This window comes from Anopheles coluzzii, chromosome 3 (assembly GCF_943734685.1).
Source record: "Anopheles coluzzii chromosome 3, AcolN3, whole genome shotgun sequence".
Taxonomy (NCBI): Eukaryota; Metazoa; Arthropoda; class Insecta; order Diptera; family Culicidae; genus Anopheles; species Anopheles coluzzii.
In genome coordinates, this window is record NC_064671.1 from 62,775,215 (window position 1) to 62,842,966 (window position 67,752).

Sequence of the window (67,752 nt, forward strand, 5' to 3'; positions counted from 1 at the left end):
ACTTATGAGGTCAGTTCCGGATTGGCACGCTGTCTGACTAAGCCATCATGCCAGGGGCCTGGTCTTGTTGTCTACGCCGTACGGGATGTGTTTACCTCGGGCGTTTGCGAAGTATATCTTATCGCAATAAAAAAACGAAGGCTTTCCCCTTTCGATGATGACTCTGGCACTGATTGCCGAGTCGCACCGTTTGTGGTTCATTTTTGACATCATTTCGGTGACAAGGCAGCACGGTAAATAGACCGGTACAGTCACCAGACACCGTTTTGCTCGATCTATTTCCGGACAACACGCAATATCTATCTCTCTCCTTCCAGATTTTCCACTGACAGATGTTTTAGTGTTCTTCCAGATTGACTTTTACTGTAACAGCTGCAGCGAACCATAAGTCTCTAGCTCCGGGACATAAACACAATACGAACTAGGTTAATCGATGGAAGATTACACCGGGGCTGTTGACTTTGGGCAACTTGCTCCGGGTTCGCGGTGCACCATTCACTCACTGACATTTCGCTGCCGGTCGCTAGCCGTGACCTTTCATTTATCGTGCCCACGAGCTGGTGCGCGAGCTTCTTTAATTAATTTATCTTCCCCTCCCTGTGCGACTCGATACATCCTACGCACATCACCACGATATCTCCATACCGATCGACCGCTTAGAGATGGACTTCTTTAAACAACACTTCTTTACGGTGCCTTCGGGCTATACTGCCACCGGTAAAAGGGGCCGACCAACATAACAGAGAACCGGTAACGCATCGTCGACTGTCCGAAAAACTGTATCCCATGTTTCGTCGTCACGGTTCCCCAAATCGAGCCAGCGCCGCAGTACGAAATGCAGCAAACGTGCGATCATTCCGAGCACGCGGTCGTGCAGGCGGTGTTCGCGTCGATCGTTTTCTTTTCGGCTGGATGCGTGCCCTTCCACGTTCCCCCGGTACAGGGTAAGCGCTTTCAAAATCGGAGCATATTGCGGCCATTGGCCCCTTTTTCGTGGGATGATGGCACACGTTCAGGTGCTTTATTCTTATACCACCAACACACACACATACAATGGGCTACGGGTCACCTTCCTAAGGCTGATGGGGATCAGGAGATGTTTGGATCGTGATTTAACTGAGCGCGTAAACAACAACATTCGCCCGACCGGTGCTTAATTAGGCAAACGAAAAGGAAGCCGCTGGCTGACCCACAAAACAATGAGCGACCTCAAACGATGATGGATGAATCTGACATTTTCAGCTGCCGTTTGGCGGCGGACTGCATTAGTCGCGGTGGGGATGCATTTGCGTGGAACTAACGTAATAGCCACAGGACAGCACTGGGAGATGGTAAACGTTGATAGTTACATTTGAAAGGCAGTTTAGGCAAGTGTTTTTTTCTCTTTAAAAAAATCGATCCAAATACATCTCATGAGTTGGTGCCATGACTAGGATATGCTCATTAAGCTCTCGGATACGCAACAATAAAATAAATCCAATAAATGCACGTAACCGTTTGGCAACAATTTCAATCTATAATATTGCACCAAATTCTATAAAAACTATAGTCAAAAACATCAAACACACTTGCCATTTTTTTTTTATCGCCCTCTCACAGGCTCATCGAGATCACAAATGGAGGCCCGTTATGGAAGAAAACACACAATTCTTGCTAATTACTCATAAAAAAACAGTTCCTCTTTTTCTCTTCATCGCTTGTATCCCTTCCCGTACCCTTCGCATTAGGTCTTCATAATTAGCCCACTATTCCAGTGACCATACCATTCCCGACAGCAATAAACAGATAGTCGAGCTCATCGCGTTGTGAGATTTGGATTTAGAGCGACATCAACATCACACAGAAACCGCTACGCCCATTCCCATGCCAGACGTCCGAATGCCGTCGAAAGCTGAAGACCTCCTTTGTTCAGTGGAAAAAGTGGAGAAAACAGAAAACAAGCAACACACCCTGCAAATGAGTAAACGATCGAAATCATTTCGATAAACTCTATTGTAAATACTCTGTTTGAATAGCAAAGAGGCACATTTTGGGTAGGTAATAGAGACAACTCTCTGCAGGCAGAAAACGGAAGGTGTTTTCCCCTGTCCGGTCTGGTCCGTCTGTCTGTCCATCTGTCTGTCTGCTGCACTCATCCGTCCGGTTGATCACATTTTCCTTCTCAAACAAACATCAGCACACGGTTCCTTCGCACTTGAGCTGGCCAAAGCGGATGAAATTTACTTATAATTGTTTTGCTGGTAATTTCCACCCGGGCATGGGAAATGTCCATTTTCCATGCATCAAGCCTCCGGTTCCGACGAACGAAAAGTAGAACGGAATCATCGGCCTAACCCGACCGATTCGGTCACCTTCTTTTTCCTTCAACACCCAGATCCCCAGACACGCAAATCTGGGCCGCTGGGTGATCACTGAGCGAAAGCGAAAAAATGGAAATCAAATTACATCCTCAAGCGCCTCTCAGTCGTACCGCGCGCACAGGCAGTGCGCCAACGACCTGATCGACGATCGCGTCATCCGCGGTACCATTACCGAGTGGATCGATTACCGTTCGGATGTGGATTTTTGGCAGTAGGGCTTCCCCCCATCGTGAAGGAGCTAATTTTCTGCCTTCCTACCCCATCTACACGCCATTCGGTGTCGGTAGATTCAAATGAGCAACAGCAACAGCAGTGGCGGCAATATCTGCATGCAACTCTCACTTTCCCATTAGTTTTCCCTACCGTGTCGAGCAGCTGGTAAGTCCTTCCATTTTTTGGTTCGCAAACACCTTCACGTGGTGTCGAACTTTGCTATTAAATCCATCAAGATTGGCTAGGCTGAAATGATCCGTTTCGACGATAAATTGCCGATTTGTGGGTACGATTGATTGAAACCCATTCCGAGTTGGGCTTCAGCTACGGGAAGGTGCGATTTTCCGGCATTTGTGATCGGATTGTTGCTGATTAGCGCACCGCGAACAGCACAACTATCGGTACACGTCTGGCCAATTGCCATCATTCGAGTTGTTTGTTCCGGTGTGCGGATTCGGACATGGTGGGATGCGTATTATTTTCTGCACGTACTACTACAAAAGTGTAGTTCCACAACACATGCTCAATTTACAAGCGGTTTCGTTTGCAGCTGTGTGCATGATCTTTTTGCGTAATGTTAACGAAATTTATTTTTGCTAACGTATATTCAAGCCTTCTTTCGTAAGCCACGGTCGGTTTCGTGTGTGCAGATCGAGTTTGATTTGCAAAAAAAAGATCACGTAAATTATCCGCCCGGCTCTCGGCCGCTCATAAGATATCGATCATGTGTTGAATAATCCATTTGTAATGGAATTAATTTTCGGGTATTACAAAACAGTTACTTATGGTGTGGAAGCTCACTTCCTTTGCTGCGCTCGCTAATTGCTGCACTCACATAACCCGACACGAGGTTAAGATAGTAATTATCACACCAATGCACAATTAAATGAAAATAAATTATATATGTACAGGCCACGACATCAGCGAAATACTGTCAAATTTGTCACATATGGAGTTTTGTCACTTTTTTCAGCTGTTGTCACATTTTCGTAGTCTGAAAAAGTGACAAATTTAGGTTGACAAATCCTGACGTTTTATCAATGTTTTGCAAAACCACGAACGATGATATTTATTTATTCATTGTTTTAATTATTCTTTATTTACTAATTCTTTTCAAAAGGTATTGTCATGCTCACATCATTCAAAAATTGTCAACTGTGGGCTCTTTTTGTTTTGCTATTATGGCCAGATAACTTATGATAAAGTAAAAATTTTGCTAGAGGGTTTTTCATAATGTAACAATCCGTCAAAGAATTTAGCAACTTAATAGGCGCTAAAGAAAAAGTTAAAAAATAAATGTACATGTTAACTAGCATAGACTAGTTAAATTTTACAAAAATGCCATCTAATTTCAGTCAAAAACCCTTTATAAACAAAACAAATTATAACCGGTAAATTATATTAGTAATTTTATATTCATGATTTTAGTCACCATTCGATGATGGCTAGATGGAGAATGCTTAGAGCATATTACAACGTCACAGATAGACATTTTTCTCCCTAATGCATTTCCATACGCATACGAATAACCCAAATCAATACAAAATACTCGCGATTATAAACATTTTCACATATCCTGGCTGTTTTATCCAGTGATGTAGAGAAAACTCAGTAAGCACAGTGAAAACACGTTCGTTTAGATATGTATCGCGTCTTCTCAACTCCGTTGGAAGGCGGAAGTTACTCAGAATGTATCTGCCCCACGAACAACCTGCTTCATCATTTGTAATGAGTTTCGTTGCTGCTCGTATTTACTCTTTCCGTAGCACACGTCCCAACATACACAGGCGCGCTTCAACACTCCTCGTTTACTATCCAGCAAATGTACCGCAAAAATGTAAGTGTGTACGTGTTTTCCCCCCTGTCATTAGTAGTACGGCTGTTACACTTACCCACGAGTTGTCTTTAAACTGCGCCATGTTGGAATGGCCGGCTTACAGGTGATTCGCTGTTCGGCTACTACGCTTCTTGTGTTCACATTCGACGGAAACAGTTGTTACCTGGTGTGTTTGGAGCGTTTTTTTTTTCTAAACGGTTCAATGATCGTCAAAACATTGTCAGTGTACACTGTGTGGACTATCAGCCCCCTTGCGCCCTTGGTAATTGATCAATTGACACTCGTCACACTGGTCACTAGTTGTAAGCGTTTGAAACTCGCACACCCGAACACACAGACACAATGCTTACACACGGTGCTATTTAATGGCAGAAGCTTTTTTGCCCTTTTAACTACTCCACACCACGTTTCACTAAACAAGGGACCGGGGATAACCAATAGACTATGTACACACACCAAGTAAGCTTATTCACAAAAAACAGCACTATTTCAAAAAAGCCCTTGCACTAATGCACCGATTGAAAGCAAACTTGCGTGAGAAAGTGTACCATTTCATACTCTCAAGCAAAGGCAAACTAACAGCATCACTTTTGGGGAATGGAACACCGGCCTCAATGGAAAACCGTCGGAAGAAATCTTGGAGTAGAAAGCAGTTGACACTTTTTATTTTCGGGCAAGAAAGATGACAGAAGTGGACCACTTTTGATTTGCTGACAGTTATGGGCTGTCACACGCGCGATATCTTCCAATCGCAGTATGCTTTGCCTAGTTTTTGGGTCTGGGCTGCACGATGGTACTTTTCACACTGAAAGTGGGCTAGAAAATTTAATTTTCCTTTCAAGCACTAGCACACCATTTTCCATCTCCGTACGGTCTAGCTTTTCCTTTTACTTTTCGTCTAGCGAGGTACCATCAGATGCTCACGATCGATTAACACAGCCGCAAGGCTTGCACTCTCGAAGTGCACTCTTTCGATTTTCTGGGCGAAGCAGCTTAGCTCATTTCTTTTTCGGATATTTGATGCACTCAAACTATCACACACACATACAAAATAGATGGACGTGAAGTAAAAGTAACAAAGTAAAACCTTCATGTACACACTAGCAAGCACATCTGTTGCACCTTTATACCGCTGCCACACACTCTTCTAGGACGCACGTGTTAATTCGCTGACTCGCTTTGCTTTAGCTTTTTTGAGGTCGACACTGCGAATTTGACTAAAACCCATCAAATGACAGCGTGACGCGCAGGGGATTTTCTCCAATTTCGCTTTCGCACGAGGGTTTTTGCTTTTATTTCCACTATGTTGGTCTGCAATTAAACACGATGAACTTGTACGTTTTATTGTTGCTGTTTTGTTTGCACTCAGTAAAATGAGACGAACGGAAAGCGAATGCAGCAACCGTTCACATACAATGCTTCCTTTGATCGAACGATGGATGCCGCTGCCGAAGCACTCTTTTCAACACACACGAAAAAAGTGGACAGATTTTCATCAGCAACCGATTAGCAGATTATTCGTCCCGTGACGATGAACAACATGATTTTGTGTCATTTTTCGTATTGGAACGCCACCACGCAAGCAATCTGGTTCTTTTTACTCGCACTGCGCGTGTGTGTTTGTGTCACTATCCACACGCGGTTTCAATTTTCGTTTTTGTTTGCTCCCGCCGAGCTGTTCTACATTTTCCACTCGGCGCCCCCTTCTCGGCGCAAACGCGGCGCTGTTTTGTGCGCAACGTGACGCGCTCTAACGAACTGACGACAAACAACTCTAGCTGGAAGCTGCGTCTTTGGGGGGTTCTTGATTTATAAGCGATGGGTTTTTTTCACTTTGCGATATTTCTAGCTCCTACTGGAAGCCGTACAAATGCTCGATCACACGTCACTGACCCACAAAGCTTCAAACACTATCGCCGCGAATGGTTCGCTCCGTCTTGTAGCTTGGTTTTGGTACTGTATCGCGTGTTAACGCTCGCGGATTAAATGCCGATTTGCCGATGCCGACCAAAACAACGGTTCGTTTGAACGCAATGGACCGCGCCGTTGAACAGCAAGCACCCTGCGAAAGCAACGGTTGGAAAGACTATGAAACAACCCTCGGACGATACCGGGCCCCGAGAGACGGGCTCCATGAAATCGCTCGCGACTTGCTTCAGTGGTGGTGGGGTACGTTTGAAAAAAAATGGCGGGTAAACCTAAAAGAACCGTACCTGTACTTGGTTTGTTGGAATTATGATGATACGATTTTCCATAATTATAAATAGTTCTCTGAACTTCCTTATAACTTTTTCAAGATTTTTCAAGTTTAAATATTTATTGTTAACCTTCCTGTCGTAGATCCATTGCCAGACTGATTTGTTTCTTTTCGACACCTTTCCCTAGAACCTGTTCCTATGTATACTTGATCGTTTTCTTCAAACATTCTACTCAACCCATGTACCAGGCCTTCTTTTTTATAATTGTCAAATCTTAATTAATTTATTGTAATCATTTTTAAACAACCCGTTAATCATACTCTCGTTCTCTAGAAAGATCTCATTCGATCATTCTTGAGCTGGGAGCCGCTATGCATAGATTGATTTTAAATAATGCAATTCTCGCCTACATGAGCAAGTAACAAAGATAGAGTACCAATTATGTACTCTTCTGGAATCAATTTGCACCAATTTTTGTATTTTTCACAATATATCCAGATAATTTTAACTCAAAATTTGTTGCTCATAATGCAAGAATATGCTTTACTGCGTTGGGTAATTTTAAAACATTTAAATTTATTCCTTATGCTAAAAACGTGTTAAGATGGAAGTTCGTTATAAGAGGGTAATAAATAAAATGAAATAGATCTTTTCTGGGAGTGAATGTAACTCATTTCTAACAAGATAGTTCTATGATGTCTTGTAATATGACCGCAAAAAGAATCGGTGAAAAATAATAATGATTTCGAACAAAGAATTGTCGTATCTTATCTTGTGTATATCAAACTCAAACATTGGACAAAGATACCTAGAGGCCCTGCACCTTTACGATCCACCTGTAGGCTAGTACGCATCAACCACTCTCTTTGTGCCAAGCTCAGCGAAAATAGAGATACACTCATGGAGAGCAAACATCTCTCTCGTTTGAACGTTTGAGAGAATATGGCTCATGTTGGCAACGGTTTGTCAATAAATGTTCCCTGCCACACTAATCCATTCATAAAGATGTTCATTTACAAAAAAAAATGAAATAAAACAGCCAGCCAGTGAAATTATGTTTTACACAGGTTTTATTTTATGGTTTATTCTGTTTGTTTGCTGATTTAACCTAAGGTCATCAAGTAACTTAAAATAGAAAATTTGAAGCTTGGATTTTTTCAGAATTGCTTAAAGATTGTGTGATAAGATAATTTAAATAAAATATCGACAAAGGTTTCAGAATACATTACAAACCTAATTGCGCATCTACTGTAAATGTAAAATAGACTTAACCTCCTCGTTTCTCTCCTACAACGAGGCTAAACTCCTTCGCATAAGCAAATGCCCACGAACTGCCCACTAGACAGCCGGTTTATCGATTTCAACTTGCAAATTAATTCACCAACAAAGAAATGCGAAATGTGTTCGAAGAAACTTCTTGTAGGATCATCGATGCGTGGACACGCACCAACAACAGACAGAAGAAAAAAAGGGTTAACAGTTTTACAACAATCTGCTCACGTCCCCGCGTCGGCGATAGTTCCGCTACCGATGGCCTGATAGAGAAAGCTGTGCGATCGAGAAAGGTTCTGCAAGAAAGAGTGTGCCAATTGTTTCGAACACGTGTTCCGATGCCTCGATCGATTGCTGTTGGCTAGCGTGTTAACATTACGCGTTGCTGGTCGATTATCCTAAAAAGCTCTATAAAGATGGGCAGGTGAAAGGGGTAGAAAACAATTTAACTTTCAATTAAACCCCACCGCATCGTCTGTGATTTAGACGTTTAGAAAATAAAACTGAAGCTGAGACGAAAGAAATAATAAAAAAAACAACCGCATGAACAGCAAATGGAAAACGAAAGCAAATGAAACACACTGAACCCGTTTCTAGATTGATCAGCGCAACAATCGCGTCTCGCTTTTATCAGCTCCGCGAAGTGGTAGAGATAGTGTGCCCGAAAACTCGGCACCTAAATTGAATGATTGAAATTTGAATCTCAACGGTTCGCTGTCGGTATGTTTGTTTTAGGCTCTATTCCGGCCAATACGCATACACTCAACACACGACGCTAAACCGTGCTAAAGCCGGACAGCGGTTGACGATTTGTGCGGGTCGATTATAGGAAAACGAATGTGTGTTCGTTCTAGGATAATGCGAAAGGGAGTGGACAACCATTCCACGCATGGCATATTAATTAGAGTAAATAATATCCAAAGCCACAGTTGTATGGTGTGTGTTCGGGTGGATAGGCCATAGCAAAATGAACGAATTTTTTTTGTTGCTTATTTGGCGAAGCTTGGTACCACAAATGGGTTTAGCCATGAGTGTCTTATAAATTACCCGTAGTAGGACAGTCATTCTTACGGATAATTTACTTACTTACTTACTTACTTACTTACTTACTTACTTACTTACTTACTTACTTACCTACTTACTTACTTACTTACTTACTTACTTACTTACTTACTTACTTACTTACTTACTTACTGATTGAACTTCGATAGCATGCAAGCTCTTCAATAGTTCACGGTCTCGCGCCTTTGACTACCAGTCCGTTATCCCTACCTTAATGACGGACGCCTCTACGCAATCTTGCCACCTCAGTTTGGGCCTACCACGCCTCCTCTGTCCTTGTGGACGGCCTAAACAAACTTTACGCATTGGGTCGTCCGTTCCCATGCGTACCGGTACTATATAGGTACGACAGGTTCTTTGAGGTGAACTGATTTTTCAGGCTGTGGAAAGCCAACATCCTTGCGCGCAGCTCAGTTATCATGGTCTTGTCGTTTCTGACCTTTGACCCAAGATAGGTGAATTGTGGGACGACTTCAAAAGTGCGTTCATCTATCTGTACGTCACGCCTACGTAGAGTCTGATTATTTATTGTTAGGGCCGCTGACGTTGCCACCATCAGTTTGGTCTTTGCCTCGTTTATCTGCAATCCGAGGTTCTCTGCCGCTTACTTGATCGCTTGGTAGGCTTCTGCTACATAGTAGAGTAGCAGACCAATGATATTTATATTATCAGCATATGCCAGGATCTGGGTTGACTTAGAAGATCAAATTAAATTAGAGCAGTAAAATGAACGTAGGTGGAGGGAAAATATGTGTCAGATAACAGTCGCATTGATAGAATTTTTTCGATCGAAAAATCGTGCTGAGATCGATTGAAACGAATCATTAACGTTTTGGTTTATCAATTGATTTTTAGTCTGCTAACGGTTTTTATTCAAATGGAAACTCCTTTATCTTTTTAACTACTCATAGAATAATTCTGAAAAAAATATGATAGACGTGAAATATACAGTTTTCAAAATTCTTAGAGCCATTTTGCTGTGAAAATTTAGTTGAGTACTTAAAAAAATGAAGTACAGTCAGAATTCATTAGTTGAACGCTTTTTAGTTGGCATGCTTTTTAGTTGAACGCTCGACAGCTGGCTCATAGTTAGATTAAAAAGCATGCGTTTGTATGGGAAAACAGGTTTTTGAAAATTTCAAAAAATTCTCGGCATGCTGGGAAAATTTTCAGAATATTTTTGTATGGCAAATCGTGCCAACTAAAAAGCACATATTCAACAAGGGAATAGAAGTTCAACCAGTGAGTTCAGACTGTAATGTTTTTTTTTTTTTTCAAGCATAAACCATTCAACTTTCAAAACGATGGTGAGCTGAACCAATATATGCACATCTATAAAAACTAAATTATTTTATTAAATTTCCATAGCAATATTGCATCGATATTGGAATACGCATTCAAAAGTTATAAGTCTCCAAAGTCGCTGGCTACCCGGGTAGCCCGGTTGCCTGGGATGTGACGCCAGGACTACACACAGCATAACACGGAGCGCAACATAACAACTGACAGCTGCCAAACGCTTCAGAAAACGCTTTATTGCTGGTATCATATTTTGAACATCCTTAGTAGGCCGCTCATTGCTCGTAGAAAAACTACCAGCCTACTGCGATGACCGAAAGTTAATGAAACGCTTTACCTCCTTTCCCAAGCATTTTGGGAAGCGTTTGGCAGCTGTCAGTTGTTATGTTGCGCTCCGTGTTATGCTCTGTGGAGTCCTGGCGTGATGTATTTTTGGTTGCCAGTAACAGGGTTGAACACTTCTTTGTTATTTGTGTTTATACTAATACGTTATTCTAATAAATCACCCATTAGATATCCCAATATTTTCCTATGTATATCTCTTTCTTTTTATTTTAGTTCTTGACTTGACTGAAACCAGAAACGGCGCCTTCGACTGACATGCAGCTCACACGCTTCCTTGAAGCTGCCGTACAGCTGCCCAACAGCGACCTGCGCATGACAGCAAACGCAAAGCAACCAGCTGTCATCATTGACGGCTCGAATTCGGTACTTGGGTATTCGCTGCACAGAGAAGAGAAAAAAAAACTTTCCTCGGACGCAAAAATCTATCCTGTTTTCCATAATTATTCTTTCCTCACTTCCCGGTCACTAGCAACGGCACTGCAGCGGAGCAACAGTGCAATCGTCTGTCCCAATCTTCCACCAACCGAAAATCAATCGGCAAGGCAAAGCTTCCAGTTACCGTGATACAACATCGACAATCTCCGTCGCCAGTGCTTCCAGTGGTTTTGTTATTGTGGCCACTGTGGCGTACGCTGCACCGTATTTGATGCATTTGGCTGCCGAGATTTGCTAGAGTCGAGTGCTGAGTGATAGTGCGACGGTCCGGTCCGAAAATGATAACCATCGATAAGATCAAGGAAAACTTTCCCATCCATTGGCACGTGTGGAATAATGATTATCAGGAGCTGCAGCAAGCCATCGGCGAGAAAACGGTAAGAACGGAAACAACGGAAAGCAAGTGCTCCTCTTCCGGGACGAATGTGGGTTGGATAGCGCCCCCCTCTCCCACAGGATGCCCTCAGTAGAAGGAATACGTTGGCACGAAAAAAAGTGATTAATCTAATTAGTGTCCTCGCGGTCGCGGTCTAATTCGATTAGACCGGTAACAACAATGGGCAGCCGTTTTGTGTGCGAAAACAAATAATCACGCCATGGTGAGGAGGGGGGGTTGACGAGGCAACAAAATTAATGAATCATTCAACTGATTTCCCCCGAGACACACATTGATCGGTGTGGAAATGTTTCTTTTTTCGCATTTTTTCCCTCTCCCCTCTGACGATGATATTTTCTCATTTTTCACCCTCACCCCCTCACCGCCGTTTTAGCATGACCTGGAAAAGCTGGATCCACGGGGTCGAACACCGCTAATGCTGGCGGTAAAACTGTGTCACCTGGAATGCGTCAAAGCGCTGCTGGCCGCTAAATGTAACGCCAACGTCGAATGTGACGGATGGTCAGGTATGTTGCGCGCGCCCCGACCAAACTCTGCTTTATGCTCACTCACACGCCTTTGCTTTGCTCCTCCCAGTCGTACAGGAAGCCGTCTGCTCCGGTGATCCGAACATTCTGACCGCCATCCTGGAGGTGCGTGATCTGCAACGGCACATCAAGCGCGTCTCGCACGTGCCCCAGCTGCTGCAGCACCTGCAGGACACGCCCGACTTTTACATCGAGATGAAGTGGGAGTTCACCAGCTGGGTGCCACTAATGTCGCGCGTCTGCCCGAGCGACACGTACAAGGTGTTCAAGCGGGGCTCGAATGTGCGCATCGACACGACGCTGCTCGGCTTCGACAACAACACCTGGCAGCGGGGCAACCGGAGCTACATCTACAAGGGCCAATCGAAGACGGCGAGCATGATCGAGATCGATCACGACACGGGCGAGGTGTCGGTCGAGCACATGCGCAACATCGAGGACGAAAACATCGACGGCATCCGGCCGAGCCGGGAGGCGGTGAACCTGCGCCTGCAGGCCCCGGTCATCTGCAACCACATCGACATGGACAAGATCAGCTTCGAGCGGAACAAGTCCGGCTTCTGGGGATGGCGTAGCGAGAAGGTCGAATCGATCAACGGGTACGAGTGCAAGGTGTACGGGGCGAGCAACGTGAAGTTTATCACGCGCACCCGCAACGAACACTTGGGCAGTGAGCAGGCGAGGGTGAAAAACTCCCGCACCCCGCTGCAGCACTTCCTCGGCATGACGGAGGAAGACTACGACCATGCGGCGGTGGCCGGTTCGAGTACAAGTGCGCTTAGGGGAGGAGAGCAGCCGCCGCCGCCCAGTGCCCCGTCGTCGCCGTGTAACAATGGTTCGGAGGATCGCACGCCGGATGGAGCGGAGGGCGAGTGCAGTGGCACCGCGCAGGAGGCGGCACCGTCGGCCGAAGAGTACTTCTCCGACGTGGACCTGAACGGGCGAGACGTCGGTAAACCAAAGCGAATCACTGCCAAAGAGCAAATGTTTAAGGCCAACATCTGGCTGAGCGAAGAGTTCCCGATCAAGCTGCAGGAGCAGGTGCTGCCGATACTGGACCTCATGTCCACGATGGCCAGCCCGCACGTGTCGAAGCTGAAGGACTTTATCACGATGCAGCTGCCGTCCGGATTTCCCGTTAAAATTGGTACGATTTCCGTATGATGCATAATAATGCCGGGTCCGTTCAATCATACTAATCGGATGTCTTCACTTTTGTTTTTAGAAATTCCACTCTTCCACGTGCTGAATGCGGTCGTCACGTTTGGGAACGTTTTTGCGATCGAAAACCCGGTCCCGCACGTCAGCCATATCCGCGAGAGCGACGAGCGGGTGACGTGCGTGATCGACGACGCGTGCTTCGAAGCGCCGAGCGGGTACGGTGTCCGGCGGGGCATCGCCGATTTCCGGCAGCAGCTCACGTTCGAGGACGAGGACGAGCTGATGCAGTTCGCCATCCAGCAGAGCCTGGTCGATTCGGGCAGCGAGAACGACAAGGTGGACATCTGGGAGGCACTCAAAGCGCCGAGACCACTGACGCCGCTGTACTACGAGGACGAGCAGCTGCAAAGGTATGGAAAGGGTGTTGCCGGGAGTGGTAACTATGGCGTTTTGGGGAGAAAATTGTTTAAAATGTTTGGTCCTGTACACCCGTTCGATTACTTTCACTGTATAGATTTAGGAGATCTGTTCAACCTACCAGTTTGATTCTATTCCTTTTTCTAATCGTTTTGTGTTTTTCGATCCTCACTCAAAACCTCCTTCCCTTTTTTAACTCAAAACTAAATTCCCGGATTTTTAATACTCTCTCTCTCTCCGTTTCTATTCTTTTCTCTTTTTCTATTTTTTTTACCAATCTAAAAACGCACACATGTTTCGTTTTCACTAAAATCCCTGTTGTGTCCATTTTTTTCTAAATGCTTTTGTACAAAATCATGCTTTCGCGAACCTTCATGTAATTGTCGACTGTCGTGTCCGTTTTCCCGCATCACATCCCCGTAGTTCCTCTGGTCGAGCGACCTCGCCCGAGACGAAAAAATCGGGAAACTCACTGGGTGGCATGCTGCCCACTTCCATCGCTAGAAGTCCGCTAAAGAAATTGTTTTCCAAAAGTTAATCAGCTTTCGCTATATGCGCTTTTTCAATGTGTGTTTTTGTGTGCGTGTGCGTCACTGCTTAAAAGTACTTTTTTATCAAAGCAAATTTTTGTGTAAGCTTTTGTGTAGTGACCAACGAATGGAGGGCACACAAAACACACATTCCCCTGTGTCTGATTTATCAAACCATCCCACCAGAAAATAGTTTAACAATTTAGTGTCAAATTTGATTTCGAATTCCACAGTTCTAAATTGCTGTTCGCCTGGCATACACGTTGCAAATAGAAACGACATGTTCCTATGGTCAACTGACAAGAATCTCCGTGCACAGACTCCTCCTCCCCCACCTTCATGTGTACTGATGGCTGTGTGCGTTTGCATACATGTAGTTGTGCGTAGGCCGCCACATCGCCATAGTAACAATTTCGCATATTTTGTCCACGTTGCCTAACGTATATTTTTACGTGTATGTACCATGTGTTGTACTGCTCCCTTGGTCGCCATCGACTATTCTCTGTTGCGCCCGTGTAGGAGAGAGGATGAGTCAGGCCGCTGCTGCTGCAAACAGAGTACGAACAGAAGTTTCTAATGTAATGAACAAATTATTTATTATGTGTCTTGTTAGTCAGGCACAATTATGTAGCGCATCTAATCAAGCATTTAAGTAAACTTATTTATTCTACCCGGTAACACATTTCATTTGTTGTAAGGCTGTGTTGTTTACGATAACGCTTTTGTGTTTACTTATGCATATTTTATGTTTTAAGGCGTTACACTCAAATTACATTTCGTTGATGAATATGTTTCGCTTCGTGTACTGAATTCGCCTCGCAGTGTAGGAAATGTGTATTTGCTCTAACCCCCTCCCTTCACAAACACTGTCCGCCGTAGATGCTGGTACACTCTCCACCTTCCCTTCCTATTGACTACTCTGCATCTCCCCAAATATGTGAGTCGACTTCGCTGCTGTAAAAAAACCCAAAATCCCCCCAAAAAAAAACCGTATTGCTAGTAAAACAACAAAAAACCCACACCATGGTTCGCTTCTCTATGTTGTGTAATTCACAGAGCTTTGCAAGAATCACTGATAACCGGATTTCAAAGCAGTAGCGCAGCGACCGCCACCACCACCGCCGCCGCCGCCGCCGCCTCTACGCTCCCTCCCGCCCTAGCCCTCGACCATCCTGGCGGTCCAGCGGATGCCTCGCCGGACGAACCCGACTCCGTGCCCGACTATCTCGACCCGAACCTGGAGCTGGCAATCAAGCTGAGCCAGGAAGAGGAAACGCGCCGCGAAGAGGAACGTCGGCGGGAGGAAGAAATGTTGGCGGAAGTGTTGCGGCTCAGCTTGCAGGACAAATAGGGACACTACGGCCGCGGCACAGCGATTGCGATGACGTTGGTGAAGGTGTGGAAAAAAATAGATGCTTCCGTACGAAGATGATCGAATGCGATCGATCAACTGTGAACGAAACGACGGATGACATTGAAATGGCGTCCTATGCAGACACGGACCCCTGCGTGCATCTTCCAACGTGCAGAAACCTCATCCCCATCCCTTACGAGGTGCTAAGCGAAGAAGGGCGTATTAGCGTGGAATTTAGACCCGGTGCGTATTATTTAATTCGAGTTAACCACAACGTTTACGCTGCCATAGCAGAACGAACACAAATGCGCCAAAGGGTGCACCATCCTATCAAAGCCAAGCGCTCACGCACGAAAGGGAAAGTACAACGGAGTGTGTGGAGTGTGGGTCGCGTGCGTCAGTTGTCCCGAACCGATCCCACTTTAAATCAATTGGTACGCTGCTCCCTTCCTACCTAGTGCGTAACGCGGTCCTTTATGATAACCACTCTTAACGTCCCGTAGCTTCTTATTTATTAGTACCGTGACATCAAGTGATGCGCTAGAGCAATAATGCAAACGCAAATCTTTACGCCCATTCCCATTATTCGGGTTCGAAAAGAAAAACCCTCTTCCGCTCCCGCGCAAACAAAACAAAAACTTACCCCACACAACAATCGTCTAGAGAGGAGGAGAGAAAAGAATGAAAAAGAGAGGAAAAAACAGTGGAAAAGTAGGTATGTTTCCTACATAGTATATGTATATGTACGTACGTATGAACTACGCGCTCATACAGGTACAACAAACCAATTGATGCGTGCGCCAAAGCTGATTCTTGCGGATGATTTTTTTTTCGTTTTGTTTCTGTTTTTCGATAGCTATTAATTAATGTACACTATACCTACTACCTGAAAGGCGTAAGTAAGTAAGAGCCAGGATAAAGCAAAAACCCTAAAGTGAAATACAAAACTATTTTATACTAATCGCTTCATAATCACAGTCAATAAATTTTATCTATTTATACTATTTTGTTTAGTATGTTTAGGTGATTTTTTGTTCTCACTCCCGGAACTACTACTTTGACTAAAGCACGTGACGTTATTATACAAAAATAACACCCCCCCTCCCCTGATTTACTATTTTCGTTAATACTTCTGGTACAAATCTACTTCCCCGAAGAAGACAAAAAACCGTCTAAATCGCGTTAACGCCTACCCTCTTTCTTTCTTTGACTATCAAATTGGTGTTCCGGAAACACGTGTTTCTTGGTTGTTGTTTTTTTTTTTTGTTACCGTTTTCTTTAATTTACGCTTTAATACAATCTTATTTCACAGTTACTGCGCTAACATGTTATGCTTTTCTTCTAAAGGCAAACAAAATTGAGTGCAGAAAGCCCAATTTAAAAAAAAAAAAGACGAAAAAACCGAACCAAACCTCATACACACGCAACACGCGGCGTGTACGCGTTCTTCCGTTCGTTTGTACGACCATCCGGATCATCCGGTGTGACGCGAGGCTTCTGGCCCCGTTTCAACAGTTTCCGGTTTAGTGTGTGTGTGTGTTTTGTTTTAAGTTTTGTTATTACTTCTCTCCGTTTTGCTTGACAGGCTTTACATGAAACCTATTGAATGTTTGGTAAAACTTATCCCTCCCTCTCTCATCCTTTCCGAGGTGCTTGCCTTCAGGGAAAGTGGGCAGGCATGACGCATAACACCATTGCTTGATTTTTGAACACACACATGCACACACACACACACACAATTGGTACTATTTACACTCATCACATCATAGCAATAGTTGCGTTGGGCTGTTTGGGTTTATGCGACAATTAGCTTTAGGGACAAACGCTAGCGAGGAAGGCCGGTACGCAAAACCACTAATAAATGCTGCAACTGTAACGCATCTCTCGCTTCCATTCTCCACCGCGTATGCCGGCTTCCGACGGTAAATTAAATGTCGTCATAATCCTCGTCCATCCCCGGAATGGTGGACGAGAGGGCGGAGAAGAGTGGTGGTGCCGTCAGTGCCGATGCCACCGGACTTTGGACGGCTGCTGAGTTGGCGGCCAGGGTTGCGGTGCTGGTCGTGGGTGATGCATACTGTTTGCTGCCTCCTGCCCCTCCTGCTCCTGTTTCCGTCAGTTTTTTCGGTGTCCGACTACCACCACCACCTCCATCTGCACTGGACAGTGCGGTAGTGCCGCCGGTTGCTAGGCTGCTGAGATCGATTTTGATCGTAGGCTGCAGGGAGGAGGAGGAGGATGACGACGGCACCGGGACGGGCCCGGTCGATCGGCTCCCGTGCGGGGAGGCGGACGTGGCCGGTAGTCTTAGGTTCGAGTAGTCCAGTTTTATCACCGGTTCGAGGGACGGTGCCGACGGGGCGGCTGCGGCGAGTCGTTCAAAATTGTACGTAATCTGTGGCGTTATGGCACCGGATGATGGTTGGTGGGTCGAGACGGGTTTGGAGACCGGGCTGGACACGGTGGTGGCGTTACCGGCCGGTAGATTTGGTAATATATCGATCTTGAAGGGCAGCGGAGTGATTGGTGCACCACCGGCCGGTGCCGAGTTGAGCCGGTTCAGTTTCGGCGGCGGTGGACTCTCCGTCCCCTCGAGCGGTATCTCTTTGTAGAAGTTCAAGCTGCCACCCTGACTGAGGCCCCGTTTGCCGTGTGACGGCTGACTGTTGTGGTGGTGGTGTTGTGGCAGCAGAGAGATGGATGCCGTAGCCGGTGTGTACGACTCGGAGCGCTGGAGCGACGTCGGATGTACCATCTCGTACGGCAGGTGGTGGTGATGACCCGCGATGAGGGATGCCGAAGCCGATGCGGTTGCCGCCGCCGCACCACCATTCGAGTAGGACGCGGAGGATGATGAGGTAGAGGTCGAGGCCGGCGAGGTGCCTTCATTCCCGTAGCCCGCTTCCGACCCGGACAGCTCCTCGTTGATGCCCATGTCGGGGATGTTTTTGACGAGGTCACGCAAAAAATCGAACCGACTCTCCGATATGATGCACTGCTTCATGTGAGATGGGGAGAGCGTCTTGGCATTCCGGGCGTTGGTGATTTTGAGCGTTTTCGTTAGCAGCGATTCGACGAACAGCTCCAATGTCCTAGGTACTCTGGCGGAGAAAGCAAGGTGCGAGTTAAGGAAAACTGAGAGCAAAAATTGGTCAACACAACGGTAAAGAAAATAAGAAAGCATTTGTTGAAAAGGATATAGATTATGACGGGCACTGCCTGGGCCACCTTTCCAACCTCCTCGTCCGTTTGCATTATCTTTTTGATGCGACCCTACAAAGAAGAGAGGGAGTGTGAAAACAACACACATTAGCATAACATACACACAGAGCCACACACACAAACGGGAGCAATCAAAGCAAACACCGGCGACGGATGCCCCCATATACTGCGCCACTTACCGCCGGAAAGCGTGCATTGTACTTTTTCTTTTTCGAAGGCATCGCTCGATGACAAAGTTAATAGTCACTCCACGGCACTTCCTACGCCGCAAACTGCAAGCCAGCGAACCCACACACCAGGCTCGAAAAGGCTTATCTCCGGTGCGTCTTGTGGGGCTTTTGGGTTTATCAATTTTCCGCCGATTCCTTGCTACCTTCGCAAGAACGCAGACCAGAAGTTTGCGGTCTTTCCTCCCCTGCCGTACGGACGATGATGTAACTGCCCGGTTCAATCCGTGCCGATCGAAGCGTCTGGTGTTCTGCTGTTCTGCGTGGAAAGGTAAAACCAAAACAAAACACTCCGATTTCGATGTGAGCGCTTTAAAATTTTTGGCGTTCTTCGAGGCACACACACAATCTTTGCAAGAAGCAAAATGTTGTCCAAAAATATCAGTTTGACAGGCGGCGTAGATGTCACCTGCGATGACAGTTTTCAATGCAGGACACAGGGTGGCGATAAAAAAGAGAAGTTCAGCAAGGAGTAGAAAAGCTCTAATTTTGTAAAACCTTTTTTTTTAATTTGCTTTTATACAAACTGTCAAAACCATCCGATATATTGAATAATTTGGGATTTCCAGAATGCATGCTACTTTTGCATGCTTGCTATATGCTAACATATTTATGCTGGATAATTTTCTATTTTTGGGAGTATGGTCGATCCGATTCCGGACTCGTTCGGACTCGCTTGAATTCTTCCGGACTCGTAGACTCCGCACGAGTCCAAGTTGATTGGGAACTCAGAGTTGGAATGTAGAGAAAGTTCAAAAACAAATTCTATGCACAAAATGTGCAAAATTACGTTGTAGAATGTTAACATCAGGTCTTTTTCTTAATATTATTTAATTTTTTCTATAAACTACGTAATTAAATTCATTCAAACTGTCACTTAAAATGTCCGTCGTTTTGTGTTTACAAATTCCCACACAACTGTCACTGCGCAATCTAGAAGCAAAACCGTGTGCTCCACCGCCGTACAGTGTTTCGTAAGAACCTTCCCTCGCGTACCGGGTTCAAATTCAGCGCAGAAAGTGAAACAATTCCAACACGTTTGTTGATGTAGCGAACATTTCCTTTTTTTCCATTGCATACGATTATGCGCCTCGGACATTTGGGAAAAATCGGAATCGGCTGGTAAGAGAAAGAAACATTCCCGAGGTACACCATTTCACCCAGATTTCATTCACTAACATCATGTCCTTCCCATCGTGTGCGTTCCCCGTTTTCTTTTTCCAGGGGCATCATCAGTGTGCTAGGCATTGGAGCGTTCGTCGCATCGAAAAATTCGGTCGACAAGAATCGCTACGAGAATATGAAAATTCGCGAACGAATGCGCCAATCGAACGTGGGTCAATACGAAGTCAAGGAAGCGCGACGGTTCGACGCATAAGGGAAACAACCGAAACACCCAGGAGCCTACCCCGCTTGAAAGAGGCAGCAAACGCAATATCAATCGACAATTTTGGATAACTTGTGGTTAGTTGTGAAAGCAAGAAGCAAACACCTCAACCGGCCACACCATGAGCATGCCCCAGCTGGACGCGGCCCAGCAGGCCAAACTGCAGCTGATGCAGGAGATGGAAATCGAAATGATGTCGGATCTGTACAGCCGCATGACACAGGCTTGCCACAAAAAGTGTATCCCACCAAAGTATGCCGACTCGGAGCTGGGTAAGTAACTTGAGGGGGTCGCGAACAACGGACACAGGAAGACTATACGCGGCTAACGCATCGATTATTTCACAACTTCACAGGAAAGGGAGAATCGGTGTGCATTGACCGGTGTGTGGCAAAGTACCTGGAGGTGCACGAACGCATCGGCAAGAAGCTGACGGCAATGTCAGCGCAGGACGAGGATCTGAAAAAGAAGATGGGTGTGTAGAAAGGGTGAGCTCGAAGGCAAAGGCACTGTTAGAGTTAAATCCGTACCCGCATGGTAGCCACCACGTGTGTTGATTCGTTTTTTTTACTTTTTATTCATTCATTACTTACTCAATGGTAAACAATATTGGTAGCAGCAGTTCAGGGAGGGTTGGGAACCGCGTATGTTAGTTTTCAGTTGATCATTTGATGCGCATTTCGTCGTCAGCCCATTTTGACTTGTATTCATCTATTCGGGTTGCTCGTCCGATGCCACACAGTTGCAGCGTAGATTACATTACATATGCTCGAAATCGATAGACTCGCGAGAATAGATGAATAAAGCAATGGATTGACAGAGAGAAAAAGAAACGGACTCGTGTGTTGGACTCTCCTTCAGCAGTTCAAAACAATAAGAAGAATGGCAAGACTAATATATAAGTAGGATATACATCACCGAAAACCATTTTATTGTTATCCTTCACGCAGTATAGCCAACTCTTCCGGGATCGCGTGCACCCGGAGCTGCTTTTCCATCATCAAATCAAGCAGCTGGGACAGTTCCTGCGGTGCGCAGGACGCCCCATCGAGGTAGAGCGCCTTATTCCACGGGCACGCTTCCAGTGCCACGTACAGCGTTCTCCGGCACTGCTCCAGCACACTGTATCCGGGTGGCGCGTTCGGTTGATCGAACAGTTCCCGCAGGTACAGCCGCCAGAGCAGTGCATTGCGATACAGTACGGCCGCACTGTCCGTGCTGGTTGATTTCAGCGCACCGCCGAGTAGGTTGAGGATACGTTGCTTGTAAGGCGATGCTTCCGTGGCAATGAAGTCGTCCAGCGTTTCGGCCGTGCACGCCTCACGATACCGAGCAGCAATGACCAGCAGCAGTACGGCTTGCGGGGTGAGATGTTTCCCCAGTACGCCACGCAACCGCAACCAAGGAAGATTGTCGTTAAACACCACCAGCCGCAGTGCGTATAGATTGGCAGGGAATTCGTTCAGCGTACGATCGACGAGATCAAGCAAGCTGCGCAAACCTTCGGCTGGCGGTGGCTGCTGGGCCTGCTTTCTGCTATGTCGTGCGATTTCGAACAGCTGTAGGTAGATCTCGAACAGCTGCTCACGCAGTAGCCTTTGCCTTGCGTTCGTGGGATCGTTGAAGAGGTAAAGGAACGTTTCCAGTTGCTTGGTCGCTTCCGATAGATTCGATCTTATGAGTGCCAGATACGTCACGTACGCTTTGATCGACGTTATCAAGGGATGGACTAAAAAATGTTGCTCCGTGTGAGAGTTTAGCTCCGTGTCGGGTTGGGATTCAGCACGGACGGCACGGTTAACACGATCGCTGAATTTCTGCAAAGCGGAAAGCTTGGTCGTATCTGGTACAGTAGGCGTGGTGGCCGTCGCTTCGAACGTCAGCTCGTGTCTTTTAAGCGCTAGATTTGTCAGTGTCTGAATGGCTTCATCTTTCTGTCCTTCCAGCAGTAGCAGCTCCACCACAGTCAGCACAAGATGGAAAAGATCGTTATCATCCTCTTGCGTATCATCGTCACCGGACGGTGGTGCGGCTTGTTCGGATGAACAGAATACCTGCACGGAGGTGGAAAAAATCTTCCTGCACGCTACACTAAGCCCTGTCATTTCGTACTCGAGCAATCCATATTCCGCGTACACGGGCAGGCTGTTCTGGTTCGTGCTGTGGGTGTGCTTTAGCAAGTGCTTTACCCTGGCACGGACCGCTTTTGCTTGCGCTTCCTCGAGGATCGGCTTCCTCCCCGCGGACAATGCTTTTTCCTCGCAGACCAGTATGCGTTCGAGCTGTAGATAGAGAGTGAGCAACACGGCACTTTCTGTCCCGGTGAAGTGATCAATCGCTAGAGCAAGCGATTTTCGCACCAGCTCAAGGTACGATTCGTGCGCAATATTTGCCCTTATATACGATGGCGCTACGCTGAGCTGTTTGATGAAAGCGTAAAGCGAACCGTCCAGCGTACGGTCCCGAAACACGTCCAGAAAGATGGGTAGCAGCTGTTCCGGGTAGTCCATTTCATACGCTTCCACCTCCCGGTCGTACTGTCGGCGGAAAGGGAATTTCATTAACTTTAACGCCGTCAGTGTTAGCTCGAACGCACGCGTCTTGTTGATGAGCGGATACACGAAACCGACCACATCGTCCGTCAGCACCATTCGCTGGGGATCGCTGGCCAGTCGACCACCCTCGAACGGTAAGTAATGGAAAGCCGTACGCAGTTGCTCCACCCGCAACCATATCTCGTTCATTGGGAGGCCCGATTTTAAAATCAACTCCTCGTACTCGATCAGCTGCTGGAAGTGTTCGGGCGAGGCAAACGTACCGTCCGTCCCGTACCGTCCACTCACGTTCATGCTCAGCGCGTGCTGCACCATGCCGAACATAAGCTCACACAGGCCCGCCTGACGACAGAAAGTGGCACAGTTCCGGAACAGCTGCAGCATCGTTTCGTCGCTCCGCCGGGCCATAAACAGGGAGCGGGTACTCTTCTCGTACAGCTTCAGCACATCCGGCACGATGCACTGGGCCATCGCGCACTGCTTGTTGCGTATTAGCGAACGCCAGAGCGTCACGTTCGTTTCGTCTTTCGTGATGGCGCGTCGTATCAGGTTCAGCACCTCGTCGGTCGGGTGGACCTGCACGATCGCTTCCAGGTAGAGCTGCAGAAGCTTCTCATCGTACGGAAACTGGCGACGGGCTCGTTCGATCAGCGAAAGCTCCCGCTTGTGGTTCTGGTAGCTGTCGAAGTGGATCGGATGATCCTGGCGGTAGCGCACCAGTTCGATCCACTTGTCCACCGTTTCCTCCGCCCGTATCGACCGTTCCAGCTCTGCCTCGCGGGCAAATATTTCCTCCTGTGCCTCCTTACCTGTATGAGCTTTGCCCTCTCGCTCTTTCGCTTTCACCGTCCTGTAGTATCGTTTGTATCGTTCCCGACCGGAACCCTTGCCATTGAAACGAACGCCTAGAGGGTTGAGGGTAACCAAACGATAACGGGGACAGGCCGGACGGTGCAGCTTCTCCACTGTCAGGTAAATTTTGAGCGGATTTACATCGGTGTAGTAGTCGACTTCGGAAACGCGGACCGCAGAAGGTGCCGGAATTGCTACAGCAGTGCATTTTTGCTTTTCTGTCTCACTTTCCGGCGAGGAGGAGGAGGAGGAGCCGTGACGTCGCTTGGAGTGTTTTTTCTTGCGTTTCTTTTTGTGTTTACTTCGGTGGCGCTTGGAAGGTTTGCTATCCTTTGCCGTGTCTGGCCGGCATTCCTCATCGGCAATGTCGGACTGATTATCGTCCGGCGTTTTCGGTGCGGAGTCTTCCGTTTCCGTTTCATCATTCGTTTGCTTTGTGCCAAACGGAATGAAGCTTTGATTTGTTAGCCAGGCTAGTTCCGAAGGTGCGCTTGCCGTTGCTGTTTATTGGAAGAGAAAATGTATGGTAGTTAGGGGCGAGTTTAATAACAAATGGCGGGATGTTTAAATAACTTACGTTCACTTTTAGCCACAAGGGGTTCAGTGTTGTAGGCCGGGAATAACGACATCGCAAGGTAAAGTATCGCTACACGAATATTTTTCACAAAAATGTGATGAACCGCGATTTATGCCCTTTCGTGCATTGTTTACAAACAATTGTTCTGCTCAGCTTCCACGGCTTCGGATTATTCGTGTGTCAGATGTTTTTGACAGTTTGCGTGTTTAAATTCAACGACCAAAAACAGTGGCGCTCAACGCACACGATTCGTCAACGGATTCGCATTCGAATAAAACAAAATTTTCCGAAATTCATAATTAAAAATTATAATGGAGTTCTGCGACTAAAATATGTTACAAAATAAGCAGTGATGAAAGCACAATAATAACTCACAATTAAAGCCACAAAGACCTGCTTGGGTTTAGCTACTGTTGAACTGACAAACCGCATGGAAAACGGTGATTTGGATCAATGAGATCGAAGAACTCTTTGGATTAAAAAAATTGATTTGAGAAGTCCATAGAGAAGCTAAAGTTTGAATGTAGTGCTACAAATCTTACATTAAAAACAAGTGTTAAAATGTCTCAAGGAGTTGCTTTTGAAAATCGTCTGCTGCATGGCGATAAACCACCATCGGTAAAGCCAGTCGTGTATCATTTCCCATCCGTACCTAGCTGCCTATAGCAAATCTGGACAATCCGATTACGTTGTGATTCCTTTGGCAAGGACGCTTAGAGGAAGACATTTCTGAAAGCATCACTTCTACGTCCCACCAAAATGATGCTGAAAACTGAGAAGAATTCGCTTAGGAAGCTTTACGTAAGTTTTCCTATAATTTACTATATTGCTATTGGCGTGCAATTGGCTATCAGTGATAAATTGGTCTTTTCCACATGAGCATAGTCTCTGTTGGGTACGGAGGGCACGGTCTCTTCGAGTATATTGAATTCCAAGGGGAGCATGTTGTTAACGCTTGCATTTGAATACTTTTTAGCGGGACAATCCTAGAAAGTAGGTCTCCAGCTTACCTTTTAAACCGTTTGTATGAGTCTTCAAAATCACTCGCTTAACATCCTGTCTATCATAACGAACAACATGCGTTTTTATTGTTTTTGTTGATGGTATCCTGTGAATTCTAATTATTGAATAACATCCGATGTTGATTTGAAAGGGTCACCTGCGGTTATTCATTATTCCCGCTCCTTCCAGTGAGTAAAGTGGTATTAATTCTCAAATAGTATGACCATGATAATCCATCATAGTATCCTCACCCCAGCAGATACAAAACACAGCGTTAGTCCAGAATTTATATTTTCCTTTAACTTCACATTTACTTCGAACGAATCTTCTGACCTAGCGTGAAACGCTTACAAAATGCTCAGAAATGTGTCATGATGTATGAAAAAAAAAAAAACATTACAAGACGGAACCAAATCAACAAAACTTCCTATCGAAAATCGATCACAAACACTGGAACAAAAACGCAACAAACTCACGTTGTTTGTCCTCGCGCTGAAAACGTTGAGATACATTTCCGGCAGTAAAGTAGTAACGCACAGTATAATTAAGTCAACCGAGGCCGGATGGTGCGCCAGTCGCCAGGCCAGCGACGATGGCTTTGTGATGGATGGCCACACGCTCCGAAAGCCGTTCGAAACGATGCGCGACCATTGAATGCAAGGTGCTATTGCTCGGGGCAATAGCTGCTAGCTCACTCGTGCGATTGCTTCTTCACCATGTCCACAATCGCCCGCGGGATGTCCATCGTTTGATCGTCCACCAGCACGATGTCGAACGCGTCCATGTACCGAGGTAGATTCAGTTCCGGCTGTCGAAAGGCGAACAAAATAGTGTCAAACTAACTGTTCAAAGTCACGCTCGCGCAACACTTACATGATCGAACAGAAATCCTATCTTCAGGATGTGGGAAGAGGATGGCACACCACTCGCCATCCCGGCGTCTCCGAGCGAATCTCCCATCACTATGACGTGGTCGCGCGAGTGTACAATGTCGTAGTACTCGGTACCGTCAAGGACGGTTTCGTTTTTGTTGAACGTGTGAATCATTGGATTCTGCAGACCGTTTAGCATGCCATTTTCGCTGAATTGCAGGAAATTAGACACTAGCTGTAAAATGGACGAGGGCGGGAAATTAGATACATGCAACCCACCAGCAACGTTCCATTGTTGTCATTTGTCGGTAGGCCATTCTGCTTGCTATTTGCTTACCTTTACATTTGGGTACATGACGTTGGCGTGCTTCAACACGGACGATACGCAGTTGCCCAGACCGGCCGAAAACACGAGACAGGGAACGTTCAGCTCGTGCAGCTCCTTGAACATGTCGTGCGTGCCATCGCGCAGCCCATCCTTGTACCGTTTTGCTACCTCGTCGATGTCTTCCTGGGGTAGCTTGAAGCCTCTAAAATAGGAGTAAGAAGACAGTGAATATTTTCATTTAAATTGCATGTGCTATTCAAAAATTTAAATTCGTTTTTTTTTAAAGTTAAATTTGATTGAGCTTTTATTTTTGTTGATGATGTTCAACATATTGATATGGCATTAACGACTAATCTATAAATTGGATCATATTAATAATTTATATGTTAGTAAAATATGCCAAATATAAATAATCCCGTACAAAATTAACAAAACATTCATCTCCGATTACTCGCTTGTCTTTTAGGTAGGGAAATAGGACCAAAACAAAACTAAAAATTTAAATTGGCAAAATGAATGTCATCTTCACCATTGTGAGAACTAGTTTTGACACATTAAAAAAAAACACATAAAATTTGCTAATATTGAGCAATATCAATGATGCTAAATGAAAACACCTTTACACATATTGCTATAGCAACGACAACAACTGTGTTAGATTTCACCGACCACGTTATCAACGATCGGACAAAGAAGCCTGTGTCAACCTTTGCGTAGTATAATCGATAGCGCGCCCAATGCCTCCAATCTTCGGAGCATAGCCTAAACAACATTCATTGTGTGATTGATGCTGTACAGATAACCGGGGCGCGTCTGATATGATAAGCAACAAATTGTACATCACAGCATTGTGTCATTTACAGGACGCACAAGGGGGTTATGTGCTAAAATGTTAGGAATGAAAAAAAAAACAACAAACATCTTGCATCTAAATGCTTACCGCAGCAGATCGCCCGTTTTGGCCCACCATTCAATCATGTAGACCACCTTCTCCTCGTGCGCCATGTGCGGGTCGATTTCGATCGGCCGGTACTTGTGGTAGAGGTTGCGCTGCTCCAGTATCACATCCTGCGGGATGGATTTGCACTCGTTGAACATGCCGAAGCTCGTCAGCACCTTCTCGCCGTTCGCGAGCCGCTGCTTGGTGATTGTGTAATCGAAATCGGTCACCACCTGCAGCTTCTCCCTGCCGCCCGCCACTAGCTCGTTCAGCATCAGCTCGACGCGGGCCGGATCGCGGATCTTGACGTGGTCCCGCTGGAGGGCGGCCACCTCGCTCAGCTGAAACTTTCGCTGTCCCACCATAATCGTGCGTCGTAGGACCACTTGCCACAGCGTAATTTTACTGACTGGCGTGCGTCCGTCGGCACGCACCAAAACCCGAAACGCGACGACGACGACAGCGACAACTACCCGAAAGAGTGTGTGTGTATTTTTTTTTCTTCCTTCCCTTTTTCGTCTCGGGTTGCTTTGCTGGTGCACTGTTGTTATGACCGACCACTAGATTCAAACGAAGGCCCGGGGTTAGACGCGGAAGGGTGTCGGACCTTTAATGTTTGTTGCCTTTGCCGAAAACCGCACGCGAACGAAAATACGAAAAAATGCTATTTATACGCCTGGTCCCACTGACTACGGTACTACGGGGACACGCTGTTGTTGTGTTGTGTCAACCTCACCGCTTCCTTCCGTTGCTTCGCCTTTCCCGGTCTCCCTAGTTACTTGTTGCACTTTTCACGCACGCCGCCCGTGTGTGGGAAGGCCAATGTACGACGCTCTCGCTGATTGTTTAGGCAACGCACACGACAAAGTGTGTGTCGAAAACACCATGGATAAACAAACACGCTCTGCGTACACAATAATGCCAAGCTGTTTGTCGCGGTGGAACGGTGCGTTTTCGCTAGAGAGGCGACGCTTTGTGCTTCACGAAGATAAAATACACTATTCTTCGGTTTGGTTGGAGATAGAGAGGAATCTTGAATGCGAATAATTGCAAGGATATCGGTTTTCACGCGTCGAGTTGCACTTTCTGCAGAAATTTGCACACGGCCGTACGAGGAAAACAAAGATGTAAACAAGTAAACATACTCACAGCTGTCAAGCGCCAGTTCAAAACGGTTGCTTGGGAACCGTTTGAGCCCTAGGTGGATACTGGGAAGCCTTGCGGTCATATGTAAGATTTATTTTTGTTTTCATCAGTTAGGTTTTTTTTTTATTTAATTTAAATGATATTATAATGCTGTTATAATTTTAAACAAAAAAAACATATGAGTCCAAATCTTATATAAAATACTAATTTCGCTCATTTTTTCTTTAAATATAAATTGACCTTGTTTGTGCTCATAGTCATATCCTTGTACGAATGTGATCTAAAATTGCTAAATATTTACCTGATCAGGCCCATTGCACTTGCTGAACACAGTTTAATTTTTTCATAAAATTCAAATTAAAAGTTGAAGCTTTTAGCACTTGATTAGACAATTAAAAGCTTTTGTGACATCTTCTACGTGTTTCTTTTTCTTTCTGTTCCTTCCCATCATGTTCCCCAATGTAGATTATAAAAGATGTGTTTAAGCGATTTCAAATGACCTTCAATAATGTTTGACGACTCATTGCGAATCTGTTGGCTCTTCTTTGCCGCTGCAGCTTATCTTTATTTTTGTTGTGCACGCGCCCTGAATGTCTAATTAGTACCAGCGCCTGCTATTATTGGCGGCATTGTACCAACCGTACCACCCCATCCAATACAGATCACTCATCAAACACGATATCATCCGATTCCGCGTACGGCTTTTCGGGCGTGTCCCGGTACTCCTCCAGCAGGGGCAGCTCCAGCAAACGCTTCGGAAAGCTTCGTATCAGATAGACCCAGCAGCACTCCACCGCACTGCTCGTCTCGTTCCGTATCTCTTCTGGCCGGCGATCGTACAGCTGCGGATAGTCCTCCAGCACGTCGAGCCGGCCCAGCATGCGATCGTCGATTTCGTAAATTTCGCCCACGACCGAGTGCCCGGTGCCGCGAACGTCCAGCAGAAAGGGCACGTTGTGCCGGGTGGCAACGACGAGCGGATAGCGCCCCACCGTACGACCTTTGGCGATGAAGCGGGCCTGCCCGTTGGCCGCATCCGTCAGCCAGTGGTGGTTCGGTTCGCCCCTCTTCAGCGTACCGTAAACAAACACTCGGCGAAGCGTGGTGGACATGTTTGGAGCGACGCTAACTATGATCCGCTACTACACGCAACCGCATACGAATCAGCACACTGGCGAACTGTGTGGTGAATGATCTCGTGCGCTGTACGCTTGTACGGGGCAAGGCTAGCGCACTATGCCAATCTCATTATCTCGCCGGCAATAGATAATTTCGTCTAGGCACGCCTTGAAGTAGTAGTAAATGTTTTTTCTAACACGAGCGAATCTGGAGGTATTAATTGCTTTTTTCTTGTTTTATTCTAACTGCTTAAGATTGGTTCCGCACTTCCGCCCACGGACACATTGTGTATGGCTTGATGTTGCTTTGGGAACTTCGGAATAAATTGACGTTTGTTTGATTTATTATCATTATTACACTCCACCATGTAATACTAAGTACAAAATAAATCGTGTGCGACCTTGTAGGATTCACGTAAAACAACCCGTTAGGGTTTTTTTTCGACAACATGCAGAACGCAGAAGATTTGTTCTGCTTCCCTTACCCTGCTAACCACCTATCACTACACCTTTTTTACCCCCTTAACCCACACATACACATAAACACAACACACACTACTCATCACCCTTGAGCAGTTCCTCGAAGATGTTCACCTTCCCGGGCGGCCGGCGCGAGTACGGTTGCTCCAGCGAGTTCCGGTACTCGGTCAGCATCGGCAGCTTCAGCAGCCGGTCGGGACAGTTGCGCAGCAGGTACAGCCAGCACGGCAGATTGCCCCCCTCAATGCCGACATTAATATCCTCGACCTGCCGATCGTACAGCTTCCGGTAGTCCTCCAGCACGTCCAGCTGCTCGAACAACGGATCGTCCACCTCGTAGATCTCGCCCGTTACGTAACTGCCGGTGCCCGGTTTGTCCAGCAGGAAGGGAATGTTGTACCGGGTGGCGACGATCAGCGGGAACCGCCGGTTCGTCGAGCCCTTGCAGATGAACTTGGCGTACCCGTTGTCGGCATTGGCCAGCAGATGGTGGTTCGGTTCGCCGCGCTTCAGCGTACCGTACACAAACACCCGGCGCAGTGCTCTCTGGGCCATTCTTGCACGTTCGCTGTCGGATGTGTTTGGAAGGAACTCTCTCTTGCTTTAAGGCGCTAATCCAGGGGTTGTAACCTTAAGGCACGGTGTGCTCCAGCTAGTTTGGAAGCCCCGGATGTAATGACTAGGAATGCAAATCAGTCCACTTCGGAGAGGTAGTTGGTTTCGATTTGTAAGCACCAAAGCAATGTTTCACGCAGTTTCACAATATTTGCTCTTGCTGTCGGACGCGTGCTGCTCCCGAATGTTCCAATATCACACAACACTCACAAGATATGGGCAAAAGAGATATGGAAGAACGAACACGCCCGTGCACGGCGAGAAGACGACGACGCACTGAGTTGGGGCCGGACAATGTAATAGTGGAAATTAACACTTTATAGCCAGAAGAACACGCGCGTTAGGGATGAGATTTGGTTTTACTGAAAACCGGCCAGCAGGGATACACGCTGCAAGGGAGAACGGAAAAGGACACACACACACACCGGTTTTGGTTTGGTTCGGTCGGTTCGTCTGGCAAACCGGTTGGGCGCAATGCTCTTTCCGCGGTCTTCTTCGTCATTGCGCCGCATTCGGCGGCCCCGGTTGACAGTTGCGCTGCGACTGTGTGCGTTTCTATTGTATTTGTGTTTTTGTTTTCGTTTTGTTCTTTTTCTTTATTTTTATTTCTGCGATGTATCAGCGTGGGGGAAACTCTGCAGCAGAAGGAGGTTCCATCTTTTTTATTTCTAATGCACCAAATTCATAGTAAATTCTATACATAATTGAATGCCATCGTTTATCAACTTTTTTCTTTTATTTATTTTTACCACTACAATCAAAGCGCAAGAACGCAATTTCCCTTTCATTCGAGGAATCGTCATTGCAGCTGTAAGTTGTAATGCTCTAGCGAAAACCGGAACGTGTCTTTACGGTCTGCAAGTGGAGAGGTGGCTTTATCCCGTTCGTTCACAGTGGAATAAAGTGCTTTTCTTGAAATCTGCTTTATCTCTGCTAGGAATGCATACCGGAGCAAGGTTCAACGAATTTCAATGCGTTTTAGTACCTTGTTCTTGTTTATTGTTCTGCCTGGTTTTTACTGCCTATCCGTAGGTGCGCTGACCTTGTATAGACACTTCCTGGTTGTCGAGTGGGACGTCTACCTGCCTGCTACAACCAATATTTTCTGAAAGGCAACTTGAGGGCATATCTGCTAGGACGGCCCGATGGCGTCCCATCTGTGCCATTTTGGTTATAATGCCAAGCGTTTTAGCTTTGTAATGTCCTTCGCGCCCTTTAGAAAAATATCGTGAAATGTCCACTTCTTAACTATTTAAAGAATTATCAAACTCACTTGATGGTATAAAGACGGACGCCGGTAGCAAAATTGCTCTTCTATCTCCATTCAAGACATGACAGCAGCACTGTGATTAGTTTCTTTAGGATATCCTTTTTGTGCTCAACGACTGACACTAGATGACTGATAGTAGAACGTATATTAAAAGTTTTTTGAACATCTGATCATGCAGATATTTTATTTCCAGTCTGGTTTGCACAATAAAGCCTATATGTATATCTCCCGGTTCGCATCCTTATAGAACAGGCATCAGAACGGGAATCAGTCTTCAAAAGAAAATTCTTCTGGCACAAGTAAGTAAGTAAGTAAGTAATAAGTAAGAAGGTAAAGGTCTAATTGCTAGCCAGAAGGCCAGAACATTTACTGTATGGAAGCAGTTGAATATTCTGCGCCAACCTCCGTCGACAGGGCTTTCTTCTTGTGGTCTAGCTACATAACTTATCTGCAAACAACTTACTGGTAAGAGCATGAGTTCAGCTCCTCTTATGTCTCTCATGTCTCATCTATCGTATCATGTCGTTCATCGGCTTGGTCGGGGTATCCGATTTGCCATACCGCCATTTCAAAAGTCATGAGTTCTCAAAATCTTCAGGATTCTCAGGAAATCTTCTTCAAAAATTTGAGTAACCCGCACAAAACTTCATTGAACTCAAGATAGATTTGTTCGAAATTCCGATTAAGGCAATGTATAACAATGTATTTATTTGACAAGACGTTTTACGCAGACGTTTAATGTTTACACATACATTTAGTGCATTAAATATGGCGATCTTCTTCTTTTTATTCTTCTTCCTTTTGGCGTAACGACATCCACGTTAATGTCAACCTATACAGGATTTCGAGACTTATTTAAGTACCATGCAGTCAGATAGACAATCACTTTGCTTCGGGGGAACGACCCATACGAGGCTTAAACCCAGGACGAGCATGGTCTTAAGTCGTGCGAGTTGACGACTGTATCACGAGATCGTTCCTATGGCAAACAGAGCCATAAAATATGTATATGGCCCATATGGCTCATTAAGACGAACTTATGATGAAAAAGTCGCTAAAGAATTCGACACACTTCCCGACAACTCAATACTTAGCATTCGAAGCAACCATCTCCACCGTATCCGTACACTTTAAATGCCCTTTATCATCGATCAAACCGAGCGCCACCAGCTCTTGGGGATGTTTGGCTTTCATGTGCACGCTACGACCCTTATGATGCGCAAAAGCCATTCCACAAATTCGGCAGCACAACGGCTTCTCCCCAGTGTGTGTACGCATATGCACGGCCAGGTGCGTGGTGGTTCGGAAGCTCTTATCACACACACTGCAGCTGTGGGGCTTTTCACCCGTATGCACTCGCAGATGCTTGTTGAGCGTCGTGCGCAACAGGAACAGTTTGTCGCAAATCTCGCACTTGTGGTGCTTCTCCTGCGAATGCGTCAGCATGTGGCTGCGTAGCGTTCCGGCAAACAGGAACCGCTTCGGGCAGAGATCGCACGCATACTTTCGCTCCCCGCTGTGTATTCGCATATGTCCCTTCAGGTTGTTGTTCTCCAGAAAGGCTTTGCCACAGATTTCGCACTTAAAGTCACGCTTGCGCAAGTGTACACCGTTAATGTGCGATTGTAGCTTGTGGCGCGAGGTAAAGCTTTTTGGACATTGGTCGCATCGGTGCGACCGTACCGAATGGATGGCCATGTGCGACCGGATATTGTTCACCGATGTTCCACATACGGAGCACGCTATCTTCTCCTTGGTAACGGGTTTCTTTGATTCTAAAGCTGTCGCATCACTAGTGCCGATTGGACATTCGTTTTGTATGATGATTGTAACTTCTTCGGGATGATCGTCTTCTTCTAAATTATCATCCGTATAGGTGAACTCTATTTCCTCTTCGAATGTTGCACATTTTCCATCGTCATTTAATGCCTCTGTCACCCGATCCTGCTCTGGAACTGCAACTTCATTTTGTACTTCCGGTTTGTTTTGGTCCTCAATCAATGCACACATAGTTGCTCCCGACGATGTGATGCGCTCTGAAGAAAATCCTCCATTATCGGTGTTTTCTTCGACATCTTTTTGAGTTAGATTGGCTGATCTCTTCTGTACCCGTATTCCATGGGGTAACTGTAAGTGTTTATACGTGAGCTTATTCTCGTTTTACCATCAAGTAAAAAGTCCAAAATTATGCTTTACCTTTTTAAGTATTTCTTCACAATTTTGCTTCACTCGTTTGGTGGCCGATTTTCTTTTGCTTTTGCGTAGCAAAACATCAGTCTTCTCGGAACGATTTGTTTTAGCTTTCTCTTCCCGAATTCGATGCAGAATTTGTATTGAATCGTCGCATTTGCGTTTGAAATTTACAATAACGTTCAGGTTCTTCTCACATGCTTCACACAGAAAGTTTGGCAACGCATCGTTCTTGTTTATCTGTTTCGGGGAAACGAGGGGAAATCATTATTCATTTTAAAACTACATCTCAACTACATGCCGTGCTTACCTTTATCTTCAGTAAATCGAGTGCAAACTTTACAAAGTTTCTTATAAAGTACACATTCCGTCCCTGTACGTTGCAGTAGATAGAGATCAACCGTTCCCGGGATAGGCAGAGCCGGCATAAACGATCAAAATCGCCGACATAGGATTGCCAATCTACAGCCATTTTACTCCCCGTCGGTTCAGGATTTGTGTCCATTTTGGAGTCCATGGAGGATGTTCCAGTGTATTGAATTCCACAAACAACACACAACACAGCTGGTTCTACAGCCCGAAACGTAAACAAAACCGGTGATTGTCAGTTTGAAAATTGGGCTTCGTTTATACCGCATGGTTTACTTAGAGTTGGATCGTGTAAAAGAAGGAAATCGCGCCATTACTACGAAAAGAAAACACATGGTGTTGCGGCAGTGAAAATTTGTAAGTGTGTGCTTTCTAGAAATGGAAAAGGATGAAGAATACAATATCATGAATGAAGAAGCGTATTTGTAGAAATTCTTCTCCTTTTCGGGGCTTTTAGCGGCTGCATCATCACCAGCAGCGTCTTCTGATTGTTTGCATACATCCTTGTTGATTTCTACGGTTTTCAGTTGATTACGCATGCTTCGTTTGTTGTTGTATCGTTAGTTAGCAGGAGTGTAGTATACTTTACTTAAATGCCATGCGGACATCAATATTTCTTTATCGCCATGTTGGAAAATGCCACAGCTATAGACCGTCGCTGCCACAAAACTTCCGTAAGTGGCGAGGTCTCTTGCAGCTTCTGCAAACATGCCAGTGCACAAACTTAACGACCTCCACCTAAGGCTGAATGTGACGGCTTCATAATTACATCTGGTCACATCTGGACAGTTAGGAGCTACAAACTGTAGAACAGGGGCCACAACAATTGCAGCTACAGCTATCAGATAAGTTATTTTTGTTTCAGGACGTTTCGGATATTCTTCAGCAACTAAGATACTCAATTTATGTACTAATCATTTAACTCAATTAACAGTCCGTAGTCTCAGAAGAAAGGGAATTCATTGACCTGACATGATTTATGACGATCCTGTACAATATTCAACAGACGCTACCCATTTTATCCATATCAGAATGTTCGATAAAGCAGAAACTTTATCTCTCTATCTTTCTCGCTGTCCGTACTAGAACACCATATCAACATATTAAAAAATGATTTATTTAACATACGTGAGTGTAGTAGTAGTAGTGCTGCTCCATCTTGGCATCAATGTAACCCCTACAACGGATAGTACTCAACGCGACCGGATGACCAGCCGATCGTGAGCACAGACTGTGCGTCCGAGTCGTACTCTTGCTGATAGTTTTCCTGATAGCACATGCACGATGGATACTCTACGCCCACGCCAAAAATGAGGCAGTACGGATCGATGTTAATCTGCAGTCCGGCCAGATTCGTAAAAAAGATGGCAATGGCCGCGGTGTTTTTGAACGATATGGCAAGAAAGCGGTCCCGCGGGCACCAGGCGAGTGATTGCGCTTTGCCACCGATCGCTAAACCACCGTCAGTAAGTTTCTGGTCGAGATCCACCAGTGGGAAGGCCAGCTCGTACGATGCGCCTGTGGAGGAGAAAACACCAACAAAAAACGTTAAATAAGGTGCTTGTTTTGTTGTTTCATTGGTGCTTTAGCATCTCTCTTACTTTTCAAACCGGACAACCGCATGTAGAACAGCTTCATATCGTCGGTGGTGACAAAGAGGAGATGCTTCTCGTCCCGGGACCAGGCGAAAGATTGTAGCGAACCATTTGCCGTACTCCAGCCGACTCGCGTGACACGCTCGGGCGGTACCGTGCAGAGGTAGAAATCTTTGCCAATTGTACTGGCGATCATGTTGTAACCGAGCGGCGCATAGCTGACCAGGGCACAGGGCAATTTCACGCGATGCATCGGAACGCATCGCTGCTGATCCACGTTCCACACGAGCAGATGCGTGTCGTTGATGCTGGCCGTCACCAGCAGCTCTCCGTTACTGCTCCAGCTAACGGCGGTGACCGGTTGGTGCCGTCCGTGCTGCAAATGAACCGCTTGCGAGAGGGGCCGCGTAATCTGGCTCGTCGGATCGACGCTCCAGATGAGCACGCCGCTTTGGCATCCGATCGCAAGCTCGCCTCCGGTGTACGGTCGCCAAGCGAGACAAGTAACGGCTTTCTGGAGACTGCTGCGCAGGATCGGCGTTACGCCGGGGTTGCGCGTGTAGATACGCACCGTATCGTCGATGGTCGCAACGGCCAGCTTGAAGCACAGCGGATGCCAACTCAGACAGCGTATCGTGCTCTTCTGCCAGTTGCGTGTTTGCGAGTGCTTTGCCACCAGATCCATGGACAGTTCGCACGGGTACGACTGCCAGTACTGCTTGAACCGTCGGCCAATCATTTGCAGGTAGGTGGCGGCACGGGCAACAAACCGTGACTCGGACTGGGTCGCTTCGCCGAGCGCTTCGAGCAAACCGAGCTCCATAAAGATGGCCAGTATGCGCTTCGGAAGCGACTCCGTCACGGGCACCATCACATCGCGCGTACTCTCCGACCGCCGGCTGTGTCCGGGAGGGTGCAACATTTCACGTGTAAACACTATATCCGGATAATGATCGCGCTGCAACGGGAACGAGAAGCACAGGTGGTTAAGGCGAGATGAAAAAACCTGGGGCAGCAACATACTTACGGCTGAGAACCCAATCACTTCAGCGCTGGGAGGGAAATTGCTAAGGTTTAGCGCACGACTCATTTTGTAACTTTTTTATTTTCCCAAACGATACAACAAGCGATTGACCGGGAACTGTTTACAAACGCTCTCAACAAAAGACCGGCTCTTTACGACCCCCTTCCGATTGGGCGCTCTTTTTCGGGCTGTCAATATTTGCCCAATTGTCAAAAGCGGCATCCTGCTTGTCACTTGTTTCAAATTGATTTAAAAATAACGTTTTTACTTAAACGGTTATTGATCTTCATTTTTATATAAATTGTTGAGCTTGAGCTTAATATAATTCATCCATGATTTAATATCATTCGACACGTAATTTTTTTTCACACTAATTTTGTTGCCTTCCGCTCCTAAAGCGATAGCTATAATTGGCTAGTTCGGTATCCTTGTTTACAATATGCTCGTGCTATTGATGCTTTTTTAATACATATATTAGACTTCTTTTCATCTTTGGTGTAACGACTTAGGTGGGCATGCCGGCTTATGTATAAAATATATAAATCGGAACAGTCAAAACCTTCATATTAAGGGATGATCCAGATGTCAATCGAACCCGTTCCGGCCCTGTAGAGGTCGTTATATCGAATATACTTCTGGGCCGTTGCTTATCGATGATGCAGTGCAAGGATATATCTTTTGCCTGCAACAATCTTCGAACACTCCAGATCTTCGTCATCCAAAAATTAGGTGATTTGCAGGAAAGAGCAACCTTAGTTCAATATCTCCTAAATCTATATGCAATAATGACGATCTTGACTATTCAGTACTGGAGCTAGAAGGGTTTAGTACATTTATCATTCATTATTTGTACATCGCTCAAACGAAGATCACTATTTTTCAGTAGAGTCGTTAATGATGTACCCAAGAATCTAGTATTTGACTCGTTCATCGGGATTCTAGGATTCTACACCACCGGCACAAATCCTTAGACAGGCTTCAGTTACGTACAGGAACTGCTAATCAATGATGTCCAACTTTTCGAAGTATGCTTACAACTGGAATGACTTGTAGAAGATGGTTCCCGAGATCTTCCAATCCCTCGGGTTCGGTTGGCAATCATGCGAAAAAAGAAAAAGACAATAATACCACTACTTTTGAATTCTGTATTTTTTTTAATTTGTTCTTCCACTCTCTGGACACATTAAAGTTACAAAGTTCAGTACAGTTATGTTTAACCATTTATGTGTATCAATGCTTAATTCAAAACTATCGTTTTTGGTGTGAGTGATATCTACAAATTAACTTTTCTAAACATCATACATAGTGTTTGCCATTTGTGAGGCCTAATGCATAACCTTAAACCTCACAAACCACAAGAGTCATCCACGATTACTTGGAGATCGCGAATCGGATTCAAACCCTGCCGGCCTTACAGCGTACTGAATTTCTATCATACATTTCTAATTACCCTTGTATTAGCCATCAGTTCGTAGAAAACCGAGTTCAAATTGATTGATGAACCGATAACACACCACACCGTGGTTCACAAAACATACATTAGTTGCCATTTCCGCGCCAGGGGAGCATTTAACAGAGGTCCTTAAGATGATACCCCCGACAGCAGCAACGAGCTGGGTAGTTTTAAATTATAACAACAAACAAGTTGCAGTGCTTTGGACTTTGGACGATGTACACGAAATGCTAACGCACACACAAGCGCCAATGTTCAATGAAAATCAATTATTTTTGCTTAGATCATTCCGGCAAACCGTGGAGCAATTCACATAGTGCCTCGATTTTCACATACTAATCGTCGTCAATTACGATCACGGATTCCTGACCACCTTTGCTACCGCTTACGTCCGTCGCAGGAGTATTCTTTGCGGTCGAATTCCTTGTGATTGAATTCCTTGCGGTAGAATTCCTTGCGGCCGTGTTCCTTGCGGGCACATTTTTTGCGGTCGCATTTTTTGCTGTCGTATTCTTTGCGATCGCATTCTTGGCAGACGTATCTTTAGCAGACTGTTCCGTGGCAGATTTATCCTGTGTAGACTTCTCCGGTGAATCCTTTGCTTCCGCAGACCCTGAAGCTTCTTTCAGTTGGCGCAGCTTCGCCTGATTAGCACGACGTTGTTTCATTAAGTTTTCACGCTGCTGCTGCAACCACTTGCTCTTTGCCTTCGCGGAGGTGATAATTCCAACCGCCTGATTTGGAAAGAGAAAAATGTTGTTTAATTTGATTGTTGTGTGTATGTTTATAGCTAGACAACAACAAAAAAAACGTCAAAATGAAACCTTACCCGATCGTAAATTTTGTCATCGTTTTCGTAACATTTTTCGTCCTCGTAGAGTTGCTTATTGTAACACTGCATGGCTAGCTTCATCCTCATAAGATCTTCGTACAATGCTGGCAGGGTGGATTCCACCGATTCCAGCTGCTCCTGCTTAGATACATTAATTATACCATACACCGTAACAATCTAGAATGATTATGGAAGCGGAAGAAACAGAGTATGTTACATTAATGTACTCTTTCCCTGTTCGATCAGTCGTTCCTTCGGACACGGTACTTACGCAAAACTGGTTGATAACGCTGGTCATTCGTTCTTCTGGTCGTAGCGGTAGCGAACGCTCCTTGAACTTCCACTGTATGGCTAAATTGTACGGTCTGAACGCGTACGTATTGCGTTGGATGAACCTGTGTGGTACAACGAATTCAACGAAGTTGTGTCAGACACATCGATGCTATTTAGGATGTAGGAGAATCGTTCGTGCAATACTTACTGGTTCAACAGCGTCACGGCAGCTTCAAGATTGTGAACGCTTACAAGCTGCTTCTTTACCGTCAGTTCCTTCATGTGTATGATCACCTCGCGTTCAAAGCGCACCACCTCCACCAGTCCAAGTCCGGGGATTTTCGACTCCAGCACGCCCCTGGTAAATGGATGCTCGCCCAGCAGCTTCTCCTCTTGTGCTTCGCTCAGGTACTTCAGATTATCCAGCAACCCGCCTGCTGTTCCAGCCGATCCAGGCGGGATGACACTGTTGCCAACGCCTCCGTCTGAAATACGGCGAGCGCCAGCAACATCACCGTACCTCGCTGTTGCGGCGGTAACTGACACACGTGGCACCACTTTAGTCCGCGGCATTGTAATGGTCGTTGAGGATGATGACGACGATGATGGTGATGGAGTAGCGGATGCATTTAGAGACGCAGATGCTGGTGCAGGGATTGCTGATGGTTTTGCGCTGCTGCTACTGCTGCTACCTACAACGGCTTTTCCATTCACGGAAGTGGACGATACTGATGGCAACAAGGATTTCGCATTGCTGCTCAATATTCTAACCTCGCCCATCTTTCCATTCACGACAGCAGAGATCGCTGACTTGGCGCACGTTGTACCTTCTCCTAGCATGGCATCGTTTTCGATGGAAGTTAACAGCGAGCGCTTCATCTTGAGCAAACCGGACGTAGGGTTGAAGCTGTAGCCGTCCTGTTGGCCTGTTTTGGTTAGGTCCACTCGACGCGCTATCATTGCAACCTGTTCCTGGCTGAGAATGGTTTTCTGTGCGTATGCTGTAACGCCATTTATGGCGTTCGATCCAGCTACGACAACGGAGGCGGTGGCGGCAGGGGCAACGGAAGTGCTGCTGGCTGCGGTACGATCAGCATTTCCACTTGTCGAGGCTGGTGGTTTCATCTTTTCGTTGCTGCTTTCGTTATCATCGTCGAGCCAAACTACATCGTCCTCATCGTCTGATTCCTGCACTACCGGAGCAGGCCTGCTGACCTGGACGCTGACACGCTCAACGGCCACGGAGTTCAGCCTCGGTCTCGGTTTCGGTGCTCCTGCCACACCAACAAGCTGACGACCGGACAATTCGTCGACGAGACTTGCTTTCGTTGTACTCAATGCCCGTACCGGGACACCCGGCGGAGCATTCGATGGTCGCGATACGCGAAGAGCGTTTTGCACCACTTTGACCGATACGTTACTTTCGGCGGATTTCAGTGGGGCAATTGTGAGTGTGCTTACACCGTTGATCGGTCTTGTAATCGTAGTTGAACCCGACTTTAACGTCTGTGGACCCGGTAGCGATATTCGTGTGAAACTGTTCCGTGCGATCGTAGTGCTTGCTGGAATCCTTATACCACTCGGTAAGGTTCTTTCGACACCAGCGCCATCAGTTATTCGGATCACTTTGGCCGCGGGTGCATAGTTGGCTGCAGGCGGTAGCGGTGATGATTGACGCTTCCGGTTCGGCTCATTGCGATTCTGATCGCCCGACACGCTTTTCGTGACGCGTTCCTGTTTCAACACTTTCTCTATTTCGCGCTTCTCTTGCTGGTTTTGCTTCATCGTTCCTTCTACCAGCCGGAACAGATCTATACCGATTTGTTCGACCGCAAACTCCCGCCGGGGTTGTTCGTTGGCTGCGTTGCTATTCTCCGTCGACTCCTTAGCAGTGCCCAAGTTCTCACCTTCGTCATTGTCGTCCGAATCCAGAACAACAACGTCATCATCTAGGTCGTTCGGAACACTAGCGCTCGGTGTTTGGTCCTTTTCGACCGCAGTGATTGACTGCCGTGCCTGTTTTTCCGGACCAACGGTTGCCGGTGCCAGCGGCATGTTATTTCGCTTGAGCAGTGATCGTTGTGCGGTATTGCAGCTGGTGCTAGCTACCGTCCCGCTCGGTGCCTTAATGGCTTCTCGAGGCCGGAACGAATTGAACGCTGTCTGACGTATCTTGCCCTGCACGGATGCTACTCGCGATGTGACCACATCGACCCACCAGCCGACAGTTCGTTTGGTGTTGGCAGGCATCGGTATTCTGTTCTGCCTCTCGTACACTTCCCGCTCGTACAGGCTGCCCTGCACGCTCTGGCAAAGAATCACATCGATCTTGGTCTCCGAGCTTTTGTACGGGCCAAGGAAGAGCGCATTCCCTTCCTTAGGCAGCGCATACATGAACGGTCGCTGCCGCCTTTGAGGCTGATTCGGTGGGGCAGGATTGTCGAGGCGAATTGCTTGCGCCGTACGACTGGCATCGTAAATGGCTTTCTTGATGCGGCCATACGTTACGCAGCACTGCCAGCTCGGCAGGTACATGTGGCTGAAATCGTTCTCAATCTTTATCCGCATCCACCGGCAATCCGACTCACCGCCCTCCGGCGTGTCGGCAATACCGGGCAGCAACCCCAGCGGAAAGTGTACCGGTTGCATGGCTTTGGGCACAATCTCAATGTTCGATTGAGTGCTGAGCATGTTGGTGGACGGTGCTGGTTCAATATGACTGCTGTTGCTGCTACTGCTGCTTGACGTTTGCTTACTCGCTGTGGCCTGCTTGGTGGATTGCTGCGCTGTGGTCGTCTTAGCGGTCGTCGCCGGCACCGTTTTGCGCTGGTAGTCATTGAGGCGTGTACGAATCTTTGAATTGGCAATGGTGGACGGCGCTTTCGGGATGTTCGAATCGGTTTTGAAAGACGTTTCGTCCACCTTGAGAAAGCCGCAAAAGTGCCAGAAATTTTCGTTCCCGTACAGCACTAGCGCGAGCTCGTTCGTTTTCACGTTCTCCACATTGCAGACGACCATTTTCATCAGCAGCGATGGCCGTTCGGCGACAATCATCTTGTCGATCGTGAGCCGCCGCGCACTGATCTGGTGCTGCACGTTCGGTACGAGCTGCTGCTTGAACGGAGCTGTCGCGATAACCGTCATTTCAAGCCCGTTGGTAAGCGTCAAATCCAGCACGTCGATCTCGGCGAGTGCAAACGCGTTCAGCAGCTGGTTCCAGCGGCAGATGTGCATGATACCCTTTTTGGCCGGGTTTATGTGGAGCGTCTCACGCCGCAGCAGCTCGTTGATGTGGCGCATCAGTGAGCACAGCTGACGGTCCGTTTGCTCTATCGGGCTGCTGGCGTTCTGGTGCTGCGTCACCGCTTTGGATACTCTTTGGGCGTAGGCAGATAATTTCGGCGGCTCTGGGTATGGTTCAATGTCGTCTAGGTCCTTTGCCGGTTCGTTTTTCATTTGTGGAACACTTTCACACGATTGCGCCTTTTCGACAGCAGGTTCTTCCGATTCGGTGCTTTCGTCCTCCGACCCATTGCTTGCCGACAGTATCTGCACGATGTACGTGGTTCGGTTGCGGTACGGCATGGTCCGTTCTGGTGGCATGCCATCCTTAAACGCCCGTCGCGCAATAAACGATCGTCGATTGCCGTTGATGACCAGCTTCTTCGAGCCGTCGGAAAGGATGTTTAGCTGTGGTTCATTGTCGATGTTTTCCTCGGTGTCTAGCAGCAGAATGTTTATGAAGGCCAGCCTGACCTCCGTGCTGGACGTATCATCGGGCGTTTTCTTCACATCCGGCGAGTTTTTGTACTCACTTAGCATAAGCTGTTTCAGTTTGCGCACCGACATGTACTTGACCGGTATTTCTGCGGCCCCTTGGTCCTTCGGTTTGCTGGGTGGTGTTGATTTTTTCGCCGTAGCCTTCGATGATGCTGAGGGCAGATGTACCATCGGCGCAAAGCTTGCATTTGAGGGAATTCGCTTCAGGATGAGGTTATTTATGCCTCCGGAAGCTCGCTTCGGTTTGACGACAGTGTACTGAGCGTCGGTCCCGGTGGACTGACTTTGTCCGGGTGCTTTGAACACATCATCATCCTTCTGATGAGCTACCGATGATCGTCGCATGGCTAATGGGACACTCTTCCGTGCAGAGCTAGCTGATTGTCCTGCATGCGCTACTGAAGGGCGCCGAGTGGAGGCTACCGACCGAGCAGACACCTGCCCGGGAACCATTGACGCACGTCGGGCACGGAGGGAAGAAGCACTGGCGGTAGCGGTTTTCTCTTCCAACGAAGTGTGGAGCTTCTTCTTAGCAACCTTCCGTTCGTTCGGTGGTTTGTAGGATTCTTCCGAACTATCCCGTCGTTTCCGGCTGACAGGGAGACCACCCTTGGGAGACTTGCCATCGCTGCTGCTGCTACTGCTACTGTGTGCAGCCGGCTCGGTATAAGCCTTTTCAAACGAATACAACCGTTTACGGACGCTGGCGATTGGTGCAGTGTCGTAGGTAGGTTGTGCTGTTTCCGGCGTGCGATTCTTAGCCCCCATCATACGACCACTGGACGTGCTATCAGCCGGCATCAGCACCAACGAAGCATGGTCGACCGAATACGACCCATCCGATGGGAAAATCTTTCCAGGCGAAAGGCAACCCTCTTCCGTGAAGGAAAATGGTTTACCCTGGGTAGCCTTGCCATGGCAGAAGCATCGGTACAGATCGTGAACCATGCACAGCGGTTCAATATCGGCCAGCTGGGGCAGTTTGGTCAGCAGCACGTGCGCGTGCCTCATACGATCCGCCGGCGACAGAGGTTTCGCATTCGGCGGCGGTTTACTGATGTACTGCGACACGTCCTTTGCGCTGCCACCGTTCAGCAAACTCTGCATGCTCAGATCGTTGTAGTAGTCGTCGTACTTTTTGGGTTTTTTCTTCTGCCGACGAGATTCGGTCTCCTTGTTGTGCACCAGTACGGTTGTGTTTTTGGTCAGGATGACGGTGTGCGTAAATTCACGTTCCTCTTTCGCCAACCGGGCCGTCGCTTTCTCCCGAAGATACTTCACGTCCGCGCTGGTCAGAGCAGTGGCTTCGCCCTTTCCTTCTGCAGCAAGATCCGTCTGAAGGAAAACAAGAAAATATACACACGATATTGTACTCGTACGACTTAACAACATGTCCAATCATCGGCTCAAGCCCCGTATGGACTGACTATCCTGCTATGAGTATACCACAGTACAAGCCACATATTTTCAAGTGCATTGGTGGCAGTGCTGTAAAATGTCACTGTCAATGTTATAAAAAAATCTGACTGAAACAAAATCCATATCAGCGTCACGTACTCAATTGTGATAATCAGTGGTGATACTCAGAACGATTGGTGTGACTAATACATGCTCATGACATGTTTGCGACCATCGCATGATCAGTCATTATGTCATGGCTTTTTATACTGTGATCAGTTCTGCAAAATGTCAATGACATAGCCATGGCAAATTCCGGCTGAAACAAAACAATGTCAGCGTCACGAGCTCTACTGTGATGATCAGAGGTGAGACTCAAACAGTTGTTGCGACCAGTGCACATTGGGCAAACGCCTGTATAAAAATCGAAAAACCAACTTCATCGCAGGTTAACACCATAATCATTTTCTTAAAATAGATACTTAAACTTAATTGAAACCAAAATATTTCACGTTTTTATTTTAAACTTACTGAGATATAGGCCATCAAAGTGTAAACTTTGTGTTTTTTGTCCCAAATTGGAGCTATTTTTCGACCGAACATAAACCATCATATTTTAGTATATGATGCTTATATTTTGATAATCAATGTGTCGTTGGAAAGGTTTTTTTGTCATACTTTGATGTTATGTCTGAATATTTTACAAAAAATTGTTTTTAAAGTTCTTAAATGATTGAAAACCAAACATCCCTGCTGAATTTTTGGATATTTTCATTTTGGAGAGTGATTTTTTTATGATTCAACTCGATTTCACTCGTGAGTCGTATATTATAAGAAAGATCAACATTTTTCCTACATTTTGTCGTTAAAATTAGCTGCGACCATCTGCGATCCCGAAAATTATTAAACTTTTATTATTAAAATTATTTAAACATAACTTTTTTACCGCGTAATACTTTAAAAAATCATGTTCAGTCAGAAACTTATTCCACCTTCGTTTTAATTCCTAACACTTACTGTTGATGCTGTTAACTGATACGCAATAATGCAATGTTGTGAGCGATAATTATTAAGTTTTATTCGCTGTCTTGACGATTTTAGTGTAGGACTACCCTGTATAGTAAGAACAATTGTATTGAATGAAGAAAAACTGCAATAGCACGAGGAATTGATTTTCATCCCGGCGTTTGTATGGCCGTTGCCCACTGTGCAGTGTTGCGAACGGTGATAGTCATCAACATAAAATTTTACAAAATGATACTTTTTGAAGCCTTGCATTCTAGCTTTCATTCGACAATCACGGAAAAAATGTCATTTGACACGATGATATTTTTTTGATACATTCATTTGAATTATTGATTTTTCCGTACTTCAAGTCAACTAGATGTTCATCGAAAATTGGTCCTTTTTCGTGGTTTTGTGTGAATTTCTATACTCCTGTAAGTGAACACCATTTTCCTGGTTGACTGAGTGAAAATATGAAAAGTGGTCTAATGGCTAAGTATCGGCAAATGCACGATTAAGCAGTTCTGGCATCACATGAAAAATGTCAAATGACAATCATTCTACTTTTTTGCAATCATGTCATCGCAAAACCATTGACTGTTATTGCACAAATGATTGTCGCTCTTGAACAGTCGTGTCATGGTAACCATGAATATCATGGTCGCGACAATTTTTGTCGATGATGATCACAATAGTCATGGGAGATATGCATTGCTTGCGAGTGGTTCCAAGAAACAAAATGAGCATGGTTTCACGCTCTGTTTGATCCGACAGACAATCAGAGCAGACAGAGCGAGAAATAATTATCATTTTGTTGCTTACGACAACACGCCAAGTGTATTCCACGAATGTCGTGATTATCACCGACAGAAAATATCGTGACCAAGTGAGTGACCAAGGGTTGGGTGCTAAACAAAATGTCACCAAGTATGTGATTGATCCTCTAACTCAGGGGTCTCCAAACTTTTCAGTTCGCGGTCCGCATTGCTTCACAATCAACTTCGTTGAGGGCCATTTTGACGCTACCTTTAGAATGGGTGGAATGGGTTTCAAATCTCGTTTTAATAAGAAAATACTAGCAAAATACATAAAATTTCTAGAGATTTCTTATATTGAATCTTGATTTTCGTCTAAAAAAATAAATTTTGATTGGTTAGTCAGAAAAGAAAGCTATTTCATTTAACCTTTACCCAGTCATCGCGGGCCGCATTAAAGGCTCTTGAGGGCCGCATGCGGCCCGCGGGCCGTAGTTTGGAGACCCCTGCTCTAACTGTTTGAGTCTCGTCATTGATCATCTCAATTGGGTACGTGAGCTGATTTGAGTTTCGTTCAGAGTGTTTCGTTTGAATCAAGCACTCGTATGTCGTTTTCGTCATGTCATGACGCACTTTCATTGAGTATCACCAATGCACATCAAACTACCACATATGTTAATTGTTTTCGAAGGTGAATATCTCGTGATGCTCATTACATTTTGCAGCACTGATTGGTGGTATAGGAAGGCCTAGCCCGGGTAAGGTTTTTGTGCCAGATAGGAATAGAAATCGTAGTTCATCAACAATCAGATTGAACGACAAGTACTTACCTTCACTTCCTGCGTTTGATTGGCAAGCTTTTCTTCAAATCCACAGCTGCAGCCAAACATGCAGCCACTCTGCCGGCAGTGCTGCCTTCGATCGGTAGCGGCCACGGCAGCAGGTTGGGAACTGTGCAGCACGTCGCAAATGCAGCCCAAGGAACAGTATTGCGGGTCGCATCGTTGCTGCTGTTGCTTCTGCTGCCGGGTGGTTTCAGCAGAACTGACCGCGGGATCGCTAGGGTCTTCGATAATGGTTGCGTTGAGACGTTTCATCTCGCGGCTAGTGGGGAAGGGGGAAACGTTTATTACGTCAGTACACCTGTTACAATGAGATTTGAGTGATGGGATGACACAAGCGGAACATGACACAAGCATTAATTAATAGAGGGTAAGGTTTTTTTAATCATTTGCATTCCTGAAGTTTGGGTGGATGTAGCTTTCGAGGTTTTAAATTGCCATAATGATACGTATATAATCCGTAAAAACATGATCATCTACGATGTAAAACTCAATACTAGACGTGATGATCATTCGAAAATTCAAGATGCATTTGTTATATTTTGATGTTTATTGATGGGTTAAAGGAAATGTATACCAAAATAGATACAAAAATTAGTTTAGTTTAAGTTTATCACATTAATTTGCATTAAGAATCCATCAGGCTACAAGCAGAACAACAAAGTGTGTGGAGCACGTTTAATTCTGCATTAAATTGGATCTTTCAAGCATACATAAAGTGATAGCAAAAAGCAATCAAACGAAATTCAAAAGAAGCAGCAATAATATGTTATATGAAAGATTGTTAAATTAGTTACCCTACACGAATGCACAAACTAGAAACAGTATGATGTAAAAGGTTATGCTTACAGTAGTTTCAACTTGACTGGATCGACCGTCTTGCTGCCGCTCTCCGAAGACGGTGCAGGACCGCTGGGCTCGGCAGCAGGGGTAATCTCTACACCTGAACCAACTTCGCTGGCTGCAGGTGCTGGTGGAGTGCAGATCTTCTCAGCGCCACCCACAGCACCCGACACCGGTGGTTCATTCTTAACTGACATAGGCTTCACATCACCACCAGCTCCCGATGCCGGTGTCTCAATCTTGATTGGCATGGTCATCTGCTCTCGGGATGGACGTGCACCGTCCTCCCACTTCACATAATCCACCTCCGGATCGTCCTTTCCCAATATATCTTCCGCAAGCGCGATAGCTACGGAATCCGTAATGGCACTAAGCACATCGGCACACACCAACTCATCCGGATCGATTTCATCGCCTTTGCCTTCCTCCAACGCTTTGTCGATTGCTGCCCGAAACGTCAGCTTTTCGTCCATCAGTTTCCTAAACTCCTCGACGTCACAGTGCACTGGCGATCCGGGGCTCGCCATAAAGCGACGCCTGATCAACATGCGGCGCTGATTGTTCAGGTACGGCAGCTCAAACACGAAAGATCGCTCTTCGCTCGCGCTGGGCACCGTTTTGTCCTCCTCCCGAGCACCATCGGCTGTCAGCGTTGAGACGGCAAACCGCGCCCAGTTTTCCGTAATACCGTCGTGCGGAAGGATCATCTTCAGGTACGGCTTAACGAAACCATCGAGCGGCCGATTGAGCTTTGGAAACACCTCCAGCTCCACCGGCGGCATTTTGAACACCTCCAACTGTCCTAGCGTCGGATCGTCGTCGGGTGACGGTTGCAGACACTTTGAGGACAGGGGACCGGGCTTGGTGCCCGGATAGGAACGTTTGTTTTGGTAGCCCGTATCGTTGGACGTGGTGCGATACAGGTAACGGGCAGCGTCGTTCATCATCCGTTCCTCTGCATCCGATTGGGAGGATTTGTTTCTGTCCTCTGAGATATTCAGCTTCACTCCCTCGGGAAACGGTGGACAGTGACATTTGCTAACGTAGTGAATGCGATGACCGTGGGATGCCACCACCGGGCTAGAGTACAGTGGGTTCCGCGAAAGCGTCTTATACCGATGATTGCCCCGACACCCGGACATCTTGATCGTGCGGTTATCGATGGTAATCGTTTGGAAGTAGTAGCGGCCCTTCTCCGTTCGCAACCATGACAGCGCTCGCCAGGTGTCGCGGGTGAACGGAATCTGCTGATCCTGCAGCTCCTTCATGCGCTGGAAATCGAGCGCGGCATCGATGTTCTTACTGCGCTTTTTCAGAAATTGAAATATTTTCGACTCATTGTCGATCATCAGGTACCGCACATCGTTCTCCCGCTGCACCAGGATGCGCTTTTGGGCCACGGTTCGCGGTCGCACCATATCGTTCGGTCGCTGGGGACACTCGAGCCGCGGCGGCAGCGAACCGAACGAGATCAATCCTTCCTCGCGGAACAGATCGCTTCGCGTTTTCGCGCCCGTTTCTACACTGTCTGCGTCCATACTGCTGCCGTAGGCAAGGAATGGAGCGAACGGTTGCGACTTTTTCACGATCGGCGTCGGCAGCAGCCCCGGTAGGCTGGGTTTGTCCAGCTTCACTATCTCGCCCTCGTCGAACCCATAGAACTCGGTCGACGAGTTGGAGTTTGCGCAGTCGAGATCGAGATTGAGCGTTTTGTGCAGCTTGCCGAACACCTTCGAGACCCGCATCTTGCGCGGCTCCTCGGGAATTTCGATGTACCTCGGGCGGGCGGCAATTTTCGTACGATCGCGCAAACTGCGGCGCCCCTCGCTACCGTCCAGACTGTTGTCGGAAAAGGAGGAGGGTACGGTGGCCTTCGCCGGTGGCGATAGGTTGAACTTGTTTAGCAGTGAATCGACGATCGAGCGATTTTTACGCTGCTCCAACGGTTCCAGCTCTATATCGCACGTGTACGTTGGATCCAGTATGTCGGATTTGGACGTTTCGAGAAAGCTGTACGTGCGGGAGTCGTCCCTCGGTTCATCTTTCACCGGTGTGCTATTGACACGGTTTAAAACAACCGCTGCCGGTGACATCGTTTCCAGCGTACCGTCTAAAGGAACATTATTTTCTTTGTTCGGATCGGCATCCTCGGTTGAGCAGTTTGGTGACAGGTTGATTTCGGTTTTAACCAACGGTCCTCTCTCCGCTGGATCGTCCTCCGTGGATGTGCCATTTGCTTCGACACCGTTCTCAATCGGCTTCGGCGAACCATTATCGAGGGGTGCTTCGTCCTCCGGAGCGTCCACGACTTTGCTCTTTTGCATCGACTCTACCTCCTCCATCCTTTCCTGCAGCATTGCCAGCAACAACCGAATGGCACACTGTATCGAGTAATACTCCTTGATGGTGCTGAGCGTGTCTACCCGATCGGTATGCGAAGTCGTCTTTGGAGTTGCCCGCACGAGTGCTGTACTTTCTTCACTCGGCGGATCGATACGTTGCTCTTGAGGTGCCGCCGAAGATGGTTCTTCCTCCCGAACTTGGCTAATGTCACGACGTTCCTCCTCACTTTCCTTCGTTATGGCATTTGAATTCACCGGAACTTCGCCTGCCGCGGCATCAGTCGATCCATCGGCAGGTGATGGCGCGTGGTCGGTCGCACCGTTGTGCGTTGAGGCACTTTGCTTTGCGGACAGCGGATGCTTGACGCGCTTCTGGAAGTAGTGTGGTATGGCACGGCGGGCCGCAAACGTTTGCACCAGCCTGATGGCCCGTTTTTTGACCAGCGCCAGTCGACGGTTCCGATGTTGGCGCAGATCCGATTTGCAACTACCCTGGGGCAGTGGCTTATACATTAAACGGCAAATACGCAACCGGCACGGGTACGCCTTCGGATCAGCGTCCTTAGCGCGGGGGACTGATGCTAAGGGATAAACCGGTGGTGCACTGTCAGCACGCAGAACGCTCGACTTCCGTCCCAACCAGCAGCTGAAGCTCGGGCATTCGCAAGGGGGGCTGGGTTTGTATGTGTTTGATAAAATCATACAAGGATGGGAACCTAGAACGATACGAACATCGATGGATAGGATTACATGTTTGCAACAGAAGGTTCAAGATCTAGCACTTGTGGAGGAATCCTTCAAAATGAACAATTTAATGAAATTGCCGTGAGCCAATATTAACGACCTATAATAAAAGCATTTATAATAAACTAGATGAAACAGGAAAGTAATCCAACACGGATTGAGCTATAAAATTATACAGCAATTTGCTTATTTCATTGCCATCAAATCGATAAAAGTGCAAATAAAGATGGCGCCCAACACACACCTAGAAAAGCAAAATACGTGATCGTGTTTGTGTCAATGGTAATTATTTTCTAAAAATGCATATTTACACCCACAATCACGTTCAAGTATTTCTTCACGAAAATAATCATTTTTTATCATAAAAACAGTTTCCGTGATTTAAAAAAAACTATCAGTTAATTTACACTTTAAAATATGTTTTCTCCACTATAACAAACGCTCTGCATTTGCTTTGTATACAACGCAAAATGAAATAATTATTGTAACTTAGTTAAAACGTATAACCAAAGGCACAGAGAGAGACACTTAAATGTGGCCGTCTTGCATGAATTAGTTTTTCTTTTTTCCCACCATTCATGTCCAACGCAAAATGGCCAAAGGTGAACAAGTGAATGATGGTAATGAAAATAATGTTACACATTTTTCAGCAAAATTTCTACTCCCCACCTAGCACCAGCGATGGCGGTATAGAAACACATTTAGTTTTTCGATTCATAATTATCCCCCTCGTTTCTGTGATTCTCTATGATTCTTCCGCTAGACGACTCGAGGCAGGAAAGGAAAAGCACACAACTGTCGTAAAGATAAAATGGCTGACTATATCGATAGGATGAATGGGAGAGTACGGAAACGACACTGACGACGGGGCTACAACAAAAGCCAAGGGAGAAAAAATAGATCAATCCCAGAATGACGACCTTGGACATTTGGATTTTAGGCACCATTTGCGCAACCTTTGACATTAATCATTCAAACTAAATTATGATCTTACTATTATTTTATTACATATTGATCGGAGAAGAAAAATATACGAAACTAATTAGCAATGGTTACATTCTCGAGATAATCCGAAAATAAATGGTGAATTATTAAAGAAGAAAAATAATAAAATAACACCTCTAATTAATTGAACTCATTACTCCATTACGCGGTGCTGTAATGTAGCGGCTACCAGAGAGACGAATTTAATATCCACATTCTCGCACACGCACATAAAAACCCGCAAACCGCAAGCAGGAAGGAAAGGAGAGGGAGGCGGAGGATGTGTGTGAGGCCAACCGAGAAATAACTTCGTTCACCAAAATCCATCTTTAAGCCATAGATAAACACACAAACACACACGCGCATACATCTATCCTTATCGAGAGACACCTACACCTCCCCTTCCCCTCCACACTCTTGCCGTGCTTCCTACACAACGTTGGCAAAAAAACATAAACACAAAAAAGTCACTTCAATCTTCAAAAGCCATAAGATGCGCTTTTCTGCACCCACACACACACACACACACACGCACACACACACACACACACACACACATTTTCTTACCATTCCGCAACAATGGCCCGGACATGGCTGTCGCGGCGTTCATCGACCGAAGCGAGTAGTGGAAATGGAAATGATTGTCCCCTTTGCCACAGTCGCACACACCCCGTCACACACACACACAAACGCACACAAAGTGGTACAAGCGGGACAAGGTATCACAGCACACCCGGGGGGATGATGCTTCGCTTCCTAAGCCCACAACGTCTGTTAGCTACGTCGTGAAGAAAACATTCTTCTCATGTGTCACACAACACCAGCAGCACCGCACACCGTGCATCGTGTTCATTAATAACACCGTCCGGGGCGGCACGGGAGAACTTCATAACGTTTGACAATTGTAACAACAAACAGGCACAGCCAAAGGGTCAGCACAACTAACAGTCAAAACTGGACCGGGGGCGATGCGGGAAAAGCACAAATATCATGCGGTTCTCGGTGCGTGATGGTGGTTGCGGCTGCTGCTTCCCATCCTACGCCGAGCACAATCGATACGCTGCTTCAAACGCAGTGTATTTCCCGCAGCTGGCTACGAAAACGCAGCAGCAGCAGCAGCCACAGCAAAAGCCGAGAGGAGCGAGAGATAGAGAGAGCGCAACCAAGTGCGGACGAACAAAAGAATGACAGGTAAATTAGATCAACATAAAACTCACTGAAAGACAATTTCACGGAAACCCACTGTACCTGATGAGTTATGTAAGAGAACTGTAAACTCCGAAACATAACGTCCGACACGCACCCGAAATATGAGCAAATAAAGAATTCCACCCGAACTTTACATATCTACTCGCACCTCACAAAGTAGTGAAAATATTCAACCACAGTGAGTCACCGTTTTGCACGTACCACCCCTACACATCCGTTCTGATCGCGCACGGTAAAATCACCTTCTCTCGGGAATCTTCTTTCATTACCGGAATGTTCCACATGTGCACTCCCGAACGACTTTCTACCGAATGGCCGACGTTATTGCACGACGAAAGGGAAACTGTTCTCGATCGAACACAGCTAGCTAACCACTTCGCTTACCCGGCGGCGGCCATTTTGTTTTTTCATCAGGCAACACAAAAATGGCGATCGTGGTGCGTAGGCTGCACTTCACATTTCTGCACACACACTTTGATATTTCGGTCAAGCTGTCATGGTGAAGCGAAAAAGGAACGTGCGGGATGGGGTTGAAAAATGAGCAGCATGTACCGTTTTACAACGAGGCTGTGTTTTCTCTCCTACTACGAAATAACTGCCTGACTGATCTGAGCAAACCCGCAGCCGCACCAAAGCAAGGCGTACTTTGTTAGGTTAGCCGTTTCCGGTTAAGGCGTTTCACGGTGACATGTACAGTCTACCCGATGACAGCATCAATTTTGGCATGATCCTGTAACACTGGAACGCGTCTGACTCACTTCCGGGGTTCGGGAACGCATTCTAGGGGATCGGAAGTTTACTCGCGATGACAGAACTGAAGGGGGATACGGGAAACAGATGCGTAGTAGAAGGGCAGATTTGGGGAAAAAATCATACGGGAGTCGGGGTAACACTTGCCAATGGATAGGAAACTGTTCACACTACCGGGGTTGTAATATTATCGAACACGACATCACACCAACAATGAACAAAAACAAAAACAACTCACACTCAGCATCCCGCTGTATGTTCCTTCGCTAGGGATCCGAGGGCTCCAACCGTGGGGGATCCGACAGCCGCGCACTGTGGCAACATTTTAAAAATGGCGGCCAACCTCAATCGACAGAGCAAACGCGCCCCGTCGCCATTGTCTGGGCTTTGGTTCGCAAACTTTGTTCGGACACGGCCGTGGCTCGCGCGAGTGATGTTTTCACCGACACCGTTTCCAGCGCGTAAAAACACAAATCGTCGCAGACTTGGACTTTTTCGCTTCTGCACAGCGTGGCAGATCTAGATCTTCTCTCATGCAGGCACACACAGCCGACCGTAAAACAGAATTCGATATCCGTGGTTGAATGCGCGTATATCCTCTGCGCCGCTGCACCCTGGTTCACTGTGAAGGAATTGCTTTTTTGCTGTTGTTTGCAGTGCGACGAGCAAAACTAACCTCCCTGTCGGAACTGTCAAAACCCGCAGGCCCGCACCGTTGTTGATATTCGTCCACCGAGCAGCGGACCGTGTGTGTTCGTGTACCAGATGCTACGGATTTGATGTTCTCGGTGAGTAGGAGATATATTTTACACGTTGATATTTTTGGATGTATGTAAAACAATATAAAGATGTGATTTAAATCGTAAAATTAGCAAAAGCGTACATAAATAATGGAAATCGTTTTTCGTCCGTTGCTGGGAAGGATGACAGATCGACAAAGCGAACAATATGTCGGTCGATCGGACTGAAGCCGGCTTGAAATAGGGGTGCCATGTTTGTTTTCGGCTCTGTTGCTAAAACGAAAATAAATTTGAAATGCATTACTTTCAAGCAATTTGATTGGGGCTAATGTAATCATTGTGGTCGTAATAATTAGATTATCATTATGGTCGTAAATGAAATCGACTTTTACGTTAAACAAAGTTTGTTTTATTGCATGTTTGTCCGTTTTATGTCTTTCAAATGCATGAGTTTTGTTTGAGTTCTAATGGTGCTTTTTAGTGACCCCGTTGTTATCTGTTTCGAAATGTATCTTGTGTATCTAAAAGAATTTTATCCTCGGATGATAATGTAATAGGGCAAAGTATACCACGAATTTCGTAGTTTTATCGACTGTATAGAAAAACACGATAGCGTTTTTCACTTTATGGCAGTTGGCCTTCTTTATGCTCTAAAATCTACACGATATTTGACAGATGGCAGTATGTTGTCAAAATCATTCACCGCTGTGGATCGCCTAGAAGCACTGTCACAAAATAGAAAACATTTAATGTACTGAATAATTTTCTTCGTTTGTTTAGATGTTAAAAAAGTTAAATAACCTTATTTCTGTTTTTAAATAACTATTAACCAACCAGCCTAGTAGGGGGCGGTATACATTTGAACCACCCAGGTGCTCTGTGTGTACTAAGCATAGCAACTGGACTCAAATTACATGGCTGTGTTAATGTATGTTGATTAACTCATTGAATATACATAGCAGGATAGTCATTCCCCAAGCGCCACAGATTAAGCTTAAACGACTGGAAAATTGAATATCCATAGAAAAAAAAAATGAAAGCTCCACAGCTTCATTGGTTTGATCAATAGATGGGGTATTACAACTCATCATTATATTGCTATCCTTTTCTTGCAATGTGCTTCGACAAGTTTTAATTTATCATGACCTATATAGCCTTCTAACTTTCTGAGCAAAAATCTATATTAATGGTCGTGTGGTCAGATACACGGGTATCAACAACAACGACCATTACTCAAAATCTCACTTGCTTCAGTGCTGGTGGTTTCTGTTGGAGTTTAGTATTTAAACAATCGTATCGCCGTTCTAGTTCTAGCGATGCATAACTTCAATGCGAAACCATACAACAGTACAGAGGAAATGAGAAAGCTCTCCTCCAAGTGATGAAGCTCAACTGGTTGGGGTATCCCATCAACAGAGAGCGCCACCAGCTTTTTTGCTATTTTTAGAATGCATGAGTCGTTTGCCGTCTGCTAAACGAAGTCTTTCTATATTCCGTTTAGGTAGAGAACTTGAGTCGTTTAGAAGCCGTTTAGTGGTCGTTTAGTGGATTTGTGGCACTTGGGTCCTGTGTATTGGGAACGGCGTTCAAACGGGGCTTGAACTCATGAGGGCAATGTTGTTAATTTGTGCGAGTTTAGAACTTAATTATGGCAGCCAGAGGCATCACGGGAGGGTCCTGAGCGAAATGAAAGCAAAAAAAAAAAACTATTACTGCCAGATCAAAACCCATGGTGCTCAAATGCAGTGGCCTGTTAGCTTATGAAAGATAGCAGGTTATCGATTCTCAGTGAGAATTTATCACCTCTGCATTGAATTGTTCTTCTGCATACTTAAAATCTGCCACTTAGGTTGGTTGAACGAGGTTGAAGTCTGAGTGAAAGCTATGTTGCTGTAACGCATGGATTTGTATAGAATCCAAACAGAAACAGGGAATCTTATTTAGAAACTTGTCTGTTGAAGCATATAAAATTATGTAATCGTTTGAATTCTTCTTCTATTTGGCGTAACGTCCTACGCGGACATACCGGCCTATACAGGCTTTAAAGACTTAATTCATTCCACGCATCCGGATAGTCAGTCCTTCCTACGGGGGCACGGTCCATTCTAGAATTGAACCCATGACGGGCATGTTATTGAGTCGTTCGAGTTGACGACTGTACCACGGGATCTCCCCGTTTGAGTACACTGTTCGAATTTGAAAAGCGAGGACGTCAAGCTCGTGTAAACATTGTTTGGAGTGTACTTAGGCCCGTGTCTGTGCTCCATCGCATGCGATTTTATCGCACGTGCTGTCAAACGCTTTTTCGTATAATATTGCGATTAATTGGATGATTTTAATAATATAACGATTATGAAAAATTAAATTGAGATTGTTCCTACAACTACACCACACATTTAGTTTGACAGATAAAATCGGATGCGGCGTCCGACGAAATCAAAAATTTTTGATTCCGTCGTACGACGAAATCGCACGTCCGACGTTATCTGTCAAATCCCATATAAAATTTTGACAGGCCTTCCGATAAAATCGCATCCGATGGAGCACAGACACGGGCCTTATAGATGAGCTTGGTGAATCAGTTTCTCAATACGGGTGTGTAATAAATTCGAAAGAAGAGTTTAAGCTAATGCAGACACACGGTATTTTTTTATTGTATGGAGAATTACGCGTTTGCAACAACTACATGTAGTTCACAAGGTATAACGTACCTGATTTACGCGGACAGCTCCTGGATCAAGTATGGGCGGATTTTACAGGTCAGGTGACTTTTATGGTACAGTTTAAAATCATTGACACAAAATATTATACAGTAGAACGTCGATTATCCGGGGGCGGATTAACCGGCAGGCGGCTTAACCGTGCGCATAAATGTGACAGCTGTTCAAACGTATAGCGAACATTTGCAGCGATAGTCAAGTGAGCAACCAGTTTTTTGTGCAGCTTCATTTAAAAAATTCATTTTTGTTCGTGAAAAGTTTAAACCTATTGTTATTGATTAAAATAATATTCCCCAAGTGCCACAAATCCACTAAACGACCACTAAACGGCTTCTAAACTACTCAAGTTCTCTACCTAAACGGAATATAGAAAGACTTCGTTTAGCAGACGGCAAACGACTCATGCATTCTAAAAATAGCAAAAAAGCTGGTGGCGCTCTCCTCCTCTGTTGGTGGGTGGGATACCCTAACCAGTTGAGCTTCATCGCTTGGAGGAGAGCTTAGCTTTCTCATTTCCACTGTACTGTTGTATGGTTTCGCATTGAAGTTATGCATCGCTAGAACTAGAACGGCGATACGATTGTTTAAATACTAAACTCCAACGGAAACCACCAGCACTGAAGCAAGTGAGATTTGAGTAATGGTCGTTGGTGTTGATACCCACGTATCTGACCACACGACCATTCATATAGATTTTTGCTCAGAAAGTTAGAAGGCTATATAGGTCATGATAAGATAAAACTTGTCGAAACACATTGCAAGAAAAGGAGATAGCAATATAATGATGAGTTGTAATACGCCATCTTTTGATCAAACCAATGAAGCTGTGGAGCTTTCATTTTTTTTTCTTTGGATATTCAATTTTCCAGTCGTTTAAGCTTAATCTGTTGCGCTTGGGTCTACTAACGATTAATTGATAGATTCAAGGTGAAGATTCTAGTGAATTTTATATTTTTTATATGAATTTGACATTTCTCGGACGATTATCTGTGCAAATCGATTAACCGGCAACCGTGTGGTCCCGAGCTGCCTGGATAATCGACTGTACTGTACTCAATTTCTGCAACAATATGAAACAATATGAACGTCGATTCTCCGGTAGCGGATTAACTGGCGGGCGGGTTAACCGTGCGCATGAATGTAACAGCTGGTAAATCGTGGTGAACATTTTTTTGCAATGGTCAGTTTGGCAAAAACATTTGTTATACAGCTATTACCGAAAATAGTGATATTTTCGTACTTAACTTTTGTGTAAGAACAATTGTTATAGTTATTCAATAAAACAATATTGTACTTATGATTAATCGACTGGTTTAAAGCAATCGATTAACCGGACGTTCGGTCCCGAGCTGCCCGGATAATAAACTCTCTATCGTAATTTGTTTAGTAAGTATTTAATGAATATCAATTTTATGGTATGATTGACTTGAATAAAAAAATCAGTATTAGCCTGGCTGAAAAAGTGGAACCTATGAACTAGTGGTGGACGGGTTGATTAAAATCTGTTTGGGTTGACCGTAAAGGCCCTATTATATTACAGGAATAAATCCGGAATTTATCTGTCGTTTACCTCATTTGACAGAAAAATCTGCTTCTGTAATGTTTTAACACGCTCGAAATTACGGAACAGAAATTTATATAAAATGTATCTTTCAATTTAAAATAGTTACAGTAAAACGTCGATTATCCGGGGGCGGATTAACCGGCGGGTGGCTTATACGTGCGTATAAATCTGACAGCTGTTCAATCGTACGGCGAACATTTGTAGCGATAGCCGATTGGGCAACCAGTGTTTTGTGCAGCTCTGGTGTCTGGTGATCTGTCTGGTGGTTTTATCAAATTTCAGTTTTGTTCATGAACGGTTGTTAAACCTATAGTTTTTGATAAAAAAAATATTCTACTAACGATTAATCGATTGATTAAAAGTGCGAATTTGATATTTCTAGGACAATTATCCATGCAAATCAATTAATCGGCAACCGTCCGGTCCCGAGCTGCCCGGATATACGACGTTATACTGTATGGAATTATGGAATTATGGAATTATTGGAATTATTAAAGGAATGAAAGGTTTTACACCTTGACAGTGAAATACTCCTTCATGAAAGATTCTACATTGGCCTGGACCGATTCATTTTTTCTGGCGAGGTAAAAACTGTCAAACGCCGTTTGACGTACCAATTCCATTCCAAATTCCCCAATGTGATAGGGTCTTAAATCTCGTCGTGATTTTGGGTTCAATACGTTTAGTAGAACGCTTATGAAAATGAACATATGCGGCAACATTTCCGTATTTGTTCATAAACATGAGTTAAAATTGATTTGAAATTATTTTGTGTCCGTTTTGGCATGTGCCTCGTTCAATTTGGTATCCGAAAATGTTCCTGCAGCAAATAAACTTGTAAATATTTTTAAACAACTAAACAGCGGTTTGCTTCTCGTGCAACAACAAAAAATCCCGCAAAATGAGTTCGTTTGTACGATTTGCCAACAAATGTTTCCGCATCATTTCATACGCTTTCTTACGATTTTGGGTCAGAGTTTGTTGGGTCGTATTCGATTCTTTTAAGCCCATGGCAGTGCCTCATTCGATGTGATTTTATCGGAAGATCAAATCATCATTTTTTTATTGCGTCGGATTGTTGCCTCCGATTTAACCGGTTGATGTAATTGTGTAGTTTTTGTATAGGAAAAATATCAAATTTATGTTTTATTATCGTAAAAGTATTAAACTTATCCCAATAATCGCAATAGCAATCGAAATAGCAATTGACAACACGTACCCGGCTCTTGGTTTTTTACACGAATCATTTTGTATGACACATCCCTATTCTAAACTGAAGCCTTTAGGATCGGAACGAACTTGATCGGAGTTGATCGAATCGGAGCGGAGTGCAAAAGAATCGGAACTACTTCTGCCAAGTTCGAACAGGAACGGCCAACACTAGTTGTCTAGACAAAGCAAAACAAAACAAACAAGCACACATGATTATTCATGGGACGCGTAGTAGTGTGATCTGCTTGCTCTTCTTCCTTTATTTGTCTTCCGCCAACAGCGTTTGGCGACCCTTTCGCTGGAGCAATCCACAAACACACCCCCAGAAACCAGTGTGTCAAAACTGTCTGTGGCAGTTATGGCAACGGCACCCGCGGAAGCACCGGACAGATGAATGGAGCAGCATTATTCGCGAGAGCAAAGCATTTGTTCTTTGTGCGCGCGCGGGCCGTGTTGTGTTGTTCGGTCGGCTAAGACGTTGATGGGTCCGCAAATCCATGAACGAATAGCACACACACTCACACGCGTAATACCGCGTCGATCGCGAATGGGTTCTCTCCCGCTCCCAAGAGAGGGTGGCTGCACGGGTCCGCGTACGTTAATTCCATTTCGCACGATTAGACGTCGCTCGGCAGCGAAATTTCTCGGACGTGCGTGTGTTGTGGATTTTGCGGCGCTTGAAGCTAACGGAGTACGACACCGCGACAGCGATCCTTTTTGTTGCTGTGATGTGCAATAGCTGCGGGTGATTCGCGAAACCAGTGTCTTTCTCTCTATCGGTCAGTGTAGTGAAGTAGCAAAGGCCTAAAAGTAAGTTGCAACAGCTTGAAACCCAAACCCATGCAAAATTTGATGCACGATCACGGTGTGTGAGATGGAAATGTGAAACGTGTCGATTGGCTGAGGTGGCTGTGGAAGGCACTGGCAAGGCCCCCCAAAAAGAAAAACCATAACCAATCAATCAGCCAGTGTGTAATGTGTGTGGCTCATTCTGTGGAAGTATCGGTAAACGATTTTCATTTTCGCGTGTGTTTTGCAATACGTCATCAAGCCGCGAAACCCGTTTTTCTTTTCGATTATTGCTTGTTGGAATTTGGTAAACGCCCCGTTGTGAATGTGGCCAAGCATAGGCAAATTTGGACCATGCACGAACAGGCCTCTCCGCAGCTGATACCGATCATGTGTCACAATTCCAGTGATCTTTGGTTGTGGCATTCACTATAGTGACCTCAGACTCTCCTTCCAATAGCGACGGCTGCTGCGGTCGTGCTTATGTTTATATGTGTGTGTGTGCGTCTTGAATTGTAGCAGGCTTAGAGGCAGGCCACCTGAATCACGGAGAGATAGAAGCTCAGCCTGAAGATCGTTCACCACACACGCTTATCAATGTGTCTTCCGTGCATTGCAATTGTTTTTATCTTCGTTTCACTTTCTCCAACCCCGTAACTGGGTAGATTGGTGCAAAATTACCGCAACTGGAAGGGTTGGTACGCGAGTGTCTCTGTGTGTTTGTGTGTGTGTGACTGTGTCCCGTTGCAAATTGTACACCCTTTTGTTGACACGGTAAATCGCCCAAAGAACACGTACATTTGTACATGATGCGCTTTATTTAGATTGTTATTGTTGTTCCGGTGTCTTACGTCAACTCTCCGACCAGAAATCCGTGGCTTCACTGGAGCGTTGTTTTGTTGTCTTCTCCAATCAGAGCGCCGCAGGGTGGGAGCGCCCGCCGCACGTGTGTGCTGTTTTTGCGCGATCGTTTGCTTCGTTGGGTCTGTGGCGTGTGGGGGGGTATTTTAATACTGGAAGCTTCCCCTTTGCGATCATTTCCTACTCGTTTTACAAAATGGGGGGTCGAAGGGACCCCTCGGGTGTAGGAAGCTATGGGTAAAAATAACTGCTGGAATGTAGTTTGCGGTGGTGGCTTATGCGGGCAAAGGAGTCGTCTACCTAAAGGGCGCTTGTATTGCATTAGATAATTAGCGCCGTACACGTGTTTGTGGCATTGCCTTTGAAAGTGAGAGAGAGAACGCTTTACAACGCCTTTCAAACGCGTGCTGGTGTACTGTCATATTGTGCCTGTCAACTGGAGCACTTAATTGTAGTACAATTACGAGACACAAATCTCAATGCCCTTTGGCAAACGATCACAATAGGTTCAGTGTAAAAGTAAAAGACAATATTTATCGATCACCTGTTTGAACTATCAATTGAAACACGTTTGTCGTAGACGATTCCCGAAATGACAACGTCTTGTTGACATTCTTCTTTTGTTGTGTTTGTGTGCGTGTGTACTGTGCGTTGCCCTTCGTTGCTATGACGACACTCCTATTTCCCTTCAAGGTTTGTAAAAGGTTTGATGCCCTTGAGAAGCTACACGAAAATAGCTGTGTTTTGTTTTTCGATACAAGGTATGAAATTGGGCAGTTTTTAAGCATATAAACTACACAAAATGCAAAAACGAATGTTGAGCTGTTTGTGGCCCTTTCAAAATTTCATTGGTATTTGATAGCTCCTTGTTTACTAAACGTGCTTCGGAATTGGGAATGACGCTTCAAAAAAAGATACGAACGAAGGGCATATGGGGTTGAGTGTTTTGACCTCGAAATAGAGGGCAGTTAGAGATTTTTCTTTTATTTGTGATTTTGTTTATGAAATCAACACACTCTGGGGTGGGGGGGTGCCTTTGTGTATGTTACTGTTATGTATTTGTATTTGTAAAGCAAACGTGTGTCTTTGGAGACAAGACGTTGGTTTAAAGGCTCCTGCAAGTGTGAGATGGTATAGGTTCCCATATGTACCACCCTCAAACCCCATATTGTACAAACAAGCGTAAGTTTGGCATCAGACATATTGAAGGAGCCATCCTTAAGCTACGGAACGCTAATATTGAGTGTTTTTAAGTGCTCATCCTTTAATGAAATGTAAAACTGGAAGTATTGGTCGTTTCGAATAATCGTCTCTAATGTTAAAAAATCAGCGTTATGAAACAAATATAATATTTTTTTTTATTCATGAATTGCATGACCTTTGTTGGATTTTGAGATAGGCAGAACACACCCTAAATTACAAATTGAATAGGTTTACCACACCCTTCAGGTTAGGCAATGAATTAATAACGCCTACACATAGGCAACACGCACTACATCTATGTTCCCATTAACCAGAAATCCCATTTAACTAAAAGTCCAATTGGAATAGTGAATAAAACTTCAACGAGAATTGTAGAGGAAAATGTATCCAACGCTGACGGAGCACGTAGGCTCCTGATTAGAACACCCCACAAATTGCCAATCAATCAAGTTAAAACTCCAGTTTAACCTATAATGATTCTTCCTATAAAATTTGGAGTGCATTGCTTATTTTGGGACTTCGTTACTCGTTAAGAAATAGGCTCAGTAAAATTCCGCAGTTAGCAATGCAGAGGTTCGAATTCGGGGTGCCAGCCTATTTCCAAGCTCTGGCTGGGAAGTTTACCTACCCTTATTACAGACCACAAGACGAAGCAGGCCGTATACCCTGCAACCTTTCAGAAAAAAAAATACTTTTGAACCGAATTCAACGTAAGCTTATTTGTACTTAAGTTCTGATGGCTGCTGCTAATAGCTAAAAACTCCAAATAGGAACTTTAATTATTAGTTGAACAAAAACTTGATAGACACAGTTTTCCTTTTAATTTGTGTTAAATTTAAGATAAACTTCAACATAGATTGTATTTGACAATTGATATATCAAATTTGTTCAGTTTGTTAAACGCCATCCCAGTTTTGCCCGACCAGTGCATGGACTGTCCCAATTGCATTCTTTTAAGTAACAAATACCTCACTTGTTTTACGTCCTTCGCTATGCACTGTATTTGCCTGTAATGTGTATGTATGGGCCTTATCGTGAACGACACTCGGTAACTCGGAGGGGATAACTTAAGCGGTCTGATACCACATTTCCAATTAAATCCAATGCAATTTTTTCCTTAAGAATATTGTAGAGTTTCCTGCCTTAGCACCGTGGTTAAAAAGTCGAGCTCATTTTAAACCCATATTGTCCAATGTTGACATTTTACGTGATCATATTGCTAAGAAATGAAGACTGTTCAACTCTCGTTGGACCGCAAAAATGTCATAACTTTTCTTACATTTATGCATAGTTTTCCACGATGTTTTATGCTATCGATCAGATTTTTTGCAGGAAGATAGTTATAGAGTGTCCTCAACGATGTGCGAAAAAGTGTTCCGATAAGGCGTCATCAATCAATTACGTAACGCAAAAATTGCAAATTTTCAACCCCTTCGCTCCCTAGTGTAACAAACTGTAACGTTTGAAGAACCCCCCCCCCCCCCCCCCCTCCGAAATTACGTAATAGAGTAGTGCCTCAAGAACCAAAACTGTACGACTCATTCAATTGATCCTAAAGAACGAACGACCATAACGTTTTATATAAAGAATAGTTGTCCCATGCAGCAATCAAAATGATTTGAAAAGAAATAGCAAAAAGCAAATTAAAAAAGATTTTGATATTCGGATCCTCAGCACAGTTTGCAATGTTCTTGCATCACCATCATCAGAAGCTCATCCAGCCATCTTCCTGGTCCCCCATAAATATGTCCATCTTTCCAGAAATACTTTAGATGTTGTATTATCCCCAAATTGAATATTCTATTTCACATAACATAGATGTTTAACATGTTGCGCATGTCTAACAACTGAAGAACAAAATCGGTAATGTTTGCAAGAGTTTCGGCTGCATTTTCGATGCATTTATAAAATTACGACCAATGATCTACTCGTGTACCGTAAAATCAGAAGATAGGAGAAAATATGAGCTACATATGAGTATTACAAATGCTCCAAAACAAATTAGTAATACTCGATTTTTACCGGAAGTATAGTAAGTTGTAGTATAGTTGTTAACTCGTATGACTTAACAACATGCCCATCATGGGTTCAAGCCCCAAATGGACCGTGCCACCATACGTAGGATTGACTATCCTGCTATGGGGGGATTAATAAGTCACTGAAAGCCATGCTTCCAAGTAGTGGTACAGGCAGGCCTTGACCGATAACGGTTGTTGAGCCAAAAAGAAGAAGAATACTCGATCTTTAATTATTTCTTTAACAGGATTTGGTATACATTAATCACTGAACTTGAAGCCATACTTCATGATTTTAATAGAAATATATCATCCTTGCTTTTTTATAAAATTATTTTATTATATAATCTTTACCGCGCGGCTACTCGAAGTGAAATATGCAGCAAAATGAACTATTTCATAGGTTAAATATCTGTTAGATAACGCATCATAACAACCAGCTGATGTGCAATATAAATAAATAACGTGTACAAAATCGTAGCTAAATCCTTTAAATAACTTCAATATAAAGTATTTTGGCAATTTTCAGTTAACAACTCATCATTTCTTCCAATTGGGGAATGTTCTGCTTAAAAAGATATTTTTTCAGTGAATTTCTAAATCGGATGTTGTATATCCCCCAACCCTCCCCTTAGCTTTACTTGACAGATATTTCACCTGCCAAATAGTTAATTTCGCTGTATATTTCACCTCGTGTAGCCACGTGGTTAAAGCATCCTGTTTTCTTTTAGCTAAACATGTTACATTATTTATGGATGACCCCTTTGCAACGCTTCAGACCGTTCGACATTTTAGCTGAAAAATGTTTTTGACGAGGAATAACAATCTATTAGCTGCAATGATATAAAACGCAATACTTAACAACATTCTGGGAATTTTAAGTTCAATAATTAAATCATAGAATAAAGAACAGTCAAACAGCAAAACATTCCAATAGGAAAATCAACAAAAAATACACAGGTTTGGTGGCAGATGGGTTTCAATACGACGAATGAAAATAATAAAGTGCAAATGGCTCTTGTTGGCGGGCGGATTATTCAATGACTTTCCGATTTGTCCTTTTGAAATGTGTTATACGTAGGGCGGCTCAGTGAAGGACTACCTTTCTTCTTCTTCTTTTTTGGCTCAACAACCGATGTCGGTCAAGGCCTGCCTGTACCCACTTGTGGGCTTGGCTTTCAGTGACTGATTGATTCCCCCCCATAGCAGGATAGTCAGTCCTACGTATGGCGGCGCGGTCTATTTGGGGATTGAACCCATGACGGGCATGTTGTTAAGTCGTACAAGTTGACGACTGTACTACGAGACCGGCTAACTCGTAAATAAATAAACTCGGCTAAATAAAGGACAACCTTTATAGTGACTAAATAGCGCACTATTGAATGTGTCCTGTATATTTTAATTTGCAAATTAGAAGAGAAGGAGGCATAATCGAGTAGAATGTAAGAATTCATGTTGAATTGCTTAATATAATTAAAAGCTTATCGGTTTTTTAACTTAACATCTGTGATAGCCAGTAACTTTCTGTTTATTGTATAAGTTTTGAAAATAGTTTATGTGTAAACAGTACAATCGTAACTAACGATATATATATAGAATCGCAACATATGAGTAAACGTGTCAGATACATATTGTTAAAGGCTAATTTATTTGCAATATTCCCAAACAGCTTTGAATGCTACATTCCTGCCATCCAAACAATCGGCCGCGGGTGCCGTTTCACGCAACAATAGCTTCTGCTATTTTGCTTAACATAGCTGGCCGATTGTGTCAGATACGGCGTTGTATTGCGCTAAGATGTGGAAGAAGTCACTGCTTGCGATGCTTTGCAAGACGGACAGACAAGATAATAAAAATGCGCAGTATCAGTTAACGTCTCGCAGACGAGCCAGCTGCTGGTCTAAGCTCATTCGTTAGTTGCCGTTGCCATTTGTTCACCGACTGTCGAGCTCTGATCTTGTGTGCGGGAATAGGCAGCGCTGCTTAGTGTTCAATTTCCAGTGAGTTATTAATGTTTAATGTGTTTGTTAAGTTGGTGTCATAGTTAGTAGTTAAATAGTGGTACCGTTTTATGGTACGACCCTAGTGAGTCATCGCACTTAACAGTGCGAAATGCAAAACACGCTGACCGTATCGCACCCTCGTTATCTCTTTAGTAATGAACAAGTTCGCCGTCATCAAGCTATGTCAGGCTGTGAGTGAAGTCATTCTTGATTTAGTAAATTACACTTCTGATTGATAGCATCAGCGACACTCAATCGC

The 67,752-nt window shown here is 45.3% G+C and overlaps 12 protein-coding genes across 20 annotated transcripts in view; 4 read left to right on the forward strand and 8 right to left on the reverse strand.

The window, feature by feature from the left end:
• Positions 1-10,948: 10,948 nt before the first annotated feature.
• On the forward strand, positions 10,949-16,411 carry LOC120956360 (ankyrin repeat domain-containing protein 13D). Of its 2 annotated transcripts, none has more exons than XM_049609295.1 (5): positions 10,949-11,398; positions 11,792-11,924; positions 11,995-13,092; positions 13,171-13,516; positions 13,947-15,061. In XM_049609295.1, exons 1-5 carry the CDS (start codon positions 11,300-11,302, stop codon positions 14,059-14,061), a joined length of 1,791 nt encoding a protein of 596 aa, XP_049465252.1. In that variant the 5' UTR covers positions 10,949-11,299; the 3' UTR covers positions 14,062-15,061. The 2 variants fall into 2 exon arrangements, with proteins under 2 accessions (XP_049465252.1, XP_040233697.1); XM_040377763.2 differs by lacking the exon at positions 13,947-15,061 and adding an exon at positions 15,110-16,411 and having other exon boundaries at positions 10,950-11,398.
• Positions 16,380-19,249, reverse strand: LOC120956361 (uncharacterized). The gene is made up of 3 exons (XM_040377765.2): positions 18,809-19,249; positions 18,608-18,680; positions 16,380-18,503 (listed from the first exon to the last, which is right to left on the reverse strand). The coding sequence occupies exons 1-3, from the start codon at positions 18,848-18,850 to the stop codon at positions 17,335-17,337; spliced, it is 1,284 nt and encodes a 427-aa protein (XP_040233699.2). The 5' UTR covers positions 18,851-19,249; the 3' UTR covers positions 16,380-17,334.
• A 529-nt stretch (positions 19,250-19,778) lies between these two features.
• Positions 19,779-20,314, forward strand: LOC120955134 (uncharacterized). Its single transcript, XM_040375668.2, has 2 exons — positions 19,779-19,978; positions 20,081-20,314. The coding sequence occupies exons 1-2, from the start codon at positions 19,941-19,943 to the stop codon at positions 20,232-20,234; spliced, it is 192 nt and encodes a 63-aa protein (XP_040231602.1). The 5' UTR covers positions 19,779-19,940; the 3' UTR covers positions 20,235-20,314.
• A 50-nt stretch (positions 20,315-20,364) lies between these two features.
• LOC120955133 (mitochondrial import inner membrane translocase subunit Tim10) lies at positions 20,365-21,076 on the forward strand. Its single transcript, XM_040375667.2, has 2 exons — positions 20,365-20,515; positions 20,599-21,076. The coding sequence occupies exons 1-2, from the start codon at positions 20,365-20,367 to the stop codon at positions 20,724-20,726; spliced, it is 279 nt and encodes a 92-aa protein (XP_040231601.1). The 3' UTR covers positions 20,727-21,076.
• Positions 21,077-21,142: 66 nt separating this feature from the next.
• LOC120955129 (nuclear exosome regulator NRDE2) lies at positions 21,143-24,452 on the reverse strand. Its single transcript, XM_040375662.2, has 2 exons — positions 24,228-24,452; positions 21,143-24,150 (listed from the first exon to the last, which is right to left on the reverse strand). The coding sequence occupies exons 1-2, from the start codon at positions 24,277-24,279 to the stop codon at positions 21,179-21,181; spliced, it is 3,024 nt and encodes a 1,007-aa protein (XP_040231596.2). The 5' UTR covers positions 24,280-24,452; the 3' UTR covers positions 21,143-21,178.
• Positions 24,453-25,503: 1,051 nt separating this feature from the next.
• On the reverse strand, positions 25,504-28,506 carry LOC120955130 (7-methylguanosine phosphate-specific 5'-nucleotidase). The gene is made up of 4 exons (XM_040375663.2): positions 27,370-28,506; positions 26,439-26,631; positions 26,103-26,336; positions 25,504-26,037 (listed from the first exon to the last, which is right to left on the reverse strand). The coding sequence occupies exons 1-4, from the start codon at positions 27,732-27,734 to the stop codon at positions 25,921-25,923; spliced, it is 909 nt and encodes a 302-aa protein (XP_040231597.1). The 5' UTR covers positions 27,735-28,506; the 3' UTR covers positions 25,504-25,920.
• A 539-nt stretch (positions 28,507-29,045) lies between these two features.
• On the reverse strand, positions 29,046-29,711 carry LOC120955132 (putative gamma-glutamylcyclotransferase CG2811). The gene has a single exon (XM_040375666.2). The coding sequence runs from the start codon at positions 29,625-29,627 to the stop codon at positions 29,178-29,180; it is 450 nt and encodes a 149-aa protein (XP_040231600.2). The 5' UTR covers positions 29,628-29,711; the 3' UTR covers positions 29,046-29,177.
• Positions 29,712-29,840: 129 nt separating this feature from the next.
• LOC120955131 (troponin C-akin-1 protein-like) lies at positions 29,841-31,219 on the reverse strand. Its single transcript, XM_040375664.2, has one exon. It carries the CDS (start codon positions 30,666-30,668, stop codon positions 30,189-30,191), a length of 480 nt encoding a protein of 159 aa, XP_040231598.1. The 5' UTR covers positions 30,669-31,219; the 3' UTR covers positions 29,841-30,188.
• A 1,461-nt stretch (positions 31,220-32,680) lies between these two features.
• Positions 32,681-34,914, reverse strand: LOC120959125 (zinc finger protein ZFMSA12A). Its single transcript, XM_040382291.2, has 3 exons — positions 34,499-34,914; positions 34,195-34,428; positions 32,681-34,125 (listed from the first exon to the last, which is right to left on the reverse strand). Exons 1-3 carry the CDS (start codon positions 34,703-34,705, stop codon positions 33,082-33,084), a joined length of 1,485 nt encoding a protein of 494 aa, XP_040238225.2. The 5' UTR covers positions 34,706-34,914; the 3' UTR covers positions 32,681-33,081.
• A 740-nt stretch (positions 34,915-35,654) lies between these two features.
• Positions 35,655-37,406, reverse strand: LOC120957909 (aladin-like). The gene is made up of 3 exons (XM_040380358.2): positions 37,180-37,406; positions 36,159-37,110; positions 35,655-36,075 (listed from the first exon to the last, which is right to left on the reverse strand). Exons 1-3 carry the CDS (start codon positions 37,240-37,242, stop codon positions 35,735-35,737), a joined length of 1,356 nt encoding a protein of 451 aa, XP_040236292.1. The 5' UTR covers positions 37,243-37,406; the 3' UTR covers positions 35,655-35,734.
• A 901-nt stretch (positions 37,407-38,307) lies between these two features.
• LOC120957906 (uncharacterized) lies at positions 38,308-55,080 on the reverse strand. Of its 8 annotated transcripts, none has more exons than XM_040380352.2 (7): positions 54,625-55,080; positions 48,364-51,415; positions 47,503-47,815; positions 39,943-44,849; positions 39,733-39,856; positions 39,459-39,638; positions 38,308-39,363 (listed from the first exon to the last, which is right to left on the reverse strand). In XM_040380352.2, exons 2-7 carry the CDS (start codon positions 51,399-51,401, stop codon positions 38,965-38,967), a joined length of 8,961 nt encoding a protein of 2,986 aa, XP_040236286.2. In that variant the 5' UTR covers positions 51,402-51,415; positions 54,625-55,080; the 3' UTR covers positions 38,308-38,964. The 8 variants fall into 8 exon arrangements, with proteins under 8 accessions (XP_040236286.2, XP_040236288.2, XP_049465226.1 ...); XM_040380354.2 differs by lacking the exon at positions 54,625-55,080 and adding an exon at positions 54,021-54,595; XM_049609269.1 differs by lacking the exon at positions 54,625-55,080 and adding an exon at positions 53,906-53,954.
• A 12,579-nt stretch (positions 55,081-67,659) lies between these two features.
• The window catches only part of LOC120957908 (phospholipase D2), a 10,139-nt gene continuing 10,046 nt past the window's right edge, over positions 67,660-67,752 (forward strand). Inside the window, exon 1 of the mRNA XM_040380356.2 lies at positions 67,660-67,684. Within this exon, the coding sequence (XP_040236290.2) occupies positions 67,675-67,684 (10 nt within the window). The 5' untranslated portion in view covers positions 67,660-67,674. The remainder of the gene's footprint in view (positions 67,685-67,752) is intronic.

Excerpts from the sequence above, each read along its gene's own strand:
- LOC120955130 (XM_040375663.2), bottom strand. The coding sequence starts at position 27,734 with ATGGTGGGACAGCGAAAGTTTCAGCTGAGCGAGGTGGCCGCCCTCCAG. Across the intron at positions 26,632-27,369 it reads AAAACGGGCGATCTGCTGCG|AGGCTTCAAGCTACCCCAGG; the intron begins GTAAGCATTTAG and ends CTCCTATTTTAG. Across the intron at positions 26,038-26,102 it reads TAGGATTTCTGTTCGATCAT|CCGGAACTGAATCTACCTCG; the intron begins GTAAGTGTTGCG and ends GCCTTTCGACAG.
- LOC120955132 (XM_040375666.2), bottom strand. The coding sequence starts at position 29,627 with ATGTCCACCACGCTTCGCCGAGTGTTTGTTTACGGTACGCTGAAGAGG.
- LOC120955133 (XM_040375667.2), top strand. The coding sequence starts at position 20,365 with ATGAGCATGCCCCAGCTGGACGCGGCCCAGCAGGCCAAACTGCAGCTG. Across the intron at positions 20,516-20,598 it reads GTATGCCGACTCGGAGCTGG|GAAAGGGAGAATCGGTGTGC; the intron begins GTAAGTAACTTG and ends ACAACTTCACAG.
- LOC120957909 (XM_040380358.2), bottom strand. The coding sequence starts at position 37,242 with ATGAGTCGTGCGCTAAACCTTAGCAATTTCCCTCCCAGCGCTGAAGTG. Across the intron at positions 37,111-37,179 it reads AAGTGATTGGGTTCTCAGCC|CGCGATCATTATCCGGATAT; the intron begins GTAAGTATGTTG and ends TTCCCGTTGCAG. Across the intron at positions 36,076-36,158 it reads GCGGTTGTCCGGTTTGAAAA|GCGCATCGTACGAGCTGGCC; the intron begins GTAAGAGAGATG and ends TCTCCTCCACAG.
- LOC120956360 (XM_040377763.2), top strand. The coding sequence starts at position 11,300 with ATGATAACCATCGATAAGATCAAGGAAAACTTTCCCATCCATTGGCAC. Across the intron at positions 11,925-11,994 it reads CGAATGTGACGGATGGTCAG|TCGTACAGGAAGCCGTCTGC; the intron begins GTATGTTGCGCG and ends TGCTCCTCCCAG. Across the intron at positions 13,093-13,170 it reads CGGATTTCCCGTTAAAATTG|AAATTCCACTCTTCCACGTG; the intron begins GTACGATTTCCG and ends TTTTGTTTTTAG.
- LOC120956361 (XM_040377765.2), bottom strand. The coding sequence starts at position 18,850 with ATGCCTTCGAAAAAGAAAAAGTACAATGCACGCTTTCCGGCG. Across the intron at positions 18,681-18,808 it reads ACAATGCACGCTTTCCGGCG|GGTCGCATCAAAAAGATAAT; the intron begins GTAAGTGGCGCA and ends TCTTCTTTGTAG. Across the intron at positions 18,504-18,607 it reads GGCAGTGCCCGTCATAATCT|CTAGGACATTGGAGCTGTTC; the intron begins ATATCCTTTTCA and ends CCGCCAGAGTAC.
- LOC120955134 (XM_040375668.2), top strand. The coding sequence starts at position 19,941 with ATGCGCCTCGGACATTTGGGAAAAATCGGAATCGGCTG. Across the intron at positions 19,979-20,080 it reads GGAAAAATCGGAATCGGCTG|GGGCATCATCAGTGTGCTAG; the intron begins GTAAGAGAAAGA and ends TTCTTTTTCCAG.
- LOC120955131 (XM_040375664.2), bottom strand. The coding sequence starts at position 30,668 with ATGGCCCAGAGAGCACTGCGCCGGGTGTTTGTGTACGGTACGCTGAAG.
- LOC120957906 (XM_040380347.2), bottom strand. The coding sequence starts at position 53,419 with ATGATATTTGTGCTTTTCCCGCATCGCCCCCGGTCCAGTTTTGACT. Across the intron at positions 47,816-48,363 it reads CCAGTCAAGTTGAAACTACT|GTGTACTGACGTAATAAACG; the intron begins GTAAGCATAACC and ends TCATTGTAACAG. Across the intron at positions 39,639-39,732 it reads GCGTTATCAACCAGTTTTGC|ATTGTTACGGTGTATGGTAT; the intron begins GTAAGTACCGTG and ends TAATCATTCTAG.
- LOC120955129 (XM_040375662.2), bottom strand. The coding sequence starts at position 24,279 with ATGTCGTTATTCCCGGCCTACAACACTGAACCCCTTGTGGCTAAAAGT. Across the intron at positions 24,151-24,227 it reads CCTTGTGGCTAAAAGTGAAC|CAACGGCAAGCGCACCTTCG; the intron begins GTAAGTTATTTA and ends TCCAATAAACAG.
- LOC120959125 (XM_040382291.2), bottom strand. The coding sequence starts at position 34,705 with ATGGACTCCAAAATGGACACAAATCCTGAACCGACGGGGAGTAAAATG. Across the intron at positions 34,429-34,498 it reads TCGATTTACTGAAGATAAAG|ATAAACAAGAACGATGCGTT; the intron begins GTAAGCACGGCA and ends TCCCCGAAACAG. Across the intron at positions 34,126-34,194 it reads GTGAAGAAATACTTAAAAAG|TTACCCCATGGAATACGGGT; the intron begins GTAAAGCATAAT and ends AAACACTTACAG.